General features: G+C 47.8%; 3 protein-coding genes across 4 annotated transcripts in view; all 3 read left to right on the top strand.

Annotated features, from left to right (window-relative positions):
- The window catches only part of LOC147109913 (uncharacterized), a 20,427-nt gene extending 11,353 nt beyond the window's left edge, over positions 1–9,074 (top strand). The window contains exon 4 of the mRNA XM_086003939.1: positions 8,634–9,074. Within this exon, the coding sequence (XP_085860065.1) occupies positions 8,634–8,755 (122 nt within the window). The 3' untranslated portion in view covers positions 8,756–9,074. The remainder of the gene's footprint in view (positions 1–8,633) is intronic.
- On the top strand, positions 1,435–4,726 carry LOC147109914 (uncharacterized). Its single transcript, XM_086004148.1, has 2 exons — positions 1,435–1,483; positions 2,984–4,726. Exons 1-2 carry the CDS (start codon positions 1,435–1,437, stop codon positions 4,330–4,332), a joined length of 1,398 nt encoding a protein of 465 aa, XP_085860274.1. The 3' UTR covers positions 4,333–4,726.
- A 14,948-nt stretch (positions 9,075–24,022) lies between the features above and the next one.
- Positions 24,023–65,486, top strand: LOC147109912 (uncharacterized). 2 transcript variants are annotated; one of them, XM_086003937.1, is made up of 9 exons: positions 24,023–24,172; positions 42,475–42,584; positions 42,781–43,098; positions 45,142–45,456; positions 50,538–50,852; positions 55,383–55,508; positions 58,443–58,571; positions 61,607–61,665; positions 65,296–65,486. In XM_086003937.1, exons 2-8 carry the CDS (start codon positions 42,533–42,535, stop codon positions 61,627–61,629), a joined length of 1,278 nt encoding a protein of 425 aa, XP_085860063.1. In that variant the 5' UTR covers positions 24,023–24,172; positions 42,475–42,532; the 3' UTR covers positions 61,630–61,665; positions 65,296–65,486. The 2 variants fall into 2 exon arrangements, with proteins under 2 accessions (XP_085860063.1, XP_085860064.1); XM_086003938.1 differs by lacking the exon at positions 24,023–24,172 and having other exon boundaries at positions 42,213–42,584.
- The last annotated feature ends 5,931 nt before the right edge of the window (positions 65,487–71,417 follow it).

The raw sequence follows: 71,417 nt of genomic DNA, 5'->3' as shown, positions 1-71,417 counted from the left end.
TCGCTGCACTCCCTCCATGGTGAGAACATCCTTCCTCAGATAAGGCGACCAAAACTGCACACAATACTCAAGGTGTGGTCTCACCAAGGCCCTGTACAACTGCAGCAAGACATCTTTGTTCCTGTACTCGAATCCTCTTGCTACGAAGGCCAACATACTATTTGCCTTCTTAACCGCCTGCTGCACCTGCATGCTTACCTTCAGCGACTGGTGCACAAGGACACCCAGGTCTCGTTGCACTTCCCCTTCTCCCAATCTATTGCCGTTCAGAATCTGAACTGCCTTTCAGTTTTTGCCACCAAAGAGGATAACCTCGCATTTATCCACAGTATACTGCATCTGCCTCTGCCCAATCACCCAACCTGTCCAAATCATCCTAGAGTTTCTTGGCATCCTCCTCACAGCACACACACCCATCCAGCTTTGTGTCATCTGCAAACTTGGAGATATTACATCTAGTTCCCTCGTCTAGATCATTTATAGAGGCCCAACCAATGGAAGAAGGGACAGTAAAAACAGAAAATGCTGGAAATACTCAGCAGGTCAGGCAGCACCTGTGAAGAGAGAAACAGAGTTAACGTTTCAGGTCGATGACCTTTCATCAGAACTGGAAAAAAAGCAGGAAATGGAACAGATTTTTAAGCAAGTGTAGGAGCTGGGAAAGTGGGGAGGGGATGAAAGAACCAAAGGGAAGGTCTGTGATAGGATAGAAGGCAGGAGAGGTTAAGAGACATTGACGGATATTCAAGACAAAAGGAGATGGTAATGGGACAGGTTAAGAAACAAAAGATAGCTCTTGATGAACTGTAAATTGCGCTGGCAGAATGGAAGACAGCTGCCATGTGGGAGAGAAGAAAAGAAAACACAAACAAAAAGAAACCAAAAATATATATATATGATAGGGGCTGAGGTTATGATCTTAAATTGTTGAACTCTATGTTGAGTCCAGAAGGCTGTAAATTGCCGAATCGAAAGATGAGGTGCTGTTCCTCGAGCTTACATTCAGCTTCATTGGAACAGTGTAAGAGGCCGAGGATGGACAGGTCTGAGTGGGAGTGGAGCGGAGAGTTAAAGTGACAGGCGACCAGAAGCTCGGGGTTCCCCCTTATGGACTGATACCAGGGATGGAGGAATCAGTTATATGGGGAGACTGGGCAAGCTGGGATTGTTCTCCTTAGGGCAGAGAAGGTCAAGGGTAGACATAACAGAGGTGTGCAAAATTATATGGGTGTTTGATGGAGCAGGAGGGGAGAAACGGTTCCCTCTGGCAAGTGAGCACTTACCAGAGGTCACAGATTTAAAATAATTGGCAAAAGAACTAGAGGGAAAATTAGGAGATTTGTTTTCGCACAGTGGGATGTTATGATCAGCAATGCACTGTCTGAAAGGGTGGTGGAAGCAGATTGCATAGGAACTTTCAAAAGGCAATTGGACATGTACTTGAAGAGGATTTGGGGAAGAGGTTCTGGGGAAAAAAGCTTGGGTGTGTGACTAAATTGGACAGCTCGTTCACTGTTACAACAGGCCGAATGGTCACCTGCTGTGCTGTAAGATGCTATTATTCTAACCTGTACCGCCCGCTCCGCAAATCCCTCTGCTAATTCACAGCACCGAGTTTACTTCCATTCAGAATATAATTACTGACATGAATCAGTCATTCATGAAAGAAAGACTTATGAATTAATACTGAATGGCCTGCGGGTGGCGTTTTCCAGGGAGAATATAAATACTCGGGTCCAGGCCCAGCTTGCGTAGGACATTCTTAACAGGAACTGGTGAAGGACACAACTAGACCTCCATGTTGTAAAACAGTTGATTAAAGCTTTGTTTAACGCTTAGACCAAGTGCCTAGTAGTTTTCTTACATCAATTACTGCTGTTATTTTTTTAACAGAGACATAGCAGATGGTATTTCAAAATAATAATAATAAATTTAATTAATTACATACAATGGGAGAGCAGGTGATGTGTTACTGCTGCAATATGTCGGAGCTGGTGGACACCATTGATGTTCACAGTGATCACATTTGCAGTAACTGTTGGCTGCTCGAGGAACTCCGGCTCCGTGTTGATGAGCTGGAATCCGAGCTTCAAGCACTGCGACACATCAGGGAGGGGGAGAGTTACCTGGACTCTGTGTTCCAGGAAGTAGTCACACCAATTAGATTAACTAATTCATATGTAGTCCGTGGTCAGGGGCAGGAGGGTGTGTCTATGAGTGAGGCAGGTACGGGGATCAAGGAGGTAGTGTTGGAGGAGCCGCAGCCCTTGCTCTTGTCCAACAGGTTCGAGGATCTTACACCCTGTGAGGACGGGAACATGGACTGCAGGGAGGATGGGCAACCTGGCCACAGCACCGTGGACTGAGGGGCCATTCAAGTGGGGGGAGTAAAAAGAAATGTTGTAGTGGTAGGGGATAGTATCAATAGGGGGATAGATAGGGTTCTTTGCAGCTGAGAGTGAGAGTCCCGAAGGCGGTGTTGCCTGCCCGGTGCCAGGGTTAAGGAAATCTCCTCTGGGCTGGAGAGAAACTTGGAGTGGGAGGGGGAGGATCCAGTTGTCGTGGTCCATGTTGGTACCAACGACATAGATAGGACAAGGAAAGAGGTTCTGCTGAGGGAGTATGAGCAGCTAGGGGCCAAATTAAAAAGCAGAACCACAAGGGTAATAATCTCTGGATTACTACCTGAGCCACGAGCAAATTTGGCTAGGGTAAATACAATCAGTGCGTGGCTCAAAGACTGGTGTGGGAGAAACGGGTTTTGCTTCTTGGGACACTGGCACCAGTACTGGGATGGGAGAGAGCTGTTCCGTTGGGACGGACTTCACTTGACCAGTGCTGGGACTAGAATCCTGGCGAATCGAATAACTAGGGCTGTAGAGAGGGCTTTAAACTAATTAGTGGGGGGGAGGTTTCAAGAGAGCGAAAAATAAAAATGGAGAAGGCAATAGAGCAAGGTAGCAGTGGGGGAATTAATAACCAGAGCATGTCAGGAAGGGACAGAATGTATATAAAGATAAAGGTAGAGTAGTAAAGGGGGTAAAAGCAGAAATAAATGGTCACAAAACGTATTTAAAAGTTCTTTATCTGAATGCACGCAGCATTCGTAACAAAAGAGATGAGTTGACGGTACAAATAACTACACATGAGTATGATCTGGTGGCCATTACAGAAACATGGCTGCAAGGTGACCATGACTGGGAACTAAACATCCAGGGGTATTTGACAATTAGGAAGGGCAGACAGGAAGGAAAGGGAGGTGGGGTGGCTATGTTAATAAAGGATGGAATCACTGCAATAGTGAGAAATGATATTGGGTCAAAGGATCAGGATAGTGAAACAGTTTGGGTGGAGATAAGGAATAATAAGGGGAAAAAGTCACTAGTGGGCATAGTCTATAGGCCTCCTAACAGTTGCAAATCTGTTGGTCGGAGTATAAATCAGGAAATAGTTGGGGCTTGTAATAAGGGAACAGCTATAATCATGGGGGAATTTAACTTTTATTTTGACTGGACAAATGAAATTGGGCAGGCCAGCCTTGAGGAAGAGTTCATAGAGTGCATTAGGGACGGGTTCCTTGAGCAGTATGTAACTGAACCAACCAGGGGGCAGGCAATCTTAGATCTGGTCCTGTGTAATGAGAACAGATTAATACAAAATGTCCTAGTAAAGGATCCCCTTGGAATGAGTGACCATAACATGGTTGAATTCCAAATTCAGTTGGAGGGTGAGAGAGTTGGATCTCAAACCAGTGTACTAAGCTTAAATAAAGGAGACTATGAAGGTATGAGAGCAGATTTGACTAAAGTGGACTGGGAAAATAGATTAAAGTGTAAGACGGTACATGAGCAGTGGTGTACATTCAAGGAGATATTTAACAAATTTCAAGAAAAATATATTCCAGTTAGGAAAAAGTGGCGTAAAAGAAATGACAGCCATCTGTGGCTAAGTAAAGTAATAAAGGATAGTATCCGACTGAAAACAAGGGCATATAAAGTAGCCAAATCTAGTGGGAGGATAGAAGATTGGGAAGCATTTAAAAGCCAGCAAAGAATAACTAAAAGATTAATTAAGAAAGGGAAGATAGATTATGAAAGTAAACTAGCAAAAAATATAAAAACAGATAGCAAGAGTTTCTACAGCTATATAAAAAGAAAAAGGGTGGCTAAAGTGAATGTCGGTCCCTTAGAGGACGAGACTGGGAAATTAGTGGTGGGGTACATGGAGATGGCAAAAACGCTGAACAAATATTTTGTATCAGTCTTTACAGTAGAGGACACTAAAAATATCCCAACACTGGACAAAGAGGGGGCTATGGGGGGGAGGAGCTAAACACGATTAAAATCACTAAGGAGGTGGTACTCGGTAAGATAATGGGACTTAAGGCGGATAAATCCCCTGGACCTGATGGCTTACATCCTAGGGTCTTGAGAGAAGTAGCAGTAGGGATTGCGGATGTATTGGTGGTAATTTTCCAAAACTCCCTGGATTCAGGAAAGCTCCCAGCAGATTGGAAAACTGCTAATGTAATGCCCTTATTTAAAAAGGAAGGTAGGCAAAAGGCTGGAAACTATAAACCAGTTAGCCTAACATCTGTGGTTGGTAAAATGTTGGAGTCCATTATTAAGGAAGCAGTAACAGGACATTTGGATAAGCATAATTTAATCGGACAGAGTCAGCACGGTTTTACGAAGGGGAAGTCATGTTTGACAAATTTGCTTGAATTCTTTGAGGACGTAACAAACAGGGTGGGTAAGGGGGAACCAGTGGATGTGGTGTATTTGGACTTCCAAAAGGCATTTGACAAGGTGCCACACAAAAGATTACTGCACAAGATAAAAAATCACGGAATTGGGGGCAATATACTGGCATGGGTGGAAGATTGGCTATCTAACAGAAAACAGAGAGTTGGGATAAATGGTTCATTCTTGGGTTGGCAATCAGTAACTAGTGGTGTTCCGCAGGGGTCGGTGCTGGGACCCCAACTCTTTACAATCTATATTAACGATTTGGAGGAAGGGACCGAGTGCAACGTATCCAAGTTTGCCGACAATACAAAGATAGGAGGGAACGCAGTGAGTGAGGAAGACATAAAAAACCTGCAAAAGGACATAGACAGGCTGGGTGAGTGGGCAAGAATTTGGCAGATGGAATATAATGTTGGAAAGTGTGAGGTTATGCACTTTGGCAGAAAAAAATCAAAGAGCAAGTTATTATCTAAATGGAGAGAAACTGCAAAGTGTTACAGTACAAAGGGATCTGGGGTTCCTGGTGCAGGAAACACAGAAGGTTAGTATGCAGGTACAGCAGGTGATCAGGAAGGCCAATGGAATCTTGGCTTTTATTGCAAGGGGGATGGTTATAAAAGCAGGGAGGTCTTGCTGCAGTTATACAGGGTATTGGTGAGGCCACACCCGGAATACTGCGTGCAGTTTTGGTTTCCATATTTAAGAAAAGATATACTTGCTCTCGAGGCAGTTCAGAGAAGGTTCACTCGGTTGATTCCGAAGATGAGGTGGTTGACTTATGAGGAAAGGTTGAGTAGGTTGGGTCTCTACTCATTGGAATTCAGAAGAATGAGAGGCGATCTTATCGAAACATATAAGATTGTGAGGGGGCTTGATCGGGTGGATGCGGTGAGGATGTTTCCACTGATGGGTGAGACTAGAACTAGGGGGCATAATCTTAGAATAAGGGGCTGCCCTTTCAAAACTGAGATGAGGAGAAACTTCTTCACTCAGAGGGTAGTAAATCTATGAAATTTGCTAGAGAGTTGTGGAAGCTGCGACATTAAATAAATTTAAAACAGAGACAGTTTCCTAGCTGATAAGGGAATTAGGGGTTACGAGGAGAGGGCAGGGAAGTGGACGTGAGTCTAAGTTCGGATCAGCCATGATCTTATTGAATGGCGGAGCAGGCCCGAGGGGCCATATGGCCTACACCTGCTCCTACTTATGTTCTTATAATTTCACATTTACTGAAATTGAATTTCAACTGCCACTTTTCAGCTGATTCCTTATTATCAATTTCCGTTAGCTGGCTGCTTCTAATTACATTCCTTCTAACTAGATACATGGTCATTTCAAATATTCCCCATCCACTAATGTCAAGTTAGCTGGTCTGTAATAACCCGCATTAGCTATTTCCCTTTTAAAAAATGAATATTACATTAGGCACTCTCCACTCCTCCAGCAACTATTCTCACTGAATAGGACTCCGAAACATGATTCCTAGCAGCTCCACAATTTCACCCTTCATTCCCCTCAGGATCATGAAGTGTATCCAGCCAGGCCCTGGCACTTTGCCTTATGTTACCCTAACTAACTTATGAAAACAAATATTGGAATCTGCCATAATATCACTTCAGGAATCGCCTCTTCTCTGATATCCGCCATATTTTGCTGATGATCTACAGTCCTCTCGTCTTTGGGGTCCTACCTCAATTTTAGCAATTCTCGATCAACTGGTAACTTGTAAAGTATGTCATAGAGCATTTTTTTATTTAGCCCTCCCCATACTATCTCTGATCTTTCCTATCCCACTCTTACTACTTTTTATTCTCGCATTTTTTTATGGTTTTATTATTTATTATCACCATTATTGTTATAAATATATTTGTTAGTTATTGTTGTCATTATATTTAGCAGCGGTCCCGTACTTCAATTTTAATTAGTTTCATAGGATCATTGAATCACATTCGGTCCTTCGAGTCTGCGCTGGCACGTTATAAGAGCGATTCAGTTAGGACCACTCCCCCTACTCTTTCCCCATATCGCTGCAATTTTTTCTCCTTCAAGTATTTATCCAATTCCCTTTTGACGGCTATTATTGAATCTATATCCACCACATCAGGCAGTGCATTCCAAATCCTAACCACTCGTTGCATTAAAGTTTTTCCTCATGTCACCTCTGGTTCTTTTGCCAATCGCTGTAAATCTGTGCCCTCTGGTTATCGACCCTTCAGCCATTGGAAATCCTTCTTGATTTTAAACACCTCGATTAAATCTCCTCTTAGCCTTCCCTGCTCCAAGGAGAACAACCCCAGCTTCGCTAGTCTATCCACATAGCTGTAATCCCTCATCCCTGGAACCATTCTAACCACTTAATTATCCATTGCTTCCTAGAACTACTAGCAGTGTCCTTCCTTTTTACTGGAACATAACTATGCTGTACCTCTGCAATCTTTAAAATTAAATCTCACTGTCGCCATACATTCTACACGTTAAAGGCGCGATTCAATTCAAGCTCTTGTTTTGCTGACGAATATTTGTCCAACCCATCTTTCGTGAGTGTGTTCATTTGGAACAATTTTTGTAACTTGTCTTGAAGTAGTACACATGGGAAAACTTCCAAACGGATTCATGCTATGGCGATAGATCGTAAAGAGAGGAAATTTTACCACAACAATGATTATGGTAAATGGTTATGGTTATGTAAATTGACGTCATCCAAAACTTGGCTGCCCGTGTCCTAACTCACACCAAGTCCCGTTTACCCATCTCCCCTTTGTTCGCTGACCTACATTGGCTCCCGGTTAAGCAGCGCCTCAATTTCAAAATTCTCATCCTTGTTTTCAAATCCCTCCATTGCCTCGCCACTCCCGATCTCTGTCATCTCCTCCAGCCCCACAACCCTGCAAGATATCTGCGCTCCTCTAATTCTGCCCTCTTGAGCATCCCTGATTATAGTTGCTCAACCAGTGGCGGCCATGCCTTCTGTTGCCTGGGCACTAAGGTCTGGAATTCCCTGCCTAAACCTCTCCGCCACATCAACTCTCTTTCCTCCTTTAAGACGCTTCTTAAAACCTACCTCTTTGACCAAGCTTTTGGTCACCTGCCCTAATTTATCCTTATGTGGCTCGGTGTCAAATTTTTTGTCTTATAAAACTCCTGTGCAGAACCTTTGGACATTTTACTATGTTAAAGGCGCTATATAAATACAAGTTGTTGTTGTTGTTGGTGGTGAATGTTTAGTTCTTTGAATCATTGGTCCTGAAATTGGGGTGTCTGTGATAGTCATCCCAGTACTCAATCTAGTGAACCTTTGTTGCACCGCCTCCAAGGCAAGTATATCCTTCCAATCTTATGGTTGATGCAAGCAGGTGTAGGGCATGCTTGCGTCAGCGTAAGGGGATATCTAAGGCTTAATTTAAACACTTTTATATCCTAAATTATCCAGATACACTTTATTAAATGAGTTGATGCAAATATTGGCCCGGATTAAAGTCTTAATGATGTATACAATTATTATCAAAAAGTTACATTTTTATTGAGGTTGGTGCCCTGAAGGAACTTATGAATAAAATTCCAATTCTGTACATCAAGTAATTACTAGATTCGGGGATTCCCTTCATAAGTGATTGAAATGGAATTCTCCTTTGTCATTGGAGGACCGGGCCCACCTGATCCCAGGTATGATTCCGAACCGCCTGTGTCCCTGGGATCCGTGGGCCATTACGCTGCCCTCCGGAGGTATGCCTCCGACTGCATTTTCTCGGCCAACAGGTTTCCATCTGTCGGAGGTGGGTTGGTGCGTGTCTGTGTGCCGATATGTAGATACATAGATGTGCAATGCTAATGATGATACAGGGGAGGGACCCTATCTTACACAATTGTCTCCTTGCCTTTTCAAAGTTTCTGCCGCTATAGCAAGACGGCAAGCAAGAGGTCAGAAACCTCCCACCACGACAGCTACAGGCTTCGATAACCCGACTTACATCAGAGAAACTACGGAAGAAGCTAAAGCACCAGAATGAAATGCCGTTTTTGAACGCAAGAGGGGATATCGCAAATTCAGACTTGAAGTGAATCACCAACCAACTGTAGAACAATGTGCTCTCAGATATCAGTCCAGATATTGCAGCGGTGGTTAGCACTGTTGCCTCACAGCGCCAGGGACCCGGGTTCGAATCCGGCCTCGGGCGACTGTCTGTGTGGAGTTTGCACATTCTCCCCGTGTTTGCGTGGGTTTACTCCGGGTGCTCCGGTTTCCTCCCACAGTCCAAAGATGTGCAGGTTAGGTTGATTGGCTATGACAAATTGACCCTTAGTGTTAGGGGGATTAAATACGTGGGGTTACGGGGATAGGGTGGGATATGTGTTGGTGTAGGGGTTACGGGGATCGGGTGGGATATGTGTCGGTGCAGGCTCGATGGGCCGAAATGGCCTCTATCTGCACTGTGGGGTTTCTGTGATTCTGTGATACAGAAGAGAGCATTCAGAATGATTGAAGGGTTGGAGGACGAGGACCAATTATGTAAATTGGGTTTGTTCTCATGGAAAAGATGAGATGTGATATGATTGCAGATTTTAGGCTTCCAAACGGATTAGATGAGGTCGACCATGGCAAGCTGTTTCACCTCATCCAAAACCAGTAGAACTGGCCGACATACGCTTGCAGGGTTTAAATTCTAAACTAATTTGCAGAAACAATATTGCAGTGAACACCTAATAAATCTATGGAACAGGCTCCCTAGGAAATCACTAGAAACTAACAATATTGATGAATTTGAATGAAAATTACATAGATTTCATACAGAAAATAATATTTTGGGATGCAGTATATGAGTCATTTGAGACATGACATATGGTCAGCGTAGCATGCTTGAGCAGAGTTGGATTTTATCAATGGAGACGGGCTGGAGGCGGGACTTCTGGTTTCCGGGTTTCAGTCCCGCCCCCAACGACGTCCGACCAACCTGTGCTATGTTCCCTTGATTGACCTTGTTAAGCCCACCCTGCGGGCTTACCGTCCAATTAAGGGAAAGCCGGTGACAGATGATGTCAGCGTATGACGCTTCATCTGTCGAAAATTGAACAGAAGGCTCACCAAGACCTCTCTCCTCAGCAGAAAGCAGATGGCTGCTGCATCTGAGAACACAGCAGCCATTCTGTCATCTCTGCCAGAGATGAGGCACCTCCGGATCCTCAAAGATTGAAGCCAGCAGAAAAAAGCAAAGGTAAGGAAACCTTTTCCAGCACTTTACACTCACCTCTCATACTTACCTGTCCATACTTGCACACATCACTCACCTCTACAGCTGACATTTCAAACCTTCTCACCCCCGTAGACCCACTGCTCGCCTCGCTGAACCTGGCGGCGTTCGCAGCCATCGGGAAGCCTGCAATTGCAGGTGTAAAATGGGGAAAAGCCTCAAAACTGCATGTTAATTCACTTAACAGGTAGTTAATTGGCTCTAATTACCTGCCCACCTCGAGGAGACGGGTCCCTGCGCGACTCGGGAACCCGCCTCGCAGGAAGATGGCACGGAGGTGGGTTGGGAGTGGGGTCGGTAGTACCCGCTCCCAGTTTCTGCCATTTTCCCGGCAGTCCCGCCTCCCCAGGGCTGGGAAAATTCCCCCCTTTGGGTCAATGGTTCCCGAAGTGCTCCAGCACTGGGGAGGGGGGTTTCCTCAGCTTATGTCTGGGTCTGTTGAAGACTGATTGATTGAAATTGATTGCTGTGATTAGGCAACATCTCCATTATCATTGTATCATGTGAATACCAGGATGGTAGAAGGCGAATTAAATGGACATCGGTCTTTTTCTTCTATTATGTCTTATGTTCCTATATTCCATTGCATTCCCCAAAAAGTCAGTTCCACAAATGGATCATTGTACGGTGTGATGTCCCTTACCATTACTATGTGATTGGATTTTGGATCTTCAATATGCTGCCAAACTTATATTTATCAGAATATTCCAAAAGTAGAACATTGTCAATGTAGGTTGGAGATTCACTTTAAGAAGCAGATATTATGCTTGGTATGCTTTGTTTTAGTTTTTATTTCTATGCTGTATCAAATATTAATCTTCCCCCATGAGATTTTTAGGTTCGTTTGAATTATTGTTAATTAATTCAAATAAAATGCTACTTTTATTTCTGCCTCAGCGGTTTTGTAAGAGCAAAGAGATTTTTATGATTGGTTGTGATGTGGGTGTCACTGGCAAGGCTGGCGTTTATACCCATCCCTAGTTGCCCCTGAGAATGTGATGGTGGGCCTTCTTCTTGAACTGCTTCAGTCCATGTGGTGAGGGTTCACTCACGGTGCTGTTGGGTAGCGAGCTCCTGAATGCTGACCTGGAGACAATGAAGGAATGGCGATATATGCCAATGTCAGGATGATGTGTCACTTGGAGTCTCTTTCAATATGCAATTGGCTAAGCAACAGAAAACAGGGAGCAGTGGTGAATGGTTGTTTGTCGGACTGGAGGAAGGTATACAGTGCTGTTCCCCAAGGTCGGTACTAGGACCACTGCTTTTCATGATATATATTAATGACCTGGACGTGGATGTACAGGGCACAATTCCAAAATTTGCAGATGACACAAAACACAAAGGTACAGTGAACAGTGAGGAGGATAGGGATCGACCTCAAGAGGATATAGATAGGCTGGTGGAATGGGCAGACACGTGCCAGATGAAGTTTAAAGCAGGAAAGTGCGAAGTGATACATTTTGTGAAGAAGAATGAGGAGAGGCAATATTATCTAAAGGGTACAAATCTAAGTGGGTGCAGGAATAGAGAGACCTGGGGTTTTATGTGCACAAATCATTGAAGGCGGCAGGGCAGGTTGAGAAAGTGAGATCCTGGGCTTTATAAATAGAGGCATAAGAGTACAAAAGCAACAAAGTTATGATGAACTTTTATAAAACACTGGTTCGACCATAACTGGAGTATTGTGTCCAATTCTGGGCACCGCACTTTAGGAAGGATGTGAAGGCTTTAGAGAGGGTGCAGAAATGATTTACAAGAATGATTTCAGGGATGCGGGACTTCAGTTACGCGGATAGACTGGAGAAACTGGGTTTGTTCTCCTTGGAGCAGAGAAGGTTGAGAGGAGATTTGGTAGAGGTGTTCACAATCATGAGGGGTCTAGACAGAGTAGATAGAGAGAAACTGTTCCCATTGGCGGAAGGGTCGAGAACCAGAGGACACAGATTTAAGGTGATTGGCAGAAGGTCCAAGGCCGACATGATGAAAAAGTTTATAACACTGTGAGTGGTTATGATCTGGAATGCACTGCCTGAAAGGGTAATGGAGTTAGATTCAATTGTGGCTTTCAAACAGAATTACATAAGTACCTGAAGGAAAATAAATTGCAGGGCTATGGGGGAAGGGCGGGGGAGTGGGACTAGCTGAAGTGCTTTGACACGGGCTCGATGGGCCGAAGGCCTCCTACTGTGCTGTAATGATAGAAGGTCAGAGATCCAAATTTGCCGATGACACAAAGACAGGCGGCATTGAAGGTAGTGTAGATGAAAGCATAACATTACAAAGGGATATTGATAGATTAAGTGAATAGGCAAAACTGTGTCAAATGGATTTCAATGTAAGCAAATGTGAGGTCATCCACTTTGAACCTAAAAAGGACATAACAGTGTACTTTCTAAATGGTAAAATGTTAGAAAGAGTGGATGTCCAAAGAGACTTGGAGATTCAAGGCTTCTTCACCAAGGCTTCTTCCGCAGCACCTCTCAGACATAAGAACATAAGAATTAAGAGCAGGAGTAGGCCATACGGTCCCTCGAGACTGCTCCGCCATTCAATAAGATCATGGCTGGTCATCGACCTCAACTCCACTTTCCCGCCCGATCTCCATATCCCTTGATTTCCCCTAGAGTCCAAAAATCTATCTATCTCAGTATTGAATATACTCAAAGACTCAGCATTCACAGCCCTCTGGGGCAGAGAATTCCAAAGATTCACGACCCTCTGAGTGAAGAAATTCTTCCTCGCCTCAGTCTTCAATGGCTGACCCCTTATCGTGAGATTATGCCCCCAGTTCTAGACATGCCAGCCAGGGGAACAACCTCTCAGCTTCTACCCACAAACTCTACCACCTAGAAGGACAGGGACAGCAGGCGCATGGGAACACCACCACCTCCAAGTTCCCCACCAAGTCACTCACCATCCTGACTTGGAAATATATCGGCTGTTTCTTCATCGTCGCTGGGTCAAAATCCTGGAACTCCCTCGCAACAGCACTGTGGGAGTACCCTCACCACACGGACTGCGGCAGTTCAAGAAGGTGGTTCATAACCACCTTCTCAAGGGCAACTAGGGACGAGCAATAATGGCTGGCTTTGCCAGCAAGGCCCACATCCTATGAATGAATAAAAAAATATTTTAGGTGCATAGATCATTAAAATGTCAAGAACAGGTCCAGAAATTAGTTTGAAAAGGCTAATTAAAGTTGGCCTTCATATCTAGAGGACTAGAGTACAGGGGGTAGAAGTTAAGCTGCAGCTGAACAAAACCCTGGTTAGACCACACCTGGAGCACTGTGAGCAGTTCTGGGAACCACACCTTAGGAAGAATATATTGGCCTTGGAGAGAGTGCAACATAGGTTTGCCAGAATGATACCTGGACTTCAAGGGTTAAGTTACGAGGAGAGATTACACAGATTAGGGTTGTATTCCCTAGAATTTAGAAGGTTAAGTCATGATCTGATCGAAGTTTTCAGGATATTAGAAGAAACAGATCGGGTACATCGAGGGACACTTTTTCTGCTGGTTGTGGATTCTGAAACTGGGGGACACAGTCTAAAAATTAGAGCCAGACCTTTCAGGAGTGAAATCAGGAAACACTTCTATACACAAAGGGTGGTAGAAGTATGGAACTCTCTTCCATAAATGGCAATTGATGCTAGATCAATTGTCAGTTTTAAATCGGAGATTGAAAGCTTTTTGTTTTCCAATGGTATTACAGGATATGGGGCAAAGGCGGCTATATGGAGTTAGGTCCCAGATCACCCTTGATCTCATTGAATGGCAGAACAGGCTTGAGGGGCTGAATGGCCTCCTCCTGTTCCTATGTTCCTGTATATTTAACTAACTTGTTCATATTATCAGATTGATTAACACCCAGGCATGTATAAAGATGTCTCCAATTAATGATTCAGAAAAACAAATCTGTCTGCTTGCAGATATCAGCTTCGAGCGGTCTGACTGCTGAAAGCTTCCCAGCCAATTCTCCCTGGAAACTAGAGAACACATTCATTGTCCATCCAATATTTGTAGTAATGCACCTTTCCCCCGTTAATTCCCTTTGGCTTCATATGCCATCACATATTTTGTCGGCTTCTGTGTTTTGAGCCCAGACTTCAAGGGTTAAGTTCACTCCCTCCAACACCGGCGTTCCGTGACTGCAGTGTGTACCATCTACAAGATGCACTGCAGCAACTCGCCAAGGATTCTTCGGCAGCACCTCCCAAACCCACCACCTCTTCCACATAGAAAGACAAGGGCAGCAGGCGCACGGGAACACCACCACCTCCAAGTTCCCCTCCAAGTCACACACCAACCTGACTTAGAAGTATATCGGCCGATCCTTCATCGTCGCTGGGTCAAAATCCTGGAACTCCCTCCCTAACAGCACTGTGGAAGCACGTTCACCACACGGACTGCAGCGGTTCAAGAAGGCGGCTCACCGCCACCTTCTCAAGGGCAACTAGGGATGGGCAATAAATGCTGGCCTTGCCAGCGACGCCCAGGTCCCATAAGCGAATTAAAATAAAGTTACGAGGAGAGATTATACAAATTAGGGTTGTATTCCCTGGAATTTAGACGGTTAACAGGTGAATTGATTGAAGTTTTCAAGATATTAAGGGGAACAGGTGGGGTAGATAGAGAGAAACTATTTCCGCTGGTTGGGGAGTCTAGGACTAGGGGGCATAGTCTAAAGGTTAGAGCCAGACCTTTCAGGAGTGAAATTAAGAAACACTTCTGCACACAAAGGGTGGTAGATTTTGGAACTCTCCTCTGCAAATGGTAATTGATGCTAGATCAATTGTTAATTTTAAATCAGAGATTGAGAGATTTTTGTTAACCAAGGGTATTAAGTGATATGGGCCAAAGGCAGGTATATGGAGTTAGATCGCACATCAGCCATGATCTCATTGAATGGCGGAGCAGGCTTGAGGGGCTGAATGGCCTCCTCCTGTTCCTATGTTCCTGTATATTGGTATAACACGCGAAAGATGACAGCACAGTCGCGATGAAAGATCCGAACTGTGATGGCTGTGATTTGACAAGTATAGCTTTCAACGCGCATATTTTACATCGTTGCTTACTTAATAACTTACATTTAGTTATTCAAACAAACAAATACATTTCTATGTTGGGACTGTCTTAGAACCTATTGCAAACTTTCGCGCTTTTTAATCAAAATTAAAAAAACATTATTTGAACCATTGTTGCATGTTTCCGTGTCTGTTCATTGGGTTTGGCGTCACACATCTCCACAAAGGATACTGTTCGAATTCCTAATCGCTCAGATAAGACAGAGTCCAATCAAAACAGTCATCATTATTATTGAAAACATACCAAAGCAATAAAACTGGCAACACTCTGTGGGTCAATCAGCAGCTGTGGAAGGAAGAGACAAGTTAACATTTCAGGTGATTCCTTCATTGGCAATGTGGGAATCTGATGGACAACATTTACAAAAATACAGGAGAGGAAGGGGTGAGAAAACAGACACATAAAGGAGAAGTTAATGATTTTAAAGTGCTTGAAGTGGAAACAAAATATGGTTATGTGGCTGAAATGAGATCACAACGTGACAAAGGAAAGAGCATAATAATAATTACAACAGCAATGGGCAGGTGTTGCATTCCCATTGCTTTTTTTTAAATTCGTTCATGGGATGTGGTTGTCGCTGGCAAGGCCAGCATTTATTGCCCATCCCTAATTGCCCTTGAGAAGGTGGTGGTGAGCCGCCTTCTTGACTTGCTTGTCTATTTCAGAGGGTCAGTTAAGAGTCAATCACTTTGCTATGGGTCTGGAGTCACATATAAAACAGATCAGATAAGGTTGGCAAATTTCCTTCCCTAAAGGAAATTAGCAAACCAGATGGGTCTTTGCAGCAATCCATTAGTTTCATGGCCACTCAACAAACTGAATTTCAATTCCCAAGCTGTCATGGTGGGATTTGATCTCATGTTTCGAGGTCGTCAGTCCAGTAACATAATCACTATGCTACAGTACCCTCACATGGTAATGAGCCAGAAGAAATTGAGCAGATTTTGGGCTGGTGGATGAGTGAACGAGCATATTGAGCAGGAAATTGAATTCTTGGAACGGGGAAGGAGGTGAACAATATGCTTGGTGGTAGAGTCATAGTCATAGAGTCATACAGCACAGAAAGAGGCCCTTCGGCCCATCGTGTCACGCCGCCCTTCAGGCCCTGTCTATTCTAATCCTATTTTCCAGCACTTGAAACGCCATAGCATACAAGGCTACGGACCAAGTGCTCATCCAAATGCTTCTTGAATGTTGTGAGGGTTCCTGCCTCTACCACCCTTTCAGGCAGTGAGTTCCAGATTCCAACCACCCTCTGGGTGAAAATGTTTTTCCTCAAATCCCCTCTAAACCTCCTGCCCCTTATCTTGAAACTATGCCCCCTGGTTATTGACCCCTCTATTAAAGGGAAAAGTTCATTTCTATCTACCCTATCTATGCCCCTCATAATTTTGTACACCTCAATCAGGTCCCCCTTCAGCATTCTCTTCTCTAAGGAAAATAACCCCAGCCTGTCCAGTCTCTCTTCATAGCTGAAGCACTCCAGCCCAGGTAACATCCTGGTGAATCTCCTCTGCACTCTCTCCAATGCAATCACATCCTTCCTATAGTGTGGCGACCAGAACTGCTCACAGCATTCCAGCTGTGGCCTAACTAGCGTTTTGTACAGTTCCATCATAACCTCCCTGCTCTTATATTCTATGCCTCGGCTAATGAAGGTAGGATGGTAGGAGCATGTTCCAAGTGGGGGAAAGGGTGGACGCTGCGGTGTCAAAAGCCGAGCCTGATGGAGTGAAGGTGACTATGGAGGGGAGTTGGGCACTCACGGCTGTGAGTAGGGGAACTGGCCAGAGCAGAACCATAGGAAACGGTGTGCAGGGTCGAGGGTTATTCATGTTTGTGGGAAAAGATATAATGAGGAAGGTGATATCATCAGTGCAGATGCAATATGCGAAAGAAAGCCGGGAAATTCTTCTGGTGTCCTTGTCAGCATTTGTCCCTCAACCAACACCTAAACACTTCCCCACATTATACTCCGTCTGCCATCTTCTTGCCCAATCAATAAGCACTCTATTTTTTTTTCATCTCTTTGCATCCTCCTTGCAGCTTACTTTCCCACCTAGCTTTGTATCATCAGCAAACTTGAATATATTACACTCGGTCCTTTCATCGAAGTCATTGATATAGATTGTACATAGCAGAAGCAGCATGATAGGGGCAGAGCTAAGCGATCCCACAATCAACGGATCAAATCAAAGCTTTGCAGTCCTGCCACATCCAGTCGTGAATGGTGGTAGACAATTAAACAATGGGAGGAGGAGGCTCCATGAACATCCCCATCCAAAATGATGGCGGAGCCCAGCACGCGAGTGCAAAAGACAAGGCTGAAGCGTTTGCAACCATCTTCAGCCAGAAGTGCCGAGTGGATGATCCATATTAGCCTCCTCCTGAGGTCCCCACCATCACAGAAGCCAGTCGTCAGCCAATTTTATTCACACCACGTGATATCAAGAAATGGCTGAACGCACTGGATATAGCAAAGGCTATGGGCCCCGACATCATCCCGGCTATCGTGCTGAAGGCATGTGCGCCAGAACTAGCCACACCTCTAGCCAAGCTGTTCCAGTACAGCTACAACACTGGCAATGTGGAAAATTGCCCAAGTATGTCCTGTCCACAAAAAGCAGGACAAATCCAATCCGGCCAATTACCGCCCCATGAGTCTACTCTCAATCATCAGCAAAGTGATGGAAGGTGTCGTCGACAGTGCTATCAAGCAGCACTTACTCACCAATAACTTGCTCACTGATGCCCAGCTTGGGTTCCCCCACTCGGCTCCAGACCTCATTACAGCCTTGGTCAAAACATGGACAAAAGAGCTGATTTCCAGAGGTGAGGTGGGAGTGACTGCCCTGGACATCAAGGCAGCATTTGACCGAGTTTGGCATCAAGGAGCTCTAGTAAAATTGAAGTCAATGGGAATCAGGGGAAAACTCTGCACTGGCTGGAGTCATACCTAGAACAAATGAAGATGGTTGTGGTTGCTGAAGGTCAATCATCTCAGCCCCAGGACATCGCTGCAGGAGTTCCTCAGGGCCGTGTCCGAGGCCCAACCATCTTCAGCTGCTTCATCAATGACCTTCCCGCCATCTTAAGGTCAGAAGTGGGTATGTTCGCTGATGATTGCAGTGTTCCACTCCATTCACAGCCCCTCAGATAATGAAGCAGTCCATGCCCGCATGCACCAAGACCGGGACGACATTCAGGCTTAAGCTGATAAGTGACAAGTAACATTCGCGCCACACAACTGCCAGGGAATGACTATCCCCAACAAGCGAGAGTCTAACCACTGCCCTTTGACATTCAACAGCATTACCATTGCCGAATCCCCCACCATCAAACATCCTAGGGGTAAACATTGACCAGAAACTTAACCTGACCAGCCACATAAATACTGTGGCTCCAAGAGCAGGTCAGAGGCTGGGTATTCTGCGACGAGTGTCTCACCTCTTTACTCTCCCCAAAGCCTTTCCACTATCAACAAGGCACAAGTAAGGAGTGTGATAGAATACTCGCCACTTGCCTGGATGAGGGCAGCTCCAACAACACTCAAAATGCTCAACACAATCCAGGACAAAGCAGCCCACTTGATTGGCACATCATCCACCATTTTAAACATTCACTCCTTCCACCACCGGTGCACCGTGTCTGCAGTGTGGACCATCTACAAGATGCACTGCAGCAACTCGCAAGGCTTCTTCGGCAGCACCTCCCAAACCCACGACCTCTTCCACCTAGAAGGACAAGGGCAGCAGGCACATGGGAACACCATCAACTCCAAGTTCCCCTTCAAGTCGCACACGATCCTGATTTGGAAATACATCGCCGTTTCTTCATCGTCGCTGGGTCAAAATCCTGGAACTCCCTCCCTAACAGCACTGTGGGAGCACCTTCACCACACGGACTGCAGCAGCTCAAGAAGGCGGCTCACCACCACCTTCTCAAGGGCAATCAGGGATGGGCAATAAATGCTAGCCTTGCCAGCGATGCCAACATTCAATGAACAAATTAAAAAAAAGTTGAGACCCAAGCACTGATCCTTGCAGCACCCCACTAGTTACAGCCTGCCAACCTGAAAATTACCTATTTAACACTACTCTCTGTTTTCTGTCCGTTAACCAATCTTCAATCTATGCTAATATATTACCCCAAATCCCATGAGCCCTACATTTGCGTAACAACCTCTTGTGTGGCACCTTATCGTATGCCTTCTGAAAATCCAAATATATTACATCCAGTGGTTCCCCCGATCTACCCTGCTAGTTACACCCTCAAAAAACTCTAATAATCGTCAAGCACGATTTACCTTGCATAAAACTGTCGACTCTGCCTAATTATATTGTGATTGCAGCATTGTTAATCGATACATCACTCCCCCAAATGGCTGTGGATGCAGAGCTAATGGAAATTTTCAAGACTGAGATGAACAGGAGGACTTGCTAATTGCTGTATATATCGGTCTGATTCCTGATTATAATGGGGGGTTTAATTCCTGTTTGTATATCGGGGTCTGATTCCTGACTTTATAAGAACATAAAGAAACAGAAGCAGGAATAGGTCATTCGGCCCCTCGAGCCTGCTCCGCCATTCAATAAGATCATGACTGATCTGATCTTGGCCAGAACTCCACTTTCCTGCCCACTCCCCATAACCCTTTACTCTCCTGTATCTCAAATATCTGTCTATCTCCGCCTTGAATATATTCACTGACTCAGCCTCCACAGCTCTCTGGGGTAGAGAATTCCAAAGATTCTCGACCCTCTGAGGGAAGAAATTCCTCCTCAACTCCATCTTAAATGGGCGACCCCTTATTCTAGATTCCCCCACGAGGGGAAACATCCTCTCAGCATCTACCCTGTCAAACCCTCAGAATCTTTCTTATATGCTTCAAATAAGATCATCTCTCATTCTTTTAAACGCCAATGAGTATCGGCCCAACCTTGCCTCAAAAGACAACCCTTCCATCCCAATAATCAACCTAGTGAACCTTCTCTGAACCGCCTCCAATGCGAGTACATCCCTCCTTAAATAAGGTGACCAAAGCTGTACGCAGTACTCCAGGTGTGGTCTCACCAACGCCCTGTTCAGTTGTAGCAAGACTTCCCTACTTTTATACTCCAACCCCCTTGCAATAAAGGCCAACACTCCATTTGCCTTCCTAATTATTGCTGTACCTGCATGCTAACTTTTTGTGTTTCATGTATGAGGACACCGTACATGAGACACCGTATGGTATACAATGCTGTAAGCCGGAGTCACTAATGGGTTAATCCCCTCTCCAAATGGGTCCTGCCCTTCTGAGCCCTCTCCAATATATTGTGAATGTTTGCATTAAAATGTATTCACATTATTGTCATCTCTGTGGATTAAACAGGTATCCCTCCCTGCGATGCCTCCCGCGGTCGAAGGACACAATGGCCCAGAAATTCAGGTCTCCACGGGTGAGTACGCACGGGGTACTCACACGTAGGCCCAATGGAAGTACCGGTTTTGTGCATGCACTGCGCATGCGCGGGAAACCGTCACTTCCGTTCCCCTGAAAGAAGGGGTTCAGAAGTCGAACGCGTGCGCCGGAGAGGCAGCGCGTGCGCATCGAACTTACGTTTTTTTTGCAGGTTTCTCCGGGAGGGCAAGTCTCCAGCAGTTACACTTTTAAAAAGCAGGCGCAAGGCCTGCTTTTTACAAGGTAAGTGGTGAATTAATTTAAATTAAAACATTTTTTCCACAGGTTTATTATTTTTAAATACTTTAAAGAAAGGTAAGTTTATTTTTAGCCCCGTTAGAAAATGTAATTAATTTTTTCAAAAATTTAAATTATTGTTTAAAATAGTTATTTCATGTAATTTATAGTTATTTTTAAAATGTGATTTAAAAAAAAATGTATTTGAAGATTTAGTGATGTTTTGGGGCTTATGGTATTTATAGATTTGACAGGTCTTCCTGTCAAACTTATGAATGAAGCATTCCCTGCTACCATTGGCTCTCCATGGTCCACGTGATCCCAGGGGACGCATCGAACTAACTGCGCCCCTGGGATACGCAAGCACTGCGTGCCGGCAGTTGGAGGAGGCCCAGGATCGCAATTCCACGGGGGCCCACAGCTCAACGGCCGGCGCGCATGTTAAGTGAAGGTCGGAGGCTTACACCCCCGGGAAGCCCCCGACCCGAATTTCTGGGCCAACATATTCCCTCTCAAGAGCGGACAAGACCGTGGAAGAGAAATAGTCAGGCAGAGGAAGCCAGCCCTGCTTGCTGTGTTGTCGAGTCAGACTTTCAGTTCATTTCCCTTCTCTCCGATCTCCCAGAAACAGGCCGTTGCGACAGCAACTGAGCCAGGGGCGGCTGGCTGGGTTCGCTGCGCCAAGCTCCAAACTTTCGCCCTCTGCAGCTTAAACGGGGCTTTGCTCCATAATGGATGGATTGAGAAGTTTAGCTCCGTGTGCAGAGTAGAGCAGATTTCGCAGCTCAGTATTTGATTCTGTAAACTTGGCTGCACTTTCGCAACCAGTCAATGTCCTGTTTGTAATGAGCTTTTGCCACATCAGCGCGGAGTGTGGCGAGCTTGCAGTGAAGCAATCTCCGCCCAGAGCAATCTGCATACGGCTGAAGTGAAGGAGGACTGGCATTTATATAGCGCCTTTCACCAACTAAGGACGTCCCAAAGTGCTTTACAGCCAATGAAGTACCTTTGAAGCGTCCTCACTGTTGTAATGTAGGAAACGCGGCAGCCAATTTGCAGACAGCAAGCTCCCACAATGTGACAAGGACCAGTAATCTGTTTTTGTTATGTCGGCTGAGTGATAATTATTGGCCAGGACGCTAGAGATAACTCCCCTACTCTTCTTCGAAACAGTGCCATGGGATCTTTTACGCTCACCCGAGAGAGCAGACGGGGCCTTGGTTTAACGTCTCATCCGAAAGGCGGCACCTCCAACATAGAAACATAGAAAAATAGGAGCAGGAGTCGGCCATTCCACCCTTCGAGCCTGCTCCGCCATTCAATATGTTCATAAGAACATAAGAACATAAGAAATAGGAGCAGGAGTAGGCCAATTGGCCCCTCGAGCCTGCTCCGTCATTCAATAAGATCATGGCTGATCTGATCCTAACCGCCAATCCACTATGACAGGACTATCTCCTGAATCTAACAGCATTAGACACACGAAAACAGGAGCAGGATCAGGCTACACGGCCCCTGGGCCCGCTCCGCTACCCACAGGGCCATGACCTATCCGAACCTAGACTCATGTCCAAATTCCTGCCCGCTCCCCGTAACCCTTAATTCCCTTTTCTACTAGGAAACTGTCTATTTCTGTTTTAAATTTATGTAATGATGTAGCTTCTACAGCTTTTTGGGGCAGCATATTCCATGGACCTACCACCCTCTGAGTGAAGTAGTTCCTCCTCATCTCAGTTTTGAAAGAGCAGCCCCTTATTCTAAGACTATGCCCCCTAGTTCTAGTTTCACCCATCATCTGGAACATCCTCCCTGCATCCACCCGATCCAACCCCTTCATAATCTTATATGTTTCAATAAGATCGCCTCTCATTCTTCTGAACTCCAATGAGTAGAGTCCCAATCTACTCAACCTCTCCTCATATGTCCATCCCCTCATCCCCGGGATTAATCGAGTGAACCTTCTTTGTACTGACTCGAGAGCAAGTATGTCCTTTCTTAAGTATGGACACCAAAACTGTATGCAGTATTCCAGGTGCGGTCTCACCAATACCTTGTACAACTGAAGCAATACCTCCCTATTTTTATATTCTATCCGCCTAGCAATGAAAGCCAACATTCCATTGGCCTTCTTAATCACTTGCTGCACCTGCATACTAACCTTTTGAGTTTCATGCACCAGGACCCCCAGATCCCTTTGTACTTCAGTACTTTCAAGTTTCTTGCCATTAAGATAATAACTTGCTCTACGATTTTTCCTGCCAAAGTGCATAACCTCACACTTTCCAGTATTGTATTCCATCTGCCAAATCTCTGCCCACTTACTTAGCCTGTCTATGTCCCCTTGCAGGTTTTTTATGTCCTCCTCACTCACTACTTTCCCTCCCATCTTAGTATCATCTGCAAACTTTGATGTGTTACACTCGGTCCCCTCCTCCAAATCGTTAATATAGATTGTAAAGAGTTGGGGACCCAGCACTGACTCATGGCTGATCCTCTATCTCAATACCATATTCCCGCACTCTCCCCATACCCCTTGGTGCCTTTTGTGTCTAGAAATCTATCTACTGTATCTCCTTCTTAAATATATTCAGTGACTTGGCCTCCACAGCCTTCTGTAGTAGAGAATTCCACAGGTTCACTACCCTCTGAGTGAAGAAATTTCTCCTCATCTCAGTCCTAGATGTCCTACCCCGTATCCTGAGACTGTGACCCCTCGTTCTAGACCCCCCCAGCCAGGGGAAACATCCTACCTGCATCCAGTCTGTCTAGCCCTGTCAGAATTATATATGTTTCAATGAGATCCCCTCATTCTTCTAACCTCTAGTGAATACAGGCCTAGTCGACCCAATCTCTCCTCATACGACAGTCCTACCATCCCAGGAATCAGTCTGGTGAACCTTCGCTGCACTCCCTCTATGACAAGTATATCCTTTCTTAGGTAAGGAGACCAAAACTGCACACAGTACTCCAGGTGTGGTCTCACCAAGGCCCTGTACAACTGTAGTAAAAAATCCTTGCTCCTATACTATCCTCTTGCAATGAAGGCCAACATACCATTTGCCTTCTTAACTGCTTGCTGCACCTGCATGTTTGCTTTCAGTGACTGAGTGTTCAAGGACACCCAGTTCCCTTTGTACATAAACATTTCCCAATCTATCGCTATTTAAATAATACTCATATTTCTGTTTTTCCTACCGAAGTGGATAACTTCACATTTATCCACACTTTCAGCACTTGCACTGCAGTGTCAGCCTAGATTTTTCTGCTCAAGCCTCCAGGAGCGGGACTTGAACCAATGACTTGCTGACGCAGAGGCGAGAGTGCTACCCACTGAGCCACGGCTGACACTGACACAACAGGGGCACCGGCGCATCTGACTGTAAAATTGCCCAAGATGACAACTACAGGTGAGGTTGTTGTCTGGTTACGGGTTACAAATTTCTTGCCCTCTGCAGAAAATCCTGTACTGGGAACTGGCAGAACTTTACCATCTATTCTTTCCTGAAAACTCACCTGTGGACCTACAGAAACAAGGAGCGGGCATTGTTCTTACCAACTGTCAGCTATTAACCCCAGCATGGGGGTTAACAGGGGATAAAGAGGAACTATTTCCTCTGGTGGGGAATCCAGGACAAGCGGGCACAATCTTAAAATTAGAACCAGGCCATACAGGAATGAAATCATGAAACATATTTTCACACAGATGGTAGTGGAAATATGGATATCTCTCCCACAAAAGGCTGTGGCTCCTGGGGGGTGGGAGGGAGGGAGGAAGGGACACAGGGAGAGAGAGAGAGGGAGAGCGAGATAGAGAGAGAGGGAGAGGGAGAGGGAGAGGGAAAGGGAAAGGGAAAGGGAGAGGGAAAGGGAGAGGGAAAGGGAGAGGGAAAGGGAGGGAGAGAGAGAGCGAGGGTGGGAGAGAGCGAGGGTGGGAGAGAGCGAGGGTGGGGAGAGAGAGGGAGACAGGCAGACAGACAGACAGACAGAGAGACAGACAGACAGAGACAGAAAGAAAGACTTGCATTTCTATAGCGCCTTTCACGACCACCGGACGTCTCAAAGTGCTTCACAGCCAATGAAGTACTTTTTGAAGTGGAGTCACTGTTGTAATGTGGGAAATGTGGCAGGTAAGTTGCACACAACAAGCTCCCACAAACAGCAATGTGATAATGGCCAGATAATCTGTTTTAGTGATGTTGGTTGAGGGATAAATATTGGCCAGGACACCGTGGAGAACCCCCCTGCTCTTCTTCGAAATAGTGGAATGGGATCTTTTACTTCCACCCGAGTGCGCAGACGGGTCCTCGGTTTAACGTCTCATCCGACAGTGCGGCGCTCCCTCAGTACTGCCCCTCCGACAGTGCGGCACTCCCTCAGTACTGCCCCTCCGACAGTGCGGCGCTCCCTCAGTACTGCACTGGGAGTGTCAGCCTAGATTTATGTGCTCAAGTCCCACAACCTTCTGACTCAGAGGTGAGTGTGCTACCCACTGAGCCACAGCTGAGAAGAGAGAAAGGAGTTGGTGTAGGGTTTGCATATTTACCATTAACCGTTGCATCATCGGGATAGATTACAAAATTCGCTCACTACTCATTATTACAAAGTACTTCCTAATCTGACTATCCGCCTGCCTTCCTCACTAAACGGGGAGGGACAAACACATTCCAGCTGCCCTCACTAGTACTGTCACTGGAACTTAGTGTATTGGTATCAAAACGCGGGGGGTGGGGAGAGGGAAAGAGACCGAGGTGATGTGTTAACTCACCACCTCAAACTACTCCTACAGTGACGTAACAACAGGCGTGGCTCACCCTGGTGTTGCAGGATTCAACATACTCTCCACAGTAACACACCCAACTCGGAAGAATTAAACCCACAATTGTATTTCAGGACGTCAACAATTCAAGTGGACAGAGTAAGAACATTTTAAATTCACGTGCCAGAAGTGACGCTATGCTAAAACTCTGATGACAAGAGGCCACATTTTAAAAACTGGTTTCGCCTCTCGTTGGATTCTGCTGCAACCGGGACAGCTCCCAGCAAGGGTGGGTGCAATGGGATGTCCCTGCTTCCACTAACTCACCGCTGCCCATTTTGTACCCATAGAAACATAGAAGATAGGAGCAGGAGTAGGCCATTCGGGCCCCTCGCGCCTGCTCCGCCATTCAATGAGATCATGGCTGATCATCCAAATTCAGTACCCTGTCCCTGCCTTCTCCCCACATCCCTTGATCCCTTTAGCCTTAAGAGATATATCTAACTCCTTCTTGCATATATTTAATGAATTGGCCTCCACTGCCTTCTGTGGTAGAGAATTCCACAGGTTCACCACTCTCTGGGTGAAGAAATTCCTCCTCATCTGTCCTATATGGCTTACCCCTTATCCTTAGACTGTGACCCCTGGTTCTGGGCTCCCCCACTATCGGGAACATCCTTCCTGCATCTATTCTGTCTAGTCCTGTTAGAATTTTATAAGTTTCAATGAGATCCCCTCATTCTTCTAAACTCCTGCGAGTATAAGCCCGATCGACCCAATCTCTCCTCATACGTCATTCCTGCCATCCCAGGTATCAGTCTGGTGAATCTTCGCTGCACTCCCTCCATGGCAAGAACATCCTTCCTCAGATAAGGTGACCAAAACTGCACACAATACTCAAGGTGTGGTCTCACCAAGGCCCTGTACAACTGCAGCAAGACATCCTTGCTCCTGTACTCGAATCCTCTCGCTATGAAGGTCAACATACCATTTGCCTTCTTAACCGCCTGCTCCAGCTGCATGCTTACCTTAAGTGACTGGTGCACAAGGACACCCAGGTCTCGTTGCATTTCACCTTCTCCCAATCTATTGCCGTTCAGATAATAATCTGCCTTCCTGTTTTTGCCACCAAAGTGGATAACCTCGCATTTATTCACATTATACTGCATCTGCCATGCTTCTGCCCAATCACTCAACCTGTCCAAATCATACTGGAGTTTCTCTGCAAGACCCTTGGGGCTTGGTTCATGTGACTTCTGGAGGCCCTGCTCAGCATCGCTATTTCCAACAGGCTAGCCTTGGATAAGAGTAACCCAGTACCACTGCTAAGAGCTACAACTGTACATCGCTAATGGAATGAGTGCGCAGTGCAGACGATAAATTCTGGGACAAAAGCAAAATTCTGCGGATTCTGGAAATCTGAAATGAAACCAGAAAATGCTGGAAATACTCAGCAGGTCAGGCTGCATCTGTGGAGAGAGAAACAGAGTTAACGTTTCAGGTCGATGACCCTTCGTCAGAACTGGAAAAAGCTGGAGATGGAACAGGTTTTTAAGCAAGTGTAGGGGCCGGGAAAGGGGGGAAGAGGGGAGGAAAGAACAAAAGGGAAGGTCTGTGATAGGGTGGAAGGCAGGAGAGATTAACAGACAAAAGGGATGATGGTGCGAGGGGAAAGGAGAGGTAATGGGACAAGTTAAGAAACAAAAGATGGCTCTAGACGAATTGTAAATGGCACTGGCAAAATGAAAGACAGCTGCCATGTGGGAGAGAGAAAAAACATTTAAATAAATGAGAAAAAAAAATAGGGGCAGTGGTTATGATCTGAAATTGTTAAACTCTATGTTGAGTCCAGAAGGCTGTAAAGTGCCTAATCGAAAGATGAGGTGCTGTTCCTCGAGCTTACGCTGAGCTTCATTGGAACAGTGTAAGAGGCCGAGGACGGTGAGGTCAGAGTGGGAGTGGAGCAGAGAATTAAAGTGACGGGTGACCGGAAGCTCGGGGTCACCCTTACGGACTGAACGGAGGTGTTCCGCAAAGCTGTCACCCAATCTACGTTTGGTCTCCCCAATGTAGAGGAGACCACATTGTGAGCAGCGAATACAGTATACTAGATTGCAAGAAGTACAAGTAAATCGCTGTTTCACCTGGAAGGAGTGTTTGGGGCCCTGGGCAGTGGGAAGGGTGGAGGTAAAAGGGTATGTGTTGCATACATTCTGGGAGGTCTGTTATCAGCAGGATAACTGAGATTAATAGCTTTAGTTTTGTAGGAATATCGAGGGACATGGATCGAAGGTGGACAGACTACAGGTTTTGAGGGCAATAGCAACTATGGCCATTACCCCAACCTCCCTGGTGATCTAAACATGGACCAGGAATGTTGCTGATGACAGGATAAGATTTCAAAGCTTGTTTGCTAGTTTATAATAATATAGGTTTTTTTTTGTTTGAACTCTCTTTACTCTTTAGGGTGAAAGATCAAGCAAGGCTTGAAACTTTTCTAATAATCGGTTTTATTAACATTAAAGTATAACAACTTTTACAGATAGAGATTGATACAACCTTTAGGTTAGTGATGCATCTCGAAATTCAGGATGGCCAGTCTTCTGCTTCGGGATATTAAGAAGTTAACGTTTGCTGATGTCCGCCCTGGTGAGCTTCTAGTCCATCATCGAGATCTCCTTCCAGGACTATCTTTCACTTTGGGATGGCAGCTCTTATACCATTCTCCTATACAAAAATAAGCGTTCCAGTAACATATCCCTCGCACTTCGCCACGGTTATGCAGACTGATAATACCAGAACAGCCCCTGGTGTTTACAATGGTGCCCCACAATCTTTCAAGGCCTCCTTTCCTTGTCTATAGCCTTCCAGACAGTCGGAATAACACTTTTCTAATTTGGCCAACATTCCCAGCATGTCGCCTGTGTTGAGTTAATGGCCCAGAACTTCGGGTCCCCACGGTGAGTACGCGCTGGGTACTCACCCGTAGGACCAACGAATGTGCCGGTTTCGTGCATGCACGGGAAACCGGAACTTCCAGTCCCCTGAAAGAAGAGGTTGACAGGTGGAACGCGTGTGCCGGAGAGGCAGCGCGTGCGCATCGAACTTACGTTGTTTTTGCAGGTTTCTCCGGGAGGGTAAGTCTCCAGCAGTTACACTTTTAGAAAGCAGGGGCAAGGCTTGCTTTTAACAAGGTAAGTGGTGAATTAATTAAAATTAAAACATTTTTTCCACAGGTTTATTATTTTTTAAATACTTTAAAGAAAGGTAAGTTTATTTTTAGCCCCATTAGAAAATGTAATTAATTTTTTCAAAAATTTAAATTATTGTTTAAAATAGTCATGTAATATAGTTATTTTAAAAATGTGATTTAAAATTTTTTTTTTTGAAGTTTTAGTGATGTTTTGGGGCTCATAGTATTTATAGGTTTGACAGCTCTTCCTGGCAAATTTATGAATGAAGCATTCCTTGCTACCATTGGCTCTCCATGGCCCACGTGATCCCAGGGGACGCTTCGAACTAACTGCGCCCCTGGGATACGCAAGCACTGCGCGCCGGCAGTTGGAGGAGGCCCAGGATTGGAATACCTCGCGGGCCCACAGCTCAACGGCCGGTGCGCTAGGTAAGTGCAGGTCGGAGGCTTACACCCGCGGGAAGCCCCCGACCCGAATTTCTGGGCCATTACTTTTAACCAAAACCTTTAGTAGCTAATGAATCCAGGTTTCTAGTTAATCTTTTAGTTTCCACTCCTTCATAGTAGGCATCCTTTCTTTCCTCAGACTGCAACAGAAAGAAAATGCAAGCCATTATCAATTTATTTTATTAATAAAAAAGTCACCCTCAAAAAACATTGCAGTAAAAATTCGGTTGCTTTGCGCCTCCCATTTAATGGGGCACAAAGCAACTAGCGCCCGGGCCTGGTACCGCAAGCGCCACCTGTGGAATTCAGCGGGAGGTTAGCGACGGCGCTAACTGGTAGCGTCACATGGCGCTGCGCTGCCGGCGATGACGTCATCGCCGTGTGCAGCACCTCGGCCGCGATCTTGGGAGTGCCCCCTGACTTACCGCTGGACACAATGTCCAACCGGGTAGGGGGGCCTACCTGCAGCCGGGGAGGCGCAATTTAAAGGTGAGGTGCGGGGCGGACATTTTTGTTGCTGGCCACCTGCCAGCACCTGCCTGCACTCCCGTCCCTGGCCTCCTGAACCGCTCCCTAAGAGCCAGGCACTTTTCTTGGGTGCCGGGCTCTTTTGCCAGCACTCCCAATCCCCGGGGGCCCTGCTGGACCCTGGGTCGCGCTGTGCAGGCCCCTCCCCTTTAAGAATGGAAGGCTTGCAATACCGCGGCACGTAGCGCCGCGATATTGACTCTTAGCGCCCCAACAGGGATGCAGGACGCTTCCAGTAGCGCCCCGCTTTCCTCTTGGGCGCATCCACTGAATTTCAGGCGCGGGGCGCGACGCGATCTTAGCACCCCAAATGGGGCACGACTCAATTTTTAGCCCAATATTCTCTCTACAAAATATCTAATTGTTGCTTGAACAGATCTTTACTGGCCACTTTGAAACAAGGTCAGTATAATTTCACAACTGCCTTCATTTTCGGCAGCAGAGTTCGAAGCCATGAGCAGTTTTGATCAAGTAAATAAGCAGAAGCTGTTTCCACTGTCAAGAGGGTTGGTAACCAGAGGATGTAAGATAATTGGCAAAAGAACCAGAGGGGAAATGAGAAGAATTTTGTTTTTTGTTTTTTTACAAAGCTCCGGAATGCACTGCCTGAAAGGGTGGCGGGAGCAGATTCAACAGTAACTTTAAAACGGGAATCAGATATATATTGGAAAAGCAAACCTTTGCAGGGGTATGGGGAATGAGCAAGGGAGTGGGGCTAATTGGATAGCTGTTTCAAAGAGATGGCACAAGCTTGCTGGGCTTAATTGCCTCCGTCTGTCCTTTCAGTGATGGGAGTACAAATTACAATAATAAACTGCAATACTTTGATAGTTAGAACAAAGAACTTGGTGACTTTCATGCCATCATATTCATATTTTTTGAAGAGCTGTTGCATTTGTTATGTAGGCAAAAGAAACATACAATTTTCACATAAGGTCCCAAAAAGCGACATATGAGATAAAGTTTTAAGTAATCTGTTTTTGGTGGTTAGTTAAAGGAGGTTTGCTAGCCAAGACACCAGACAAACTTTCTGCTCTTCTTCGAATAGTTCCTGCGATCTGTTACATTCACCCTGTGGCTACAACAGCAGGTCAGAGGCTGGGCATTCTATGGCGAGTGACTCATATTCTGACTCCCCAAAGCCTTTCCACCATCTACAAGGCACAAGTCAGGAGTGTGATGGAATACTCTCCACTTACCTGGGTGAGCACTTGCCTGGATGAGCGCAGCTGCAACAACACTCAAGAAACTCAACACCATCCAGGACAGAGCAGCCTGCTTGATTGGCATCCCATCCACCGTCTTAAACATTCACACCCTCCACCACTGCACACCGTGGCTGCAGTGTGTACCATCTACAAAATACACTGCAGCAACTCGCCAAGGCTTCTTCGACAGCACCTCCCAAACCCGCGTCTTCTATCACCTAGAAGGACAAGGGCTGCCGGCGCATGGGAACCATCACCTCCAAGTTACTCACCATCCTGACGTGGAAATATATCGCAGTTCCTTCATAGTCGCTGGGTCAAAATCCTGAAACTCCCTCCCTAACAGCACTGTGGGAGTACCTTCACCACACGGACTGCAGCGGTTCAAGAAGGCGGCTCACCACCACCTTCTCAAGGGCAACTAGGGATGGGCAATAAATGCTGGCCTTGTCAGCGACGCCCACATCCCATGAATGACCAATGAAAAAAGGACCTTGACCAGTTTCCTGGCCTGAGTGCGCAATAATTTGATCACATGACTGAAGCTTAAAGGATTATTCATTGTGACAGAGCGGACCAAGAGACGGACAGTGGGCCTGCTACCTGCCAATCACATTCTGAGTCAGACTTACATTCGCTGTCCTGTTATGCTTGCTGCAAATTCATGATGGCTGCAGCATTGTGACTAAACACTTTCCATATGACTGTGTGTGGAAGGTGGCATCGTCAGAACAGATACGATGGAGATGGAGAAACTGGGGGAGCTGAATAGAACCATAGAAACATAGAAGATAGGAGCAGGAGTAGGCCATTCGGCCCTTCGAGCCTGCTCTGCCATTCGATGCGATCATGGCTGATCATCCAAATTCAGTAGCTTGTCCCTGCTTTCTCCCCCTTGATCCCTTTAGCCTTAAGAAATATATCCAACTCCTTCTTGAATATATTTAAGGAATTAACCTCTACTGCCTTCTGTGGTAGAGAATTCCACAGGTTCACCACTCTCTGGGTGAAGAAATTCCTCCTTATCTCTGTCCTAAATGGCCTACCCCTTATCCTTAGACTGTGACCCCTGGTTCTGGACTCCCCCACCATCGGGAACAGCCTTCCTGCATCTAGTCTGTCCAGTCCTGTCAGAATTTTATAAGTTTCAATGAGATCTCCTCTCATTCTTCTAAACTCCAGCGAGTACAAGCCCAATCGCCCCAATCTCTCCTCATACGTCATTCCTGCCATCCCAGGTATCAGCCTGGTGAATCTTTGCTGAACTCCCTCCATGGCAAGAGCATCCTTCCTCAGATAAGGCAACCAAAACTGCACACAATACTCCAGATGTGGTCTCACCAAGGCCCTCTACAACTGCAGCAAGACATCCTTGTTCCTGTACTCGAACCCTCTCGCTACAAAGGCCAACAAACCATTTGCCTTCTTAACCGCCTGCTGCACCTGCATGCTTACCTTCAGCGACTGGTGCACAAGGACACCCAGGGCTCGTTGCACTTCCCCTTCTCCCAATCTATTGCTATTCAGATAATGATCTGCCTTCCTGTTTTTGACACCAAAGTGGATAACCTCGCATTTATGCACGTTATATTGCATCTGCCATGCTTCTGCCCAATCACCCAACCTGTCCAAATCATCCTGGAGTTTCTCAGCATCCTCCTCACAGCACACACGCCCACCCAGCTTTGTGTCGTCTGCAAACTTGGAGATATTACATCTAGTTCCCTTGTCTAGATCATTAACCCTTACAGGAAGCGGGGTGGAAGACCGGAGAAGCAGCGGACCTGCGCGGGAGCAGCCCGAGGCGGGAGAGCTTAAAGGCTTAAAAGGGAGCAGTCAGAGGCACCGAGGCCCACAGCCCCGAGACCGGAGAAGCAGCGGACCTGCGCGGGAGCAGCCCGAGGCGGGAGAGCTTAAAGGCTTAAAAGGGAGCAGTCAGAGGCACCGAGGCCCACAGCCCCGAGACCGGAGAAGCAGCGGACCTGCGCGGGAGCAGCCCGAGGCGGGAGAGCTTAAAGGCTTAAAAGGGAGCAGTCAGAGGCACCGAGGCCCACAGCCCCGAGACCGGAGAAGCAGCGGACCTGCGCGGGAGCAGCCCGAGGCGGGAGAGCTTAAAGGCTTAAAAGGGAGCAGTCAGAGGCACCAAGGCCCACAGCCCCGAGACCGGAGAAGCAGCGGACCTGCGCGGGAGCAGCCCGAGGCGGGAGAGCTTAAAGGCTTAAAAGGGAGCAGTCAGAGGCACCGAGGCCCACAGCCCCGAGACCGGAGAAGCAGCGGACCTGCGCGGGAGCAGCCCGAGGCGGGAGAGCTTAAAGGCTTAAAAGGGAGCAGTCAGAGGCACCGAGGCCCACAGCCCCGAGACCGGAGAAGCAGCGGACCTGCGCGGGAGCAGCCCGAGGCGGGAGAGCTTAAAGGCTTAAAAGGGAGCAGTCAGAGGCACCAAGGCATACCAATCCAGGTTCCAGGAGAGAGGTAAAAAGTAATCCAAGTGTGACGTCACCAGGGAGCAGGTAAGTGATTGGTTGGTGAGTATTTCTCTCTTTTCAATACAAGCTTGAATTCTGTGGTGTTAAATTTCTGTGGTGTAGTGGGGACAGTTGGTAAATAAAGCGCCCTAGAGTATACCTGTAACAGGGGTATTGAATAAATTTTTAAATTAATTAAAGGAGTAAGTCATGGCAGGAGAGTTCAGACCCGTGTTCTGCTCCTTTTGCTCCATGTGGGAAGTCAGGGATGCTGCCAGTGTCCCTGACGACCATGTGTGCGGGAAATGCATCCAGCTGCAACTACTTGTAGACCGCATTGCGGCGCTTGAGCTGCGGGTGGATGAATTTTGGAGCATGCGCGATGCTGAGAGGGTCGTGGATAGCACGTTTAACGAGTTGTTCACGCCTCAGGGTAGGGCAGCACAGAGGGTGACCATCAGGCGGAGCAACAAAGGCAGGCAGGTAGTGCAGGGACCCCCTGCGGACATCCCCCTTTCAAACAGGTATACCAAGTTGGATACTGTTGAGGGGGATGACTCACCAGGGGAAGGCAGCAGCAGCCAGCTTCCTGGCACCAGGGACGCTTCTGCTGCTCAGGAAGGGGGGAAAAAGAGTGGGAGAGCAATAGTGGTAGGGGATTCTATCGTAAGGGGAACAGATAGGCGTTTCTGTGGCCGCAAACGTGACTCCAGGATGGTTTGTTGCCTCCCTGGGGCCAGGGTCAGGGATGTCACTGAGCGGCTACAGGGCATTCTTAAGGGGGAGGGTGAGCAGGCAGAGGTCGTGGTCCACATTGGGAACAACGACATAGGTAGGAAGGGGGATGAGGTCCTGCATCAAGAATTTAGGGAGCTAGGTAACAGATTAAAGAGCAGGACCTCAAAGGTTGTAATCTCTGGATTACTCCCAGTGCCACGTGCTAGTGAGTATAGGAATGGGAGGATAGAGCAGATGAATGTGTGGCTAAAGAGTTGGTGTAGGGGGGAGGGTTTTACTTTCCTGGATCACTGGGCCTGCTTCTGGGAAAGGTGGGACTTGTACAAGTCGGACGGGTTGCACCTGAACCAGAGCGGGACAAATATCCTTGCGGGGAGGTTTGCTAGCACTGTTGGGGGGGGTTTAAACTAACTTGGCAGGGGGATGGGATACAGAGGGGAGCTGAAATAGGGGGTGATGTGCTGCCAATTATAGAGAAAAAAACAAGTCAGCTTGGTGGACAGGGCAAATATATAAGGGCAAGGCTGGATGGCATCTATTTTAATGCAAGGAGTCTTGCAAATAAGGTGGATGAACTGAAGGTGTTGATAAACACATGGGAGTACGATATTGTTGCTATCACGGAGACGTGGTTGAGGGAGGGGCAGGACTGGCAGCTCAATATTCCGGGGTACAGAATCTTCAGGCGAGACAGAGGGGGAGGTATAAGAGGTGGGGGTGTCGCAATATTAATTAAGAAGTCAATTACTGCAGTAAGGAGGGATGATATATTAGCAGGTTCCTCTAATGAGGCCATATGGGTGGAGCTTAAAAACAAAAAGGGGGCAAGCATTTCGATGGGAGTGTACTATAGGCCTCCAGTCAGGGGGAGATAGAGGAACAGATATGTAGGCAAATCTCAGAGAAATGTGCAAATAATAGGGTAATAATAATGGGGGATTTCAACTTCCCCAATATTAACTGGGATAGTCAGAGTGTGAAAGGCTCAGAGGGTGTAGAATTCTTAAAGTGCATCCAGGAGAGCTTTTTGAGCCAGCATGTAGAAAGTCCTACAAGAGAGGGGGCGGTACTGGACCTAATTCTAGGGAATGTGGCCGGCCAAGTGGAAAAAGTGCTAGTAGGTGAGCACTTTGGTGACAGTGACCATAATATGGTAAGATTTAAGGTGGTCATGGAAAAGGACAGGGATGGGCCGGAAATAAAGGTTCTAAATTGGGGGAAGGCCGATTTTAATAGGATAAGGCAGGATCTGGCCAAAATGGACTGGGATCAGCTACTTGTAGGAAAATCCGCATCAGAGCAATGGGAGGCTTTCAGAGGGGAGATTGAGATCATACAATGGCAACATGTTCCCGTAAAGGTCAAGGGTGGTTCCAAAAACCACAGGGAACCTTGGATGTCAGGGGATATACAAGAATGGATTAGGAAAAAAAGGAGGGCTTTTGGCAGATACAAAAGGATAAAGACGGAGGAAGCCCTAGAGGAGTACAAAAAGTGCAGGGGGATACTTAAAAAAGAAATTAGGAGATCAAGGAGGGGCCATGAAATAACACTGGCGAGCAAAATAAAGGAAAATCCTAAGATGTTTTATAAGTATATTAAGGGTAAGAGGATAACTAGCGAAAAAATAGGGCCCATTAGGGACAAAAGTGGCAATCTGTGTGTGGAGCCGGAAGATGTAGGAGGGGTTCTAAATGAATTTTTTGCATCTGTTTTCACTATGGAGAAGGACGATGTAGACATAGAAATAGGGCGGGGGGACTGTGATATGCTTGAACATATTCACATCGAGAGGGAGGAGGTATTGGCGGTTTTAGCTGGCCTAAAAATGGATAAATCCCCAGGCCCGGATGAAATGTATCCCAGGCTGCTGTGTGAGGCAAAGGAAGAGATTGCGGGGGCTCTAACACATATATTCAGGACCTCTCTGGCCACAGGGGATGTGCCAGAGGACTGGAGAGCCGCTAATGTAGTACCATTATTCAAGAAGGGAAGTAGGGAAAAACCGGGGAACTACAGGCCAGTGAGCCTAACATCAGTGGTAGGAAAATTATTGGAAAAAATTCTGAGGACAAAATTTGTCTCCACTTGGAGAGGCAAGGATTAATCAGGGATAGTCAACATGGCTTTGTCAAGGGAAGATCATGTCTGACGAATTTGATTGAGTTTTTTGAGGGGGTGACTAGGTGTGTGGATGAGGGTAACGCAGTGGATGTGGTATATATGGGTTTCAGTAAGGCCTTCGATAAAGTCCCGCACAGGAGACTGGTCAAGAAGGTAAGAGCCCATGGAATCCAGGGTGCCTTGGCACATTGGATACAAAACTGGCTTAGTGACAGAAGGCAGAGGGTGATGGTCGAAGGTTGTTTTTGTGACTGGAAGCCTGTGGCCAGTGGGGTACCACAGGGATCGGTGCTGGGTCCCTTGCTGTTTGTGGTCTACATTAATGACTTGGATATGAATGTAAAAGGTATGATCAGTAAGTTCGCGGATGATACAAAAATTGGTAGGGTGGTAAATAGCGAGGAGGGTAGCCTCAGTCTGCAGGACGATATAGGTGGGTTGGTCAGATGGGCGGAACAGTGGCAAATGGAATTTAACCCGGAAAAGTGCGAGGTGATGCACTTTGGGGGGACTAACAAGGCAAGGGAATACACAATGAATGGTAAGACCCTAGGCAAGACGGAGGGTCAGAGGGATCTGGGTGTGCAAGTACACAGATCCCTGAAGGCGGCGGAACAGGTGGATAAGGTGGTAAAAAAGGCATATGGGATACTTGCCTTCATTAGCCGAGGCATTGAATATAAGAGCAAGGAGGTTATGATGGAACTGTATAAAACACTGGTTAGGCCACAGCTGGAATACTGTGTGCAGTTCTGGTCGCCACACTACAGGAAGGATGTGATCGCGTTGGAGAGGGTGCAGAGGAGGTTCACCAGGATGTTGCCGGGGCTGGAGCGCTTCAGCTATGAAGAGAGACTGGGCAGATTGGGTTTGTTTTCCTTGGAGCAGAGGAGGCTGAGGGGGGACATGATTGAGGTGTACAAAATTATGAGGGGCATAGATAGGATGGATGCTGAGGAGCTTTTTCCCTTAGTAGAGGGGTCAATAACTAGGGGGCAGAGATTCAAGGTAAAGGGCGAGAGGTTTAAAGGGGATTTGAGAAAGAACTTTTTCACCCAGAGGGTGGTTGGAGTCTGGAACTCACTGCCTGAAAGGTTTGTGGAGGCAGGAACCCTCACAACATTTAAGAAGCATTTGGATGAGCACTTGAAATGCCATAGCATACAAGGCTACGGACCAAATGCTGGAATATGGGATTAGATCAGGCAGGGCTTGATGGCCGGCGCGGACACGATGGGCCGAAGGGCCTCTATCCGCGCTGTATAACTCTATGACTCTATGGGCTAGATTTTCAGTTGATAGCGCCAGCAGTTAGTGCCTTAAGAGAAGTGATTTTCGGGCGCTATGCGTGTAGCGCCCGTGCGCAGCGCAGTTTGCGCCCTGCCCCAAATTAAGTTGCCCGTTAGCGCCGGCGCAAAGTTTAGCGCCCGCCCAAAGTTTAGCGCCCGCCCGGATGCGCGCGCAGAAAATGACGTCACATCCTCGTGCAACACCCTTTGTGCGCCCCGATTCCAAACTTCAGTCGGACCGCCCCATTGTGCGGCTGGCGGCCGCAGCGTTTGGAAAAAGGAACGCAACACAACCAGCGCGGGCCCCGGGGGGCGCAAATTAAAGGGGACGTGCTCTCCAGTATAAAGGCCAGCCTTTTTTCAGAAAACACTCTTGTGCAACGCATTTCCGGAGACACAAGGAGGATAGCTAACTGGTTTCAAGCAGCAAGAGCTCAGGTATTTTTGGACTCAGGCCAGAGTGCTGCAAGTGGCCTTTTGGAAATGTGAGTGTTTGCCAGGATTTGATGGGGGTTGCATGGGGTGCCAACGCGGAGCTGCAGCTCCATGTCCGTAGGGCTCGCAGACGCATTGTGAGAGGGGCAGCCCTGGCTAGAGGCAGAGGGGGCTACAGGTGTCGGCCACGTAGGCCTTACCCAGTCAGGCTATACCGCCAGCAGCGCTCCTACCTAAACATGAGTGCCGCGCGATGTGTTAAAAGGCTCCGATTCCGAAAGGAGGTGATTGCAGAGATCTGCCACCTGCTTCGCCGAGATCTGCGGCCAAAGCTCAGGTGCAGGACGTCTCTGTCGGTGGAAGTGAAGGTGACGGTGGCATTGAACTTCTATGCCACCGGCTCCTTCCAATACGCTGCTGGGGACATAGCAAACATCTCCCAGTACGGCGCGCATCGCTGCATCCGCCAGGTGACCGAAGCACTGTTCAGAAGGAGAAGCCAATTCATCTCCTTCCCCATGGCCCTGGAGAGCCAGCATCAGCGCGCATTGGGATTTTCCAGACTCGGGGAATTCCCCTTGGTGCAGGGCGCCATTGACTGTACGCATTTGGCTTTGCGGGCCCCTCTGGAGCATGGCGAGCAGTATCGCAACAGGAAGGGCTACCATTCTCTGAATGTGCAGCTGGTCTGTGACCACAAGCAGCGCATCATGGCAGTCAATGCCAGCTTCCCAGGCAGCAGCCACGATGCCTTTATCCTGCGGCAGAGTACTGTGCATGACATGTTCCAGGCACAGCCTCCCCCAAGAGGATGGCTACTCGGGGACAAAGGCTATCCTTTGTGCACCTGGCTCATGACCCCGCTCCGCGCGCCCAGGACCGCTGCTGAAGAGGCCTACAACGAGAGCCATCAAACCACCCGCAACATCATCGAGCTAACTATTGGGGTCCTCAAGCAGCGGTTCCGCTGCCTTGATCGCTCCGGAGGAGCTCTCCAGTATTCGCTGGACCGCGTCTCCCAATTTGTGGTGGTTTGCTGCATGCTACACAACCTGGCTATCCGCAGGACTCAGGCACTGCCACCTGACGTTGGACCAGCACCTCAGGAGGAGGAGCAGGAGGAGCATGAGGAGGAGGAGGAGGAGGAGCAGGAGTACGTTCCCAGGAGGGAGCGACCAGGGCCAAGGGCCGCACGACGCCACCTTATTACACGGTACTTCTAAGCCCCCTGTCAGGGAATGGCCAGGGGCCATGAGGGAAGATGAATGCAGCCGCTCCGCAACCCCTCAGCCGGCGAAGCCAACAAACACTAAGAAGAACAACCATGGAGACTGCATGAATAAAGATAATTTTTTATTACACAAAAATGAAAAGCCCTTCCCACATGAATCCCCAAAAACAATAAACGGGCCCCACAAAAAGCCCAACAAACGACTCACTCCCACAAACTGGGGAGGAGTCACTCCACCTTTCTTCAAACTGGGCCTCAACGTCGGCCTAACGCAAAAAATAAGCCCTCCAACAACACAACCATGGGCAAAATAAAGATGGCCACCGCCATATAAAAGGAAAGCTGGCCACACCCTCTACTGAGTGGCCCGCGAGGGCGAGACCTTGCCCAGCCTTTTGCCTCCCCTGCCCGGCCTGCTGCTCCTTCGCAAGCTCTGCCCACTGGCTGCTGCGAGGCTGGGGGAAGGTGCCTGAGGCTCAGATGCCCTTCCGCCAGATGCCGCTGGGGGGCGGCCTACACGGCGTTTGGGCCTCGAGGGGCCGTCTGCTGAGTGGCGCACCTAAGCCTGGCCACCATCAGCTGCAGCCGCTTGCCCTTGACGCCCCAGTGGGGGAATGGCGGCGACGGATGGCGCAATGTGGGCCAGCTGGCGTCTGGGATGCGCTGGCTGGTGCTGTGGCGCGGTGGCACTCGGCCGGGCCCGCACTGCAGGATCCGCAACAATCAACCGAGGGGCGGCTTGCTGGGATGGTCCAGCGCGGCGGCTGCCCTGGCGATGCCTGCCTGAGACAGCGCGTGTGGCAGCAGTGAGTGCCCCTGTTGTCCTGGTGTGCGCGCGCATCACATCCGCCAGGGTCTTGACGGCATCAGTCAGCATGCGGCCACTCGCGGCAGTTGCTGCCCCGAACTCGCGCACACTGGTCGCCAGCGACTCGATGGCCTCAGGCATGCGCCCCACCACGCTCATGAGCTCCGTGTGGCGCCGGTCCGAATCCTCGGCCATCTTATCCAGCTTCCGCACCTCCTCCGAGGTGAAGGTGTCCGGACTGGAGTCGCGACTCTCCTGCTGGGGAGGAGGGGGCCGAACTAAGGGACCCTTGCCACGTTGGTGGCGGCGAGTGTGCCGATCAGCAGCACTCCCCTCTGATCCTTCCCCCCTTTGGGGGGAAGGCCGCGGGCCACGCGCACGGCTCCTGGGTGGCTGGACGCCACTGGTCCCAGAAGCTGCATTGCCCTGCGACAGTTCCTCCAGGCACTCGTCCAGTGAGGAGGTGTGAAGCACTTCCTCCTCTCCTGCGGGACGTGACTGTTCCCCCGATGGTCCGGCTTGCTCCTCCTCCTCCTCCTGGTCGGAGGTGCTGTCACTGGCAGCTTCAGGGTCCTGGTCGTCACCAGCTGAAAGCAGGAATGCACAAGAGTAGCTTCAGAGTGAGGAGACGGCGTCAGCGAGGGAGTTAGGACTGGTGGCATTCAGCGCATTGGTGGGACAGTGGCAAAGGAGGTAGCTCGGATGGGCCAGTGCGACGCGAGAGGGCCAAAAGGCGAGGTCCTTACCATTGCCGGGCAGTGGAGGGTCGGATACTCCGCACGCTGTGGGGACGATCACACGGGCTCCCATGAGCACACACACGCGCTCCTCCAGCCGAGTGAGCTTCTGCAGCTTGGCGCGGCCACCCCTGGCACGGGCCTGGCGATTAAAGGCTACTTTAGCCTGCAAAAGAAAGGACGGGCTGTAAGTGCGCAGTGTAGCCCTGATGTAGTGTGCACTGCCTCCCATGGTGGAATAGCTTGGACAGAGTGAAGCCCTGATGTAGTGTGCACAGCCTCCCATGGTGGAATAGCTTGGCCAAAGTGTAGAGTGCCGAATGGCCATTTGATGCTCATGACTGTCCCAATGCTGCTGGCTGAGGGCTGGCCAATAGGACTTTCAGCTCCCTTTGCCCATCATGTCAGGTGTACATGCAAGAATGAGGAGGAGACTGGATAGGCTACTCACCTTGACAATCCTGGTCAGGTCGTTGTATTTTTTACGACATTGTTTGTGGGTCCTGGGGGCATCGCCGGTGAACGTCACCCTCTGGGCGATCTGCTTCCAGGCTTTGGTGTAGTCGTGGTGGGTTGGATTCCTCCCACTCTCTGGGAACAAGATCTTGCGCCTCACCTCCAGAGCTGTGACCATTATGTCCAGATCACCCTCTGAGAAGCGCAGGGCACGCTGACGGGCCTTCTCTGACGTTGCCATGACTCCCTGGGGCTGAGCAGCAGTGTTGAGGCCTCTTTGCAAGGCTGCAGTGTGCAGGGCGTGGCAGCAGACCAATTCGTCCCTTCCCCCTTTAAGAGCTGGTCGGCGCCACGGGGTCTGCTGTCAGTCCAAAAATGACCGCACCCGCGCTGCGCCCCGCCTGGGCGCTATCCCTCTGGACCGCCGGCTTAGTGCCTAAAGAGAGTAGTGGAATGCCTCTTTTAGCGCTCCACCAACCTCTTAGGGCGAAGCCACTGAATTCCCGGCAACGGGGCGCTACTTTGGGGCGGGCGCTAACTTCGGGCGGGCGCTAAGGTTAGCGCCCCAAAACTGCCTATACTGAAAATCTAGCCCTATGACTCTATAATCAAGGGAGCATTGGGAGCTGGTGGGCTTGTTGTAGGCACTGCTGGACAGCCTATTCTCAGAAATGGAGATACACGGGTGGAGGAAGGGAAGAGTCATAAATGGACCAGGCCAAGGTAAGGGAAGGTCGAAGTTGAAAGCAAAGTTGATTCAGGTTTCCAGTTCGGGACGAAAGCAGGAAGCGACACTGACACAAGTCATCGAAGTACAGGGGGAAAAGAAAGTCAGGGATGTGACCCGAGTAGGAGTGGACCAAAGCCTGTTCTGTCTATCCCACAAATGGGCAGGCATAGCTCGGACCAGCGTTTCCATTAACTGCACAGCGGGGTCTGGTGGCCCTGCGCAGGTCGCTCACCGGCTTTTAAATAGGAGAAAGGCGCGCCTGCGCGAAAATTTAAACGGGTCACGCAGCCAGTTAAAGTGACTGCGCACGGAGAAAAAAAATAGAGGGAACACTGGCTAGGGCCCAAATAGGTTCCCATGGAAACCTCTTTTATTGGGAGGAAGTGAGTGGAATCAAAGGAAAAGTTGCCCGGTAATAAGGAGAAAGTGCTTTCTGCGGAAATAAGAGAACAATGGGACTGGAAGGGACTGCACTCTGCTGTTTGGCAGGGCTTGAAATGGGTGTTTACAAGATGTGACCGGCAGCCAACAGTCAGCTGTTTTCGCTTTTCCTTCACTGCTCAGGTGACCTGCACTGAAGGAAGAACTGAGCAGCAACTAGAGCAGAAACGGTTCTGTCGGGATGAAGAGCGCCCGAACCACTGCGTTTGCAGTCTACTTACTGATATCCGTGGGTGAGAGTCACTTTCTTATAGCCGCGCCAGCACAGAAACAAATAGCAAACCTACAATATTAAATCGGGGCAGTTTTTAAAGTTTGCAAAAAAATCGTCTCAATGAAAGAATACAGATTACGCCTATATGAGTAAAATAGGAGTTGGCCCCGAAATTGATCTCTTGCTAAACTTTTACTTACTGCAATTATTTCCAGTCGAGTCGCAGCCCTTCAGCGTCCTAGTGAGAAACAAGGTGATGAATGCCACAGCCGGCGATGCTGTTACCCTGTCGGTGAGACCCTCCTCGCCCGTGGTAAGCGGCTTCTGGAAGTTCGGCACCGCCTCCATCGTCATTTGGACGGTCGAGCCGCCCGACCTCAATATCGCGTACACCAAACGCAACGTGGAGCTGCTGTTCAACACCTCGCTCCTGATGCGCTCAGTGGCGCTTGCGGACAGTGGAGAGTACCGCGTTACCATGGACTCACCCGCCGGCAAAGAAGCGACTGCAAGGATCACTTTGAATGTATTTCGTAAGTACAGTGACGCTTGTGATCAGCAACAATCAGTATTTAATAAGTGAGGGCTCAGTGGCTCACAACACTATGCTTACGTTTCATGATAGACTCAGGTTTGAAGGCAGCTCACTCAAGAACAATTACTTGCATTTATATAGCGCCTTTAACGTAGTAAAACGTCCCAAGGCGCTTCAAAGGAGCATAATCAAATAAAACTTGACTCCTTAAGGGGCTACTAGGGCAGATGACCACAAGCTTGGTCAAAGAGGTAGGTTTTAAGGAGCGTTTGAAAGGAGGAAAGAGAGGTAATGAGGCAGAGAGGTTAAGGGAGGGAATTCCAGAGCTTAGGGCCCAGGCAACTGAAAGCACGGCCACCGGTGGTGAAGCGATTAAAATCGGGGGTGCTCAAGAGGCCAGAATTAGAGGAGTGCAGATATCTCGGAGGGTTGTGGGGCTGAAGGTGATTTCAGAGGTAGGAAGGGGCGAGACCTTGGAGGGATTTGAAAAGAAGAATGAGAATTTTAAAATCATAGAAACATATAAGATAGGAGCAGGAGTAGGCCATTCGGCCCCTCGAGCCTGCTCCACCATTCAATGCGATCATGGCTGATCATCCAAATTCAGTACCCTGTCCCTGCCTTCTCCCCATATCCCTTGATCCCTTTAGCCTTAAGAAACATATATAACTCCTTCTTGAACATATTTAATGAACTGGCCTCCACTGCTTTCTGTAGTAGAGAATTCCACAGGTTCACCACTCTCTGGGTGAAGAAATTCCTCCTCATCTTTGTCCTAAATGGCTTACTCCTTTATCCTTAGACTGTGACCCCTGGTTCTGGACTCCCTGGCCATCAGGAACATCCTTCCTGCATCTAGTCTGTCTAGTCCTGTTAGAATTTTATAAGTTTCAATGAGATCCCCTCTCATTCTTCTAAACTCTAGCGAATATAAGCTCAATCGACCGAATCTCTCCTCATACGTCATTTCTGCCATCCCAGGTATCAGTCTGGTGATTCTTCGCTGCACTCACTCCATGGCAAGAACATCCTTCCTCAGATAAGGCGACCAAAACTGCACACAATACTCAAGGTGTGGTCTCACCAAGGCCCTGTACAACTGCAGCAAGACATTCTTGCTCCTGTACTTGAATCCTCTCGCTATGAAGGCCAACATACCATTGCCTTCTTAACCACCTGCTGCACCTGCATACTTACCTTCTGCAACTGAAATCGAGGCATTGCTTAAGGGGAGCCAATGTAGGTCAGCGAGAACAGCGATAGGGCACAGGCAGCCGAGTTGTGGATGGCCTCAAGTTTACTGAGGGTAGAATGTGGGAGGCCAGCCAGGAGTGCTTTGGAATAGTCAAGCCTAGAGGTAACAAAGGCACGGATGATGGCTTCAGCAGAGGATGAGCTGAGGCAGGGGCGGAGCCGGGCGATATTACGAGGTGAAAATAGGCGGTATTAGTGATGGCGTGGATATGTGGTCGGAAGCTCATTTCAGGGTTGCGAACAGTCTGATTCAGCCTCGGACAGTCGCAATGAGAGGGCTGGAGTCGGTGGCTAGGGAACGGAGTTTGTGGCAGGGACCAAAGACGATGGCGTTGATCTTCCCAATATTAAATTACTCGGGTTAGATGGCGCCTAAATTTAATTTGTTTTTATACATAAATGAGGTTCTGAAATGCAGCCAACTCAACTCAAAGGGCAACCTTCAGCTGAACTAGTTTGCTCGCTTACCAACCAAAAACACCCTGCAAAGCAACAACGTTTCAAGGAAATCTAATCGAAGGTAGCGTTCTTGGGAGCTGGGCAATGCTGGCTCGTCCGAAAGACGGCACCTCCGACAGTGCAGCGCCCCCTCAGTACTGCACTGGAGTATCAGCTGAGATTGCGTGCGCTAGCCCCTGGAGTGGGGCTTGAACTCACAACCTTCAGACTCCGAGGCGAGAGTGCTATCCACTGCACCGTGGCCGACACCTCATGGGTTAGGCCAATGAATAAATCTAAATATCACTTCAGTTAACTCAAGTTTTGCACTAACTTGTTTTTCTCCAAGCTAAGCCCGCACCTTTCACCATCTCCGCCGAAAGCAGCGAGGTCAACGCAACCGCCGGAGACTCCGTTGTCCTGTCAGTGACCCCTTCGGAAGAGGTGAGCAATGGGAGCTGGCAGTTCAGTGGGAAGGATGTCGCTCGGTGGATGGGTACATTTCCAGAGATCAGCGCTGATTACAGAAGGCGGGCAGCAATATTCGGCATGGCTTCTCTTCAGTTGAAGTCAGTGAGTGTTTCAGACACTGGAGAGTACAGTGTCACTATGACTACGGCCTCTGGTAGCACACGGACAGCAAAGATCTACCTGAATGTGTTCAGTAAGTTGACCGCACTTTCCAAAAGACTTTTAAAATCCTTCAAGGAGGAAAGATTCAGTTCATTTGCGCCTCCCGCACGCAAAGCAACTAGCGCCCGGGGCACGGCGATGTTTGCGCCGCTCGTGAAATTGATGACATTTTGCGGCGGCGTTAAACATTACCGCCACGATCTCCTGCACCCGCAGATCGTGACGTCAGTTCAGCGTGCAACGGCCCGGACCGGATATTGAGTCGCGCCCCCTGCTTTTCCGCCTGCCGCTAGCAAGGACAGGTAGAGGGGAACGTTTTGCAGTCGGGAAGGGGCTGTCCTCAGGAGTTTTGGCCCTCCGCACCACTTTTGAGGTTCCTAAGCGCTGATCTCTTTCCCTGGGCCTATCAATTAGTGTTTCCAACACAATTGCTTGCGAGGTCTCTCCAGGCCGAGATTCAAGGCTGCAATGAGCAGGGTGTGGCTGGCAAGCAACATGGACCCTCCCCTTTAAGAACTGGCCGGCGCCAGTGTGTCTGTGTTCCATTGCTGACTGACAGCACGAGCTTCGCCAGCGCTCTGAGGTAGCGCCTCGCTCCTCGGCGTTAGCACCTTAAGAGAGGTGTGTAGCACCTGATTTAGCGCTCCAATCATCTCCAGGGGCGATAGAGGCCAAGTTTGCAGTCGGAGGCGATAATTAGCGCCGGGCGCTAAACTTTGCGCCGATAATAGGGCCCCAAACAGGGCGATACCGAATTTCTCCCCCTTTGGAAATTTGCTGTGACTTTAATTTTATTCGGAAAACTAACCCCGAAACCATTACAGGCTAGAAATCTGAAGTCGTACCAAGTCCTGTTTTAGCCATAGTCACCGGTGTCTCCTGAACATTGTCTTCTACCCAAGCCACAAACTCTGTATCCTAGGCAATGACTCCATCCCCCTCCCTGGCCACTGTCTGAGGCTGAACCAAACTGTTCGCAACCTCGGCGTCCTATTTGACCCTGAGCTGAGCTTCCGACCCATATCCTCTCCATCACCAAGACCGCCTACTTCCATCTCTGTAAGATCGCCCGTCTCCACACCCTCCTCTGTGCCTTTATTACCTCCAGATTAGACTGCTCTCCTGGCCGGCCTCCAACCTCCCACCCTCCGTAAACATGAGTACCTCCAAATCTCTACCACCCTGGTCCTAACTCGCACCAAGTCCCGTCTCCCCATCACCCCCATGCTTGCTGACCTACATTGCTTCCCGGTCTGACAACGCCTCGATTTTAAAACTCACCTTGTTTTCAAATCCCTCCCTAGCTCTGTAACCTCCTCCAGCCCAACAAGCTTCCGACATTGCTTTGCTCCTCCAATGCTGGCCTCTTGGTGGCCGTGCCTTTAACTGCCTGGGCCCCGAGCTGTGGGATTCCCTGCCTAAACCTCTCCGCCTCTCTCTCCTCCTTTAACACGCTCCTTAACACCGACCTCTTGGATCAAGCTTTTGGTCATCTGTCCTAATATCCCCTGATGTGGCTCGCTGTCAAATCTTGTCCGAAAAGGCTCCTGTGAAGCATGCTAGGATGCTTTCCTATGGTATTGGCGCTATATAGCAAAAAAATGTACAGGAAACTCTTTTTTGCTCGGCACCGAGGGGACCGGCGTGGTGCCGGTTTAGCAGAAAGTCTGGATTACAGAGAGGTATAGTAAAAGGTACGAGAGCTCCGTACACAGCAACAAATCCAGGCGTCCCTGTTGCTTAGCAACAGGTGCAGGAACCCCGGTTACACAGCCACAGATCCAGGAACGGCCACTAATATGAAGTAAAACTTACCTGAACCTACTCCTGAATTTTGCCGATTAACAGAGATTTCCGGTTATTTAGGTGCCAGTAAATCGAGAGTTTCCTGTATTTATATAGCACCTTTAACGTAGTAAAACGTCCCAAGGCGCTGCACAGGAGTATTATAAGACAAAACAAAATTTGTTACTGAGCCACATAAGGATAAATTAGGACAGGTGACCAAAAGCTTGGTCAAAGGGGTAGGTTTTAAGGAGCGTCTTAAAGGAGGAAAGAGAGGTAGCGAGGCGGAGAGGTTTAGGCAGGGAATTCCAGAGCTTAGGGCCCAGGCAACAGAAGGCACGGCCACCAACGGTTGAGCGATTATAATCAGGGATGCACAAGAGGGCAGAATTAGAGGAGCGCAGATATTTCGGAGGGGGGGGGGTGTGGGGCTGAAGGAGATTACAGAGATGGGGAGGGGCGAGGCCATGGAGGGATTTGAAAACAAGGATGAGAATTTTGAAATCGAGGCACTGCTTAGCTGGGAGCCAATGTAGGTCAGCGAGCACAGGGGTGATGGGCGAACGGGACTTGGTGCGAGTTAGGACACGGGCAGCCGAGTTTTGGATGACCTCAAGTTTACGCGTGGTAGAATGTGGAAGGCCAGCCAGGAGTGTGTTGGAATAGTCAAGTCTGGAGGTAACAAAGGCATGGATGAGGGTTTCAGCAGCGGATGAGCTGAAGCAAGGACGGAGACAGGCAATGTTACGATGGTGGAAATAGGCGGTCTTAGTTATGCTGTGGATATATGGTCGGAAGATCATTTCAGGGTCAAATATGACACCTTAGGTTGAGAACAGTGTGGTTCAGCCTCAGACAGATGTTAGGGAGAGGGATGGAGTCAGTGGCTAGTAAACGGAGTTTGTGGCAGGGACCGAAAATAATGGCTTCGGTCTTCCCAATATTTTATGTTGCTGTTGTAGAAAGCAGTAACAATTGGCAACGGCACAGGATCTTGAGTGAAGGAAAATTCAGGATCAATGCGAATCAATGGGGGCAATTTCAACTTTGGGTGATATCGAAATAGTTGACAATTTCACACCGTAGCCAAGATCCTATCCATTGAAGGCAATGCTGGGCTGCCTATTCAATATTGTGCATTTTACACCATTACCCCTACACATTGGAGCCATTTTTGCCTTTGCTTATTGGGCCTTAAGCATTGACCGGGTCGACTGAAGGAATGAAAATCCCGCAACGTGGATTGACAGAACTTGCCTGGTTTTCCTTCCATGGAAATAGCTGGGAGGAAAATCCGGCAGATTCTGTTAAAGGCATGTGAAGCCTTCCACCAGATTTTCCTTTCTGCACTCCGGCCAGGCGATAGAAGTAAAGTTCCACAGTATTAGATGGATTGAGCACTGAAAACAAAGAATGACTTGCATTTAGATAGCATCTTTCACAACCTCAGGACGTCCCAAAGTGCTTTACAGCCAATGAAGTACTTTTGCAACGTAGTCAGTGCTGTAATGTAGGAAACGCAGCAGCCAATTTGTGCACAGCCAGCTCCCACAAACAGCAACGTGATAACGACCAGATCATCTGTTTTTCTCAGTGATGTTGACTGAAGGTAAATTTTGGCCAGGGCACCAGGGGGAACTCCCCTGCTCGATTTCGAAATAGGGCCGTGGGATCTTTGGGGTCATCCTGAGGGAGCAGAGGTTAAAGGTCTCATCTGAAAGACGGCACCTCTGACAGTGCAGCACTCCCTCGGTACTGGCAATGCAGCGTCGGCCATGGATTTTGTGCTCAAGTCTCATGGAGTGGGATTTGAACGCACAATCTTCTGGCTCCGAGGCGAGAGTGTTACCAACTGAGCCACAGGCTGACAAGCAAATGAGAATCAGGCGGTTTCTATAATGGCCAGTCCATCTGCAACACCAGCCTGGACGGGAAGTTATAAGTCGACCCACCTTCTCAGTGCCATTGCTGTATGCTCATTCCTATTGGCGGGGGGGGGGGGGGGGGGGGGGGGGGGGGGAGAGGAATCACCTGCTTGTATCGATGCTGGTGAATAGAACTTGGGGCCACGGCCTCAGGATAAAGGGTAGGCCATTCCGGACTGAGCTGAGGAGAAATTTCTTCACACAGAGGGTGGTCAATCTTTGGAATTCTCTACCCCAGAGGGCAGTGGAGGCTCAGTCATTGGGTATATTCAAAACAGAAGTCGATAGATCTCTGACTAGTAAGGGCATCAAGGGATAAGAACGTAAGAAGTAGGAGCAGGAGTAGGCCATACGGCCCCTCGGGCCTGCTCCGCCATTCAATAGGATCATGGCTGATCCGAACCTAGACTCACGTCCACTTCCCTGCCCGCTCCCCGTAACCCCTAATTCCCTTATCAGCTAGGAAACTGTCTATCTCCGTTTTAAATTTATTTAATGTTGCAGCTTCCACAGCTCTCTGGTAGCAAATTCCATAGATTTACTACCCTCTGAGTGAAGAAGTTTCTCCTCATCTCAGTTTTGAAACGGCAGCCCCTTATTCTAAGATTATGCCCCCTAGTTCTAGTCTCACCCATCAGTGGAAACATCCTCCCCACATCCACCCGATCAAGCCCCCTCACAATCTTATATGTTTCGATAAGATCGCCTCTCATTCTTCTGAATTCCAATGAGTAGAGGCCCAACCTACTCAACCTTTCCTCATAAGTCAACCCCCTCATCTCCGGAATCAATCGAGTGAACCTTCTCTGAACTGCCTCGAGAGCAAGTATATCTTTTCTTAAATATGGAAACCAAAACTGCACGCAATATTCCAGGTGTGGCCTCACCAGTACCCTGTATAACTGAAGCAAGACTTCCCTGCTTTTATACTCCATCCCCCTCGCAATAAAAGCCAAGATCCCTTTGTACTGTAGCACTTTGCAGTTTCTCTCCATTTAGATAATAACTTGCTCTTTGATTTTTTCTGCCGAAGTGCATAACCTCACACTTTCCAACATTATATTCCATCTGCCAAATTTCTGCCCACTCACTTAGCCATAGGATATGGCGATAGGGCCGGTGAATGGAGTGGAGGCAGAAGATCAGCCACGATCTCATTGAATGGCGGAGTAGGCTCGAAGGGCCGACTTACCCTCCTATTTCTTATGTTCTTAACCTCAGATAAAGCAAATCCTTGCAGCATTTACAGTAAAGAAAAAACCGATAATGATGAAGCCTGGGTCAATCCCTTGGAGCTGCAGATCTATATAAAACATGCAGCTGTTAATCGACAGAAGTGAACCGTCAGTCAGTTTGAAAATGTTTAACGTTGCTTTGCTCAACCATATATTCTTTCTCTCAGCGCAGCCCCAGCCGATCTCCATCTCAGTGCCGCTCGGTAAAATTAACGCAGAGCTTAAAGCCAGCGTCCTCCTGTCAGTGGCTGTATCCGGCAACATGAAGAAGGGTAACTGGAGTTCCAGAGGCTGGTGGTTTTATCAGTGGGACGGTCCAATTGAAAATGCAACTAAACGTCCTTTCCGTCACATGGTGCTCTTTCCCAATGCATCAATCCTTCTAGAGCACGTGAGCAGTTACGACAGTGACCTGTACACTCTTACTGTGGAGTCGCCTACCGGCGCTACAGCAACGGCAGATATCATCCTGACAGTGTTCAGTGAGTAGCTGCTATACCTGTTTCATTGCAAAATTATTTGGGGACATTTTGCGACCTATTCCGCACATTTAATTAGTAAATTATCTATCTGTAACATATTTTTGAAAGTCTGACAGCCGCACGCACTTCTTCTCAACTTTCCCGTTATAAAATTTAATTTAATTTAATAGAAACGACAACAGAGAAGGTCATAGACTTAGGTAGCAGTGGGGGAATTAAAAAACAGAATGTGTCAGGAAGGGACAGAAGGTATGGAGCAAAAAGTAAAGTACTAAAAAGGGAAAAAACAGGAACTAAGTGTTACAAAACATATTTGAAAGTTCTTTATCTGAATGCACGTAGCATTCGTAACAAAATGAATGAGTTAACGGAACAAATAACGACATATGGGTATGATCTTGTGGCCATTACAGAAACATGGCTGCAGGGTGACCATGACTGGGAATTAAACATACCAGGTTATTTAACAATCAGGAAGGACAGGCAGGAAGGGAGAGGAGGTGTGGTGGCTATGTTAATAAAGGAAGGAATCACTAAAATACAGAGAAATGATAGTGGGTCGAAAGAGCAGGATAGTGAAACAGTTTGGGTGGAGATAAGGAATAATAAGGGGAAAAAAGCACTAGTGGGTGTAGTCTATAGGCCTCCGAACAGTTGCAACTCTGTTGGACGGAGTATTAATCAGGAAATAGTTGAGGCTTGTAATAAGGGAACAGCTATAATTATGGGGGATTTTAATTATCATATTAACTGGACAAATCAAATTGGGCAGAGCAGCCTTGAGGATGAGTTCATTGAGTGTATTAGGGATGGGTTTCTTGAGCAGTATGTAACTGAACCGACCAGGGGGCAAGCAACCTTAGATTTGGTCCTGTGTAATGAGACAGGATTAATTAAAAATGTCCTAGTAAAGGATCCCCTTGGAATGAGTGACCATAACATGGTTGAGTTCCATATTCAATTAGAGGGTGAGAAGGTTGGATCTCAAACAAGCGTGCTGAGCTTGAATAAAGGAGACTATGAAGGTATGAGAGCGGAATTGATTAGAGTGGACTGGGAAAATAGATTAAAGGGTAAGGCGGTACATGATCAGTGGTGTACATTTAAGGAGTTATTTTACAACTTCCAAAAAATATATATTCCACTGAGGAAAAAAGGGTGTAAAAGAAAAGATAGCCATCCGTGGCTAAGTAAAGTAATTAAGGATAGTATCCGACTAAAAACAAGGGCATATAAGGTAGCCAAATCTAGTGGGAGGATGGAAGATTGGGAAGTCTTTAAAAGACAGCAAAAAATAACTAAAAGATTGATTAAGAAAGGGAAGATAGATTATGAAAGTAAATTAGCAAAAAATATAAAAACAGACAGTAAAAGTTTCTATAGTTATATAAAAAGAAAAAAGGTGGCTAAAGTAAATGTTGGTCCATTAGAGGATGAGACCGGGAAATTAATGGTGGGAAACATGGAGATGGCAAAAACACTGAACAATTATTTTTTATCAGTCTTTACAGTAGAGGACACTAAGAATATCCCAACACTGGACAAACAGGGGGCTCTAGGGGGGGAGGAACTAAATACGATTAAAATCACTAAGGAAGTGGTACTTGGTAAAATAATGGGATTCAAGGCGAATAAATCCCCTGGACCTGATGGCTTGCACCCTAGGGTCTTGAGGGAAGTAGCGGCAGGGATTGTGGATGCATTGGTAATAATTTTCCAAAACTCACTGGACTCAGCAAAGGTCCCGGCAGATTGGAAAACTGCTAATGTAACACCCTTATTTAAAAAGGGTAGTAGACAGAAGGCTGGAAACTATAGACCTGTTAGCCTAACATCTGTGGTTGGTAAAATGTTAGAGTCCATTATTAAGGAGACAGTAACGGGACATTTGGATAAACATAATTTAATAGGACAAACTCAGCATGGTTTCATAAAGGGGAAGTCATGTTTGACAAATTTGCTGGAGTTTTTTGAGGAAGTAACATACAGGGTGGATAAAGGGGAACCAGTGGACGTAGTGTATTTAGACTTCCAAAAGGCATTTGACAAGGTGCCACACAAAAGATTATTGCTCAAGATAAAAAATCACAGGATTGGGGGTAATATTCTGGCGTGGGTGGAGGATTGGCTCTCTAACAGAAAGCAGAGAGTTGGGATAAATGGTTCGTTCTCACATTGGCAACCAGTAACTAGTGGTGTTCCGCAGGGGTCAGTGCTGGGTCCCCAACTCTTTACAATCTATATTAATGATTTGGAGGAGGGGACCGAGTGTAACAAAGTTTGCAGATGATACAAAGATGGGACGGAAAGTAGTGAGTGAGGAGGACATAAAAAACCTGCAAAGGGACATAGACAGGCTAAGTGAGTGGGCAGAGATTTGGCAGATGGAATACAATACTGGAAAGTGTGAGGTTATGCACTTTGGCAGGAAAAATCATAGAGCAAGTTATTATCTTAATGGCAAGAAACTGGAAAGTACTGTAGTACAAAGGGATCTGGGGGTCCTGGTGCACGAAACTCAAAAAGTTAGTATGCAGGTGCAGCAAGTGATCAAGAAGGCCAATGGAATGTTGGCTTTTATTGCTAGGGGGATGGAATATAAAAACAGGGAGGTATTGCTGCAGTTGTACAAGGTATTGGTGAGACCGCACCTGGAATACTGTATACAGTTTTGGTGTCCATACTTAAGAAAAGACATACTTGCTCTCGAGTCAGTACAAAGAAGGTTCACTCGGTTAATCCCGGGGATGAGGGGGTGGTCATATGAGGAGAGGTTGAGTAGATTGGGACTCTACTCATTGGAGTTCAGAAGAATGAGAGGCGATCTTATTGAAACATATAAGATTGTGAAGGGGCTTGATCGGGTGGATGCGGTGAGGATGTTCCCAATGAAGGGTGAAACTAGAACTAGGGGGCATAATCTTAAAATAAGGGGCTGCTCTTTCAAAACTGAGATGAGGAGAAACTTCTTCACTCAGAGGGTGGTAGGTTTGTGGAATTTGCTGCCCCAGAAAGCTGTGGAAGCTACATCATTAAATAAATTTAAAACAGAAATAGATAGTTTCCTAGAAGTAAAGGGAATTAAGGGTTACGGGGAGCGGGCAGGAAATTGGACATGAGACTAGGTTCGGAATGGTCATGGCCCTGTGGGTAGTGGAGTGGGCCCAGGGGCCGTGTGGCCTGGTTCTGCTCCTACTGTGTTCTAATTCTGTTAGATTTCAGGAGATGGTTTTATTCCTGTTCCTGGCTGGGGTGGAGATCGCCTTTACAGAAGGTAAGTACTGTAGAAAATATAGGGACAGAGTGATCTCCTGGAAGAATTTCCATCGCCTAGATGGGTCGGAGAGGAATTTCCCAGATTTTTTTCTCCCAAATTGGCCATTGGGTCTTTATCTGGTTTTTCGCCTCTCCCGGGAGATCACATGGGTTCGGGTGGATGCACAGTGATAGAAGATTTGAGGTTAGGATCAGATCAGCCATGATCTTATTGAATGGTGGAGCAGGCTCGAGGGGCCGTTTGACCTACTCCTGCTCCTATTTCTTATGTTCTTATGTAAAATTACTGGAGTAATTCTCACATGGATCACCGGGCGGAAAACTGGCCAATTTTAACCTATCCCAATTTTCCTGATCATTGAATTCAATAGAAAGGAAAATCAGAGAGGGTGTAAAACGACCGGTTAATCTGCTACCTTTAGTTTTATGACGCATAACCCATGATTTATAGAGGTTTAGGTATCTTCAGTTTGCTTATGATAGTCTCCATTTCCAGTGGAACAAGGAAATTCAATTTCTTGCATAAATGACACAGAATTTCAGTCTCAATGAAAGGTTGTAAATTTGCATGTTTCGATTTAGAGGAGACAGCCAACATCTTACCAACAGAATTTGGCTGTGTTTGCACCTGGACTAATAAGTCAAACGAATTAGGAGCAAGAGTCAGCCATACAGCCCCTCGAGCCTGCTCCGCCATTCAATAAGATCATGGCTGATCTTCGACCTCAACTCCACTTTCCCGCCCGATCCCCATATCCCTCGATTCCAAAAATCTTTCGCTCTCGGCCTTGAATATGCTCAAAGACTCAGCATCCACAGCCTGTTGGGGTAGAGAATTCTAAAGATTCTCAACCCTCTGAGCGAAGAAATTCCTCCTCATCTCAGTCTTTAATGGCCGGCCCCTTATCCTGAGACTGTGCCCCCTGGTTCTGGACCCTCCAGCCAGGGTGAAACAACCTCTCAGCATCTACCCGGTCAATCCCCCTCAGATCAGTGGCAAATTTTTAATACGCAGAAATGCAAGGTGCTGAAAGCGTATTTCATGGGGTAGGGATAGAATCTGTCGTGGGAGAACTTGAATGACACTTGAGGTACTGGTTGACTGGTCACTTCTCGTAGCCAATAAGCGTGAGCGAGCACTAAGCAAAGCCATTAGAACACTGGGTTATATTGACAAAATAAGTTGAGTTCAAGATTACATCTGTTCATATATAAAACTGACCACTGAATACCTTTTTTTTTTTTTTTTTACAGACTCTGAAACATGTACAAGTTACAATGTTCTTTTGTCCTTTTCAATTCTTCTGGCTTTAATTTGCATTTTTGCCTTTGCTATTCACATCCATAAAAAAAAGCAAACTGTTGGATATGAAACCATTGGTAAGTATTAGACACTGCACATCACAAAGGCCCATGGATACATTCATATTTTAATATGTAGTTATCCAAACATCTACATCTAGACACAGTTGAACACCGAACTGTACACAGAGGCACCAAGCCAGGTGAGGGGGTCACTAGTACGACAGCAAAATACTGCGGATGCTGGAAATCCAAAATGACAACAGAAAATGCTGGAAAAACTCAGCAGGCCAGGCAACATCCGTGGAGAGAGAAAATAGAGTCAATGTTTCGGGTCGAAACCCTTCGTCAGGACTGAAAAAGCACAGGAAATGAAACAGATTAAAAGGCCAGTTTGGGGGCTGGGAAATGGGGATGAGAGAACAAAAGAGAAGTGAAGAGACATTAAGAGGTATTGAAAACGAGACGAGATGGTGATAGGACTAGTGGAGACAAAAGAAGGCTCTAGATCAGGTGTGAAATGCGCTGGCAGAATGGGAGACAGCTGCCATGTGGGAGAGAGAAAAAAAGGGGGAAGGGCCAAAACAAAGCTGTGGATAAAAAATAAGTAAAAATGTAATAGGGGTCGAGGTTATGATCTGAAATTGTTGAGCTCGATATTGAGTCCGGAAGGCTATAAAGTGCCTAATCGGAAGATGAGGTGCTGTTCCTAGAGCTTACGCTGAGCTTCCGTGGAACAATGCAAGAGCCCGAGTACGGTGAGGTCTGAGTAAGAATGGGGCAGTGAAATAAAATAACAGGCGACCGGAAGCTCGGGGTCACCCCTACGGACTGAACGGAGGTGTTCCGTAAAGCGGTCACCGAGGTGGTCACTAATACTGTACCACACTGCAAAGGAATGGGTAGAATGAGGGTCACTAATAATCCCAGATCACAATGTTTGGATGTGAGATGAGGAGACGGGGTAGAGTGAGAGAGTCACGAATAATACGACCACACATTGAACAGGAGGTAAGAGAAAGGGGAGAGGGCGCAGTCATTAACAATACGCTAATACAATGTGCAGGGGGTGAGGTGAGAGGATGGCGTTACACACACAGAATCACACAGAAACCCCACAGTGCAGATAGAGGCCATTTCGGCCCATCGAGCCTGCACCGACACATATCCCACCCGATCCCCGTAACCCCTACACCAACACATATCCCACCCTATCCCCGTAACCCCACGTATTTAATCCCCCTAACACTAAGGGTCAATTTATCATAGCCAATCAACCTAACCCGCACATCTTTGGACTGTGGGAGGAAACCGGAGCACCCGGAGGAAACCCACGCAAACACAGGGAGAATGTGCAAACTCCACACAGACAGTTACATAGAAACATAGAAGATAAGAGCAGGAGTAGGCCATTCAGCCCATCGAGGCTGTTCCGCCATTTAATGAGATCATGGCTGATCATCCAAATTCAGTACCCTGTCCTTGCTTTCTCCCCATATTCCTTGATTTCTTTAGCCTTAAGAAATATATCTAACTCCTTCTTGAATATATTTAATGAATTGGCCTCAACTGCCTTCTGTGGTAGAGAATTCCACAGGTTCACCACTCTCTGGGTGAAGAAATTCCTCCTCATCTCTGTCCTAAATGCCTTACCCCTTATCCTTAGACTGTTATCCCTGGTTCTGGACTCCCCCGCCATCGGGAACATCCTTCCTGCATCAAGTCTGTCTAGTCCTGTTACAATTTTATAAGTTTCAATGAGAACCCCTCTCATTCTTCTAAACTCTAGCGAATACAAGCCCAATCGACCCAATCTCTCTTCATACGTCATTCCTGCCATCCCAGGTATCAGTCTGGTGAATCTTTGCTGCACTCCCTCCATGGCAAGAACATCCTTCCTCAGATAAGGCGACCAAAACTACACACAATACTTAAGGCGTGGCCTCACCAAGGCCCTGTACAACTCCAGCAAGACACCCTTGCTCCTGTACTCGAATCCTCTCGCTATGAAGGCCAACATACCATTTGCCTTCTTAACCACCTGCTGCACCAGCATGCTTACCTTCAGCGACTGGTGCACAAGGACACCCAGGTCTCGTTGCACTTCCCCTTTTCCCAATCTATTGCCGTTCAGATAATAATCTGCCTTCCTGTTTTTGCCACCAAAGTGGATAACCTTGCAATTATCCACATTATACTGCATCTGCCATACATCTGCCCAATCACCCAACCTGTCCAAATCATACTGGAGTTTCTCGGCATCCTCCTCACAGCGCACATGCCCACCCAGCTTTGTGTCATCTGCAAACTTGGAGATATTACATCTAGTTCACTTGTCTAGGTCATTAATATATAATGTGGGTAGAGAGGATTCAGTAATAATAAAATGACACAAGGTGCAGCGGGTGACCCGATGGGCAGTGAGAAATCAGTAATAATCTATAATGATTGGGGGGGTGGTCAATGCATGGTTTGAGCGACTGAGCAGGAATAGATACATTTGGACACTCACAAAGTTCCGCTGCAATTAGGAGATTTTTTTTATTCACGGGATGTGAGCATCACTGGGAAAGCCGATATTTATTGCCCGTCCCTAATTACCCTCGAGAAGGTGGTGGTGAGCCGTCTTCTTGATAATTGAGTGGCTTGCTCGGCCGTTTCAGGGGGCAGCTGAGAGCCAACCACATTGCTGTGGGTCTCTGGAGTCATTTATAGGCCAGACCGGGTAAGGGCGGCAGATTTCCTTCCCTAAAGAACATTAGTGGACCAGATGGATTCTGACGGCAATCTGGTAGTTTCATGGTCAGCGTTACTGGTACTAGCTTTTTAAAAAAATTCAGGATTCATTTAATAAATTCAAAGTAAATCCCCAGCTGCCGTGGTGGGATGTGAACTTATGTCTCTGGATCATCAGTCCAGGACGTTGGATTACTAGTCCAGGAACATAACCACTACGCTACCATTTTGCCTTTCATTGCCCCAGGTTGTATTTATCTGATTTCTGTTTTACAGATATTCTGGCTGTGTTCTGTAAAGGATACCGGTTTTGTCTATCTTTTGTGACGCTGCTGGCTTTCAATTTCATCATAATCTTTGCCATTCTCATAAACAAGCATACGTGTGCCCTAGGACAACAGCCTGGTAAGATCATTCATTCAACATTTTAACACATGATTGTCATAATGTTCCATTCATTCCCACATAGACACACTGATTAGTACATTACAGCCTGGGGTTTCCTCTGGTTTTCTCACCAGATATCAGCGCAATATGGGCGGAATTGACTGAAATAGCGCAAAGGATCGTAGAGCTTAAAATGTGAGTTACGCCCATAACCGCTTAATTGGCACCCCATCCACCACCTTAAACATTCACTCCCTCCACCACCGGCGCACCGTGGCTGCAGTGTGGACCATCTACAAGATGCACTGCAGCAATTCGCCAAGGCTTCTTCGACAGCACGTCCCAAACCCGCGACCTCTACTGCCTAAAAGGACAAGGGCAGCAGGCGCATGGAAGCACCACCACCTGCAAGTTCCCCTCCAAATTACACACCATCCTGACTTGGAAATATATCGCTGTTCCTTTGTCCGAGTCAAAATCCTGGAACTCCCTCCCTAACAGCACTGTGGGAGCACCTTCACCACACGGACTGCAGCGGTTCAAGGCGGCGGCTCACCAACACCTTTTTAAAAATTCATTGATGGGATGTGGGCGTCGCTGGCTAGGCCTGCATTTAGTGCCCATCCCTAATTGCCCCTGAGAAGATGGTGGTGAGCCGCCTTCTTGAACCGCTGCAGTCCATATGGTGTAGGTACACCCACAATGCTGTTAGGAAGGGAGTTCCAGGGTTTTGGCCCAGCGACAGTGAAGGAACGGCGATACAGGTCCAAGTCAGGATGGTGTGTGGCTTGGAGGGGAACTTGTAGGTGGTGATGTTCCCATGCGTCTGCTGCCCTTGTCCTTCTAAGTGGTAGAGGTCACGGGTTTGGAAGGTGCTGTTGAAGGAGCTTTGGCGAGTTGCTGCAGTGCATCTTGTAGATGGTACACACTGCAGCCACAGTGCGCCACTGGTGGAGGGAGTGAATGTTGAAGGTGGCGGATGGAGTGCCAATCAAGTGGGCTGCTTTATCATGAATGGTGTCGAGCTTCTTGAGTGTTGTTGGAGCGGCACTCATCCAGGCAAGTGGAGAGTATTCCATCACACTCCTGACTTGTGCCTTGTAGATGGTGGAAAGGCTTTAGGGAGTCAGGAGGTGAGACACTCGCTGCAGAATTCCCAGCCTCTGGCCTGCTCTTGTAGCCACAGTATTTATATGGCTGGTCCAGTTCAGTTTCTGATCAATGGTAACCCCCAGGATGTTGATAGTGGGGGATTCAGCGATGGTAATGCCATTGAATGTCAAGGGAAGATGGTTAGAGTCTCGCTTGTTGGAGCTGGTCATTGCCTGGCACTTGTGTGGTGCGAATGTTACTTGCCACTTGTCAGCCCAAGTCTGAATGTTGTCCAGGTCTTGCTGCATATGGACACGGACTGCGTCTCAAGGGACAACTAGGGACGGGCAATCAATGCTGGCCTTGCCAGCGATGCCCACGTCCCAGGAACGAATAAAAACAAACACTGATACTCGAGTTTGTGATCTTTAACACTGGTTTCAAAAGTCAATTTGCCCGAAGCAGTCCTCACCAACAGAACTGGACACGCCCCCAGATCGGCACAGCTAGTTCGCGCCGATTGCACCCGCTCAGGGATGTTCATCACATTGTGCCCCGAATTTCAGGCGCACAGGCACCCGTGGTCACATTAATCTATCGTTAACGGCCTGCAGCGCCAGTGACCTGTAGTCAATTGAAGCCTCACTCAGGTCCAATTCTGATGCCTCAATTACACTCAATTCCGGATAAACATAGAAACATAGAAGATAGGAGCAGGAGTAGGCCATTCGGCCCCTCGAGCCTGCTCCACCATTCAATGAGATCATGGCTGATCATCCAAATTCAGTACCCTGTCCCTGCTTTCTCCCCATATCCCTTGATCCCCTTAGCCTTAAGAAATATATCTAACTCCTTCTTGAATATATTTAATGAATTGGCCTCAACTGTCTTCTGTGGTAGAGAATTCCACAGGTTCACCACTCTCTGGGTGAAGAAATTCCTCCTCATTTCTGTCCTAAATGGCTTACCCCTTATCCTTAGAGTGGGACCCCTGATTCAGGACACCCCGGCCATCGGGAACAAATAAATTGATAGGGTAGATAGAAATGTTTTCTGATGGTGGGTGAGTCTCGGACATGGGGACATAACCTTAAAATCAGAGCCAGGCCATTCAGGAGAGAAGTTAAGAAACACCTCTTCACACAGAGGGTGGTAGAAGTGTGGAACTCGCTCCCAAAAACACCGTAGATGTTAGCTCAATCAGTCATTTTAAATCTGAGATCGATAGATTTTTGCTGGCTAAGGGTATTGAGGGATATGGAGCCAAGGCAGGTAACTGGAGTTTGGATAAAGATCAGCCAGGATCTCAGTGACTGGTGGAACAGGCTCGAGTGGCTGAATGTCCTACGTGAGAGTGTCATTACACTACAGGTACCATTATAAATTTGGACATAGAAATTTATAATAGAAAAGGCTGATTCAAACGTGTGACAAAAGCATGAACAGGAAGTAATTTTTCATAAATAGTAAGTGTGCAAGGACATAAGGTTTTGAAATATATTTAGATAGATTAACATCACTGTTATTATACAGGAAACTCTCGATTTACCGGCACCTAAATAACCGGCAAAATTCAGGAGTAGGTTCAGGTAAGTTTTACTTCATATTAGTGACCGTTCCTGGATCTGTGGCTGTGTAACCGGGGTTCCTGCACCTGTTGCTATGCAACAGGGATGCCTGGATCTTGTGGCCAGGGTTCCTGCACTTGTTGCTAAGCAACAGGGAAGCCTGGATCTGTTGCTGTGTACGGGGCTCTCGTACCTTTTACTATACCTCTCTGTAATCCGGACTTTTTGATAAACCGGCACCACGCCGGTCCCGTCGGTGCCGGATAAAAGAGTTTCCTGTAGTGCGTTCCGATTGTGTGTGTGTGTTTGCGATTACTCAATACAGGCAATTTAGGAATGTTGAAACATCAAATACACCAAGACTAAGTTATTTTCCCCTCTGTATTGTTGCAGTGCTCAATTTTTTGGCAAAGTAATCCGATCCTTAACTTTCAACGCGTGACAGTCTACAGGTGAGTCTTTGCAAAAATCTTACTGCAGTATAGGGTTGTTACAAGGGACAGGCCTTTGACGGTTAAGACATGGCTGTAAATCAAGCCCTGTCCAATGGGATAAAACTCTCTCCTTTGGAAATGGTTTGAAAAGATCCCACTAAAACATCTATTGCCAATTAGAAAAGGACCAGAGCACGAAAGGGAAGGAGTCTGCACAATTGGTGTTAAATTCAGTTTCCACATGTACGCTGACGACACCCAGCTATACCTCACTATCTCTTCTCTTGACCCCGCCACGGTCTCTAAATTGTCACACTGCTTGTCCGACATACAGTTCTGGATGAGCAAAAATGTTCAAAAATTAAATATTGGGAAGGCCGAAGCCATTGTTTTCAGTCTCCGCCACAAACTCCGTTCCCTAGCAACTGACTCCATCCCTCTCCCTAACATCTGTCTGAGGCCGAACCACACTGTTCACAACCTTGGTGTCATGTTAGACCCTGAGCTTCCGATCACATATCCGCAGCATAACAAAGACCGCCTATTTCCACCTCTAACATCGCCCGTCTCCGCCCTTGCCTCTGCTCATCCGCTGATCAAACCCTCCTCCATGTCTCTGTTACCTCTGGACTTGACTATTCCAACGCACTCCTGGCTGGCCTCCCACATTCTACCCTATGTAAACTTGAAGTCATCTAAAACTCGGCTGCCCGTGTCCTAACTCGCACCAAGTCCCGTTCACCCATCACCCCTGTGCTCGCTGACCTACATTGGCTCCCGGTTAAGCAGTGCCTCGATTTCAAAATTCTCATCCTTGTTTTCAAACCCCTCCGTGGCCTCGCCCCTCCATATCCATATCTCTGTAATCTCATTCAGCCCCACAACCCCGCCCCCTGAGATATCTGCGCTCCTCTAATTCTTCCCTCTTGAGCATCCCGGATTATAGTCGCTCAACCATTGGTGGCCGTGCCTTCTGTTGCCTGGGCCCTAAGCTTTGGTTGATGGTACAAGGACTAGGGGACACAGGTTTAAGGTTTCGGGCAAGAGATACAGGGTGGAAGTGAGGAAAAACTTTCTTACGCAGCGAGTGGTGATGACCTGGAACTCGCTGCAGACGGAAGTGGTGGAAGCGGAGACTCTCAATGTTTTCATGGGGAGACTGGATAGGCACTTTGGGGGAAATAAACTTGCAGGGCTACGGGGATAGAGTGGGGGAATGGGACTGACTGGATTGCTCTACAGAGAGCCGGCACGGACTCGATGGGCCGAATGGTCTCCTTCTGTGCCGTTATGACTCTATGACTTGTCCTAATTTGAACTCGTGGCCTCTGGGTTGGTAGTTCAAGAAAATAAGCACAACCCTACCAGAGCCAAACAACAGAAGATTTGGTGTTGCCCCACAGGTGGAAACAAGCTTACACTTATTTCATCTTCCTTACAATGTCATCTATGACTGTCATCCATACTGTGCAATGATGTCATCAGCATTGGTGCTATGTGACAACTTGGCTCAGCCCACTTGCCTCTATTCCAGAAGGCTGTGGGTTCCAACTCGAAGACTTCAGCCGTGGCTCAGTGGGTAGCACCCTCGTCTCGGAGTCAGAAGGTCGTGTGTTCAAATCCCACTCCAGAGCCTTGAGCACAACATTTCAGGCTGACACTCCTGTCCAGTGCTGAGAGCGCGCTGCATTGTTGGAGGTGCCGTCTTTCGGCTGAGAGCTTAAACCGAGGACCCCGTCTGCCCTCTCAGGTGGACGGAAAAGATCCCATGGCACTATTTCAAAGAAGAGCAGGAGAGTTATCTCCGGTGTCATAGAGTCAAAACGGCACAGAAGGAGGCCATTCGGCCCATCGAGTCCGTGCTGGCTCTCTGTAGAGCAACCCAGTCAGTCCCATTCCCCCACTCTAGCCCCGTGGCCCTGCAAGTTTATTTCCCTCAAGTGCCTATCCAGTCTCCCCTTGAAAACACTGATCGTCACCGCGTCCATCAGCAGCGAGTTCCAGGTCCTCACCACTCGCTGCGTAAAAAAGTTTTTCCTCACGTCCCCCCTGTATCTCTTGCCCAAAACCTTAAATCTGTGTCCCCTAGTCCTTGTACTATCAACTAGTGGGAACAGCCTTTCCCCGTCTAGCCTATCCAAACCCGTCATAATCTTGTACACCTCTATCAAATCACCCCTCAACCTCCTTTGCTCTAATGAAAACAAATCCAGCTTCTCCAACCTGTCCTTGTAGCTAAGATCCCCCATCCCCGGAACCATTCTGGTAAATCTCCTCTGCACCCTCTCAAGGACCTTCACATCCTTCCTTAAAGTGTGGAGACCAGAACTGGACGCAATACTCCAGTTGTGACTTAACCAGCGCTTTCTAAAGGTTCAGCATAACTTCTCTACTTTTGTACTCAATACCTCTATTTATGAAGCCCAAGATCCCATATGCTTTGTTACCCACTCGCTCAATATGTCCTGCCACCTTCACGGTGCATCACCTCACATTTCCTGGGCCAATATTTTCCCCTCAATCAACATCATTAAGACAGATTATCTGGTCATTATCACATTGCTGTTTGTGGGAGCTTATCACAGTGGCTACACTTCACAAGTACTTCATTGGCTGTAAAGCGCTTTGGGAGATTCTGAGGTTAAGCATGGTTAACCTTTTGCAATAACAACAGAAAATGCTGGAAAAACTCAGCAGGGCCAGGCAACATCCGTGGAGAGAGAAATAGAGTCAACCTTTCAGGTCGAAACCCATCGTCAGGACTGAAAAAGCACAGGAAATGAAACAGATTAAAAGGCCAGTTTGGGGGCTGGGAAATGGGGATGAGAGAACAAAAGAGAAGTGAAGAGACATTGAGAGGTATTCAAAACGAGACGAGATGGTGATAGGACTAGTGGAGACAAAAGACGGCTCTAGATTAGGTGTGAAATGCGCTGGCAGAATGGGAGACAGCTGCCATGTGGGAGAGAAAAAAAGGGGGAAGGGTCAAAACAAAGGTGTGGATAAAAAATATGTAAAAATGTAATAGGGGCCGAGGTTATGATCTGAAATTGTTGAACTCGATATCGAGTCCAGAAGGCTGTAAAGTGCCTAATCGGAAGATGAGGTGCTGTTCCTCGAGCTTACGCTGGGTTTCCGTGGAACAATGCAAGAGGCCGAGGGCGGTGAGGTCCGAGTGGGAATGGGGCGGTGAATTAAAATGACAGGTGACCGGAAGGTCGGGGTCACCCTTACGGACTGAACGGAGGTGTTCCGCCAAGCGGTCGCCCAATCTGCGTTTGGTCTCCCCAATGTAGAGGAGACCAGATCGTGAGCAGTATACTCGATTGCAAGAAGTACAAGTAAATCGCTGTTTCACCTGGAAGGGGTGTTTGGGGCCCTGGACAGTGGGAAGGGGGGGGAGGTAAAAGGGCAGGTGTTTCATCTCGTGTGCTTGCACGGGAAGGTGCCGGTCGAAGGGGAAGGGGTGCTGGGGGTGATAGAGGAGTGGACTTTTTGCACCTGTGCACTAGCGATTTAGTGATTGCTTAGCTACCTTTGTCTGTGACGTTTGAAAGTGCACGGCAAGTCTAGAAGTTACTTCAATACAGCATTGTACATTCCATGCCAGGAATGTTGACTTCCATTTCATTTCCATTCTACCTTCAGAAGGACGAAGATGAAGTGCTACGCAATCCAAGCAAACTACAATCCACCGGAAGGCAGATGGAAAATACACGAACATGTACTCTACGCTATGATATCAACCAGCTGTGGACAATACGTGAAAGAATAATTATATTTTAACCTTTTTGCAAACTTGTGCGGAAGTGGTCGAATATTAAACACTCTCCAACATTTATGGTATTGCAACTGAGACCTGGTCAAGTTCATTACAATGGAGCCGGCCCAGAAACTCCATTCGCAGCCCTCCCGCGGGCTGCGATTTGGAAAAATCTCCGCCTCGACCGGAGGGCTCCCGGGAGGCGCAGAGTTCCATTGCTGGAACTCTCCAAACTGCCGGTGCGCAGGGCCCACGTATCCCAGGTAGTTCGCAGCGTCCCTGGGATCACGTGGGCCATGGGGAGCCAATCGGTGCAGGAAATCTCCATTCATAGATTTGACAGGAAGACCTGTCAAATCTATGAATAGAGATCACCCCCAAAACATAAGAAAAACTTCAAATATTTTTTTTAAAAAATCACATTTTTAAAATGACTATAAATTACATAAATTAACTATTTTAAACAAAACTAAATTTTTGAAAAAAATAATTACAGTTTTTAACGGGGCTAAAAATAAACTTACCTTTCTTTAAAGTATTTTAAAATGATAAATCAGCAGAATTTTTTTTAATTAACTTTCTTCAACTCTGAGCGCACCCACTTTTACCAGGCGTAAGAATTGTAAGTGTTTTCTGCGGGCAGAGGGTCTCCAAAAAACAGAACTCTCCACCCACAGAGTCTCCCGAGCAAGTGGAGCATCTGTCAAGAGCTTTCTTGACAGATTGGAAATACCGGTTTCCAGCGCGTGCGCAGTGCATGCCTGAAACTGGCATTTCCGATGTCCCTACGGGTGAGTACACGGCGCGTGCCCGCCCGTCGGGATCGGAATTTCTGCCTCGGAGTGTTTACTGTTGGGAGAGATCCGGTGCACTGCAACTGAGATTTTTAGTTTAGTTGCCTATCTGCGGCCATGTCTTCAAGGTAAATGTCACCTGAACCCACGGGGCCATCTCTTGATGATGTCCTTTCAAAGATGCACATCTGCCGCAGCTTGGTGGAGCCGGGGGAATGGCAGAGTGACAGGGCTTCATCCACTCAGTGAGGCAGATGCTCAATCATTGGCTCCGTCACTCTACTGAGGTAGTCCGAGGGGCCAGGAATCATATGGTTCAGCGTTGGTGGGGGGGGGGGGGGGGTGGTTCTGGATGAAGCTCAAGATCTCTTTTTTCTCACATTGCCATTCATCACCTTGCAACTGCAGAATTCAGAAATACGTCAGCGAAGAGCGTCCACTCATGTGTTGATGCAATGTTACCCCAACAAGGCAGAAGCTTGTCATCTTATGTCTGGATTGGGGCATGTTGACGCATTTGTGTGCAGAATTTAAGAGTGATTCTAAAGCCAAACGCCGCATACTGTGATCGCTGACCTACATTGGCTCCCGGATCAGCAGCACCTCAATTTCAAAATTCTCAGCCTTGTTTCCAAATCCCTCTATGGCCTCCTCGCCCCCCTCCCTATCATAGAAACATAGAAGATAGGAGCAGGAGTAGGCCATTCGGCCCCTCGAGCCTGTTCCGCAATTCAATGAGATCATGGCTGATCATCCAAATTCAGTACCCTGTCCCTGCCTTCTCCCCATATCCCTTGATCCCTTGAGCCTTAAGAAATATATCCAACTCCTTCCTGAATATATTTAATGAACTGGCCTCAACTGCCTTCTGTGGTAGAGAATTCCACAGGTTCACCACTCTCTGGGTGAAGAAATTCTTCCTCATCTCTCTCCTAAATAGCTTACCCCTTATCCTTAGACTGTGTCCCCTGGTTCTGGACTCCCCGGCCATCAGGAACATCCTTCTGCATCTAGTCTGTCTAGTCCTGTTAGAATTTTATAAGTTTCAATGAGATCCCCTCTCATTCTTCTAAACTCCAGCGAGTATAAGCCCAATCGACCCAATCTCTCCTCATACGTCATTCCTGCTATCCCAGGTATCAGCCTGGTGAATCTTCGCTGCACTCCCTCCATGGCAAGAACATCCTTCCTCAGATAAGGCGACCAAAACTGCACACAATACTCAAGGTGTGGTCTCACCAAGGCCCTGTACAACTGCAGCAAGACATCCTTGTTCCTGTACTCGAACCCTCTCGCTACGAAGCCCAACATACCATTTGCCTTCTTAACCGCCTGCTCCACCTGCATGCTTACCTTGAACGACTGGTGCACAAGGACACCTAGGTCTCGTTGCACTTCCCCTTCTCCCAATCTATTGCCATCCAGATAATAATCTGCCTTCTCTGTAATCTCCTCCCTATTCACCCATAACCCCTGTGCTCGCTGACCTACATTGGCTCCTGGTCTGGTAACTCCGCTAATTGAAAAATTCTCATCCTTGTTTTCCAATCGCTCCATCGTCTCACCCCTTCCTAGCTCTGTAACCTCCTTCAGCGCTCCAACCCTCCAAAGTCTCTGCACTCATCCAATTCTGGCCTTTTGCATTTTCATTGCTCCACCATTTGGGGCTGTACCTTTAGCCATCAAGGCCCTAAACTCTGGAATTCCCTGCCTAAACCTCTCCACCTCTCTACTCCTTTAAGACGCTCCTTAAAACCTACCTCTTTGACCAAGCTTTTGGTCACCTGCCCTAATTTCTCCTTATGTGGCTCGGTGTCGAATGTTTTGTCTTAAAATACTCCTGCGCAGCATCTTGGGACGTTTTGCTACGTTAAAGGCGCTATATAAATTCACGTTGTTGTTGTTATATGCCAATGGTTCGGTATAAATGCAAACGTTTACCTAATACCTAAGTTTATGTGCATGAATCTCTGAACCATTACAGAAGCACCCACATTTTGAGCTCATAGAATCATACAGCACTGAAGGAGGCCATTCAGCCCATCGTGCATGTGCCGGCTCTTTGAAAGAGGTCTCCAATTACTCCCGCTCCCCTGCTCTTTCGCCATAGCCCAGCACATTGCTCCTTTTCAAGGATTTATCCAATTCCCTTTTGAAAGCTACCATTGAATCTGCTTCCACCGCCCTTTCAGGCAGCGCGTTCCAGATCACAACAACTCGCTGCGTAAAACGATTTCTCCTCATCTCCCCCTCTGGTTCGTTTCCCCGAGAGAAATGGAAAAGCCAGATCCTACGCCAAGGGCTGACGGGTGCGAGAAAGCTTATTAAAATTTGTAATAGTGTGAGTGCCACTGGCCTGGGAGCACTTATTGCCTAGTTGCCTGAGGACGTTAACAGTCAACTAGATAGGGGATGAATGTTAAAGGAAGATTTCCTCCTTGAAGCCCGAACCCGAAAAGGCAACACTTATGGCGGAAGAGCCTCTGTGCAAATGAACCTCCAGTGTGGCTGACTGGAGTCTTCGATAAGCTAGACTCTCCCTAGGTGCAAGACTCCCTGCTTAGTGAAATAGTTGGATTTTTAGCATAAAACAGCAAGTTTTGCAATAATTTTCCTGGCCGCCTCTTATAGAAATCGCTCCTTTTCATTTTCATGTCCCTGGGGTGCGTAGCGCCTCCCTCCGGGCTGCGCGGTGACCGCCTCCCCGGGCTGCGCGGTGACCGACTCCCCGGGCTGCGCGGTGACCGCCTCCCCGGGCTGCGCGGTGACCGCCTCCCCGGGCTGCGCGGTGGCCGCCTCCCCGGGCTGCGCGGTGGCCGCCTCCCCGGGCTGCGCGGTGGCCGCCTCCCCGGGCTGCGCGGTGGCCGCCTCCCCGGGCTGCGCGGTGGCCGCCTCCCCGGGCTGCGCGGTGGCCGCCTCTCCGGGCTGCGCGGTGTCTGTCTCTCCGGGCTGCGCGGTGTCTGTCTCTCTGGGCTGTACGGTGTCTGTCTCTCTGGGCTGTACGGTGTCTGTCTCTCTCGGCTGTACGGTGTCTGTCTCTGTCTGGGCTGTACGGTGTCTGTCTCTGTCTGGGCTGTACGGTGTCTGATGTGCCTTCAATAACCACAAAACTAGAAGTTATAGACTTAAACAAGTTGGCTTTTAATCACTAAGATCAGAGCTAGCATCTCAACACGCCGACTGGTTCACAGGAATGAGTCATACAGATCCTGGGATCTTTATGTAAGAGAAGTCAGGGGCGGAGCCAAGAGCCAAGACCTGGAACCTTCCAGGTTAGTCAGGAAAGAGGAAGTGAAACTATACACAGTGTGGGGGAGGGTAATATACATGAGTGCAAAACGAATACAGGAAATACAGGATCAAGACAAACAGATTTCATTACAGTGTCTCTCTCTCTGGGCTGTACAGTGTCTGTCTCTGGGCTGTACGGTGTCTGTCGCTCTGGACCTACAAGAAATTTCACCCCCCCCCCGCAGCTTGACATGCAGTCTCATTCTGTCCTCCTAAGCCCAAGTATTTCAGGGTCAAGAGCCTCAGTCCCTGCCTTTCACACATTCTGAGTCACTATTAGAAAGCCTCCTGACTCCCCAAAGCCTTGCCACCATCTGCAAGGCACAAGTAAGGAGTGTGATGGAACACTCTCCACTTGCCTGGATGAGTGCAGCTCCAACAACACTCAAGAAGCTCGACACCATCCAGGACAAAGCAGCCCGCTTGATCGGCACCCCATCCACCACCTTCAACATTCACTCCCTCCACCACCGGTGCACCGTGGCTGCAGTGTGTACCATCTACAAGATGCACTGCAGCAACTCATCAAGGCTTCTTCGGCAGCACCTCCCAAACCCGCGACCTCTTCCACCTAGAAGGACAAGGGCAGCAGGCGCATGGGAACACCACCACCTCCAAGTTCCCCTCCAAGTCACACACCATCCTGATTTGGAAATATATCGGCCGATCCTTCATCGTCACTGGGTCAAAATCCTGGAACTCCCTCCCTAACATCACTGTGGGAGTACCTTCACCACACGGACTGCAGCGGTTCAAGAAGGAGGCTCACCACCACCTTCTCAAGGGCAACTAGGGATGGGCAATAAATGCCGGCCTTGCCAGTGATGCCCAGATCCAATAAGCTAATTAAAAAAAACTATTATAAAGCACCAATCCCATTTCCCTCGCCTCTCGGGATGGGGCTCTCAATCTTTTGACACACTCACTTGCTGCAATTGGTAAGGCTCTCCCTGACATTCTCAGTGATCAGATAACGGAAGCATTAGCGTTGCCTTTGATGGCGGTTTCCACCATTTCTTCATTAATACGATTTCAGCATTATTTGAAGTGCTAACACCAGCATTTAAACAGCTCTCTTAAGCATCTGGCAGTTCTCCAAGTTCCGCTACAAACATCACATAAACGGGTTTCCTGAAACATCCCTGACCTCAGAAATTAGCTCAAGTCCATGAAACTCTTTGCTTTAAACACTATGGGGGAGAAATTCTGTCTCGCCCCGTTTGGGGCGCAATTATCAGCCGGGCGCAAAGTTTAGCGCCTGGCGCTAATTATCGCCTCCGACTGCAAGCTTGGCTTCTATCACCCCTGGAGTTGATTGGAGCATTAATCAGGCGCAACACACCTCTCTTAAGGCGCTAACGCCGAGGAGCGAGGCGCTACCTCAGAGCGCTGGCGAAGCTCATGTGATGTCAGTCAGCAATGGAACACAGACACACTGGCTCCGGTCAGTTCTTAAAGGGGAAGGTCGATCTTGCTCTCCAGCCACACCCTGCTCATTGCAGCCTTGAATCTCAGCCTGGAGAGACCTGTACATCAAATCTGCTGGAAAGAACAATGGAGAGGCCCAGGGAAAGAGCTCGGAGTGCAGACCCCATAGTCTCTTCTAAATCGATACAAGGAAGGGCAAATTAAAATGAACCTGCAATGTGCTGCTCAGTACCCAGAACTCCTTCACACAGCGTTCAATCTCTCCAGAAGTCTCTCTCTCTCAGAATGCGTGGTGCAAAAATGTCACCAACAAAAAAAGGCAGGAAGCGGTCGCCTTTAAATAACGCTCCCCCAGTCCCTTTCCGACAGCTTAACGCTCCCCTCAACCTGTCGTTGCCAGCAGCAGGCGGTAAGGCAGGGGGCGCCACTCAATATCCGGTCCGGGGCGTTGCGAACTCGACTGACGTCACAATCTGCCGGTGCAGGAGATCATG

The sequence above is a fragment of the Somniosus microcephalus genome, chromosome 12 (assembly GCF_052327205.1).
Source record: "Somniosus microcephalus isolate GS21.2 chromosome 12, FLI_Smic_1.0, whole genome shotgun sequence".
Taxonomy (NCBI): domain Eukaryota; kingdom Metazoa; phylum Chordata; class Chondrichthyes; order Squaliformes; family Somniosidae; genus Somniosus; species Somniosus microcephalus.
This window is presented reverse-complemented; position numbering and strand designations above follow the sequence as displayed.

Bases quoted from the DNA above. Each gene is read 5' to 3' on its own strand.
- LOC147109914 (XM_086004148.1), top strand. From the start codon at position 1,435: ATGTACTTGAAGAGGATTTGGGGAAGAGGTTCTGGGGAAAAAAGCTTG. The intron at 1,484-2,983 runs GTGTGTGACTAA...ATTAATAACCAG, and splicing joins TTCTGGGGAAAAAAGCTTGG to AGCATGTCAGGAAGGGACAG.
- LOC147109912 (XM_086003937.1), top strand. From the start codon at position 42,533: ATGAAGAGCGCCCGAACCACTGCGTTTGCAGTCTACTTACTGATATCC. The intron at 45,457-50,537 runs GTAAGTTGACCG...TCTTTCTCTCAG, and splicing joins GATCTACCTGAATGTGTTCA to CGCAGCCCCAGCCGATCTCC. The intron at 50,853-55,382 runs GTGAGTAGCTGC...TTTTTTTTACAG, and splicing joins TATCATCCTGACAGTGTTCA to ACTCTGAAACATGTACAAGT.